The sequence below is a fragment of the Pan paniscus genome, chromosome 2, assembly GCF_029289425.2.
Source record: "Pan paniscus chromosome 2, NHGRI_mPanPan1-v2.0_pri, whole genome shotgun sequence".
NCBI lineage: Eukaryota > Metazoa > Chordata > Mammalia > Primates > Hominidae > Pan > Pan paniscus.
The window spans coordinates 13,431,553-13,501,804 of NC_085926.1; the positions used below are offsets into that span (position 1 = coordinate 13,431,553).

A 70,252-nucleotide genomic window follows, 5' to 3' on the forward strand; every position below is an offset into this window, starting at 1 on the left:
TTTTGTTTTTTAGAGGCGGTCTTGCTCTGTCGCCCAGGCTGGAGTATGCAGTGGTGAGATTATAGCTCACTGCAGCCTCAGACTTCTGGGCTCAAGCGATGGTCCCAGGAGCCTCGGCCTCCCAAAGCACTGGGATTACAGGTTCACACCACCATCGCCGGCCACTGTTGAAGGAAAAATGCCAGACGCAAAGAGAATGTGGACTCTAAGATTCCATTATTTTAAGTTCAATAACAGGCAAAACTAGCCGATCACACTAGAAATAAGAGCAGTGGTGGCCTCTAGTGGGGAGGGAAATTCATTAAAAAGAGACAATTTCTGCAGCGAAGGAAAGGTTCTATATCTTGATTTGGAGATTGAGCCCATACATACATACTTAAGACCAGCGTATTATACCTTCACTAAGATATAATTCTTTTGGATTTGAAAATTTAATAATCAACTAAACACATTTGGACATGGACACACCCATTATGTCCCAATTTATTGAGCTCATCCTGTGTGTGGCTATCATTGAATCCTCCCAACACCTCCTTAAGTGGGTACTATTACTATTCCCATTGTTTAGATGAGAAAACACAAATGCAAAATACCTGAGCTACACTTGCCCAAGGTTTGCAGGATGGGAAGGTGAATAAGAGACTTATTCACCTTCAGGGGTTTGTGCTCCTGATCCCAGCGCTACCTGTTCTGGGCCCTGGGCTGACTGCTGGGAGCCTTCATAGACCCCACAGGCCAGAGGAGGAGACAGTGTGTGGGGTGGTGATGACCACAGGGCATGTCTAGTCCCTGGGGGATGGTTGGGGCAAGGTCCTAACTCCACCTGGGAGGATGGGAGTGGGTATGGGAGAAACTCTGTTATGAGAGTGAGCTCAGGGCCACTGGGGGCAGGGGCAGGGGTCACCCTACAACATGGTCTCATAACTGATCAGCTTAGCTTCAAAGTGCATTTTAAAACCTTTTTTCTCCCTTTCTCCAGTCTTAGCCTTGAAACAGTCACACTTTGTTTCTCTCCCTTCCCGCTAGACACTCCCTGCACTGCACTGGGCTAGTTTATCTAATTATGGGCTTGCTTAGAAATTCCAGAGAATAGGCCAGGTGCAGTGGCTCAGGCCTGTAATCCTAGCACTTTGGGAGGCCAAGGCAGATGGATCACAAGGTCAGGAGTTTGAGACCAGCCTGGCCAATATGGTGAAACCCCATCTCTATTAAAAATACAAACATTGGCCGGGTGCAGTGGCGTGTGCCTGTAGTCCCAGCTACTTGGGAAGCCGAGGCAGGAGAATCGCTTGAACCTGGGAGGCAGAGGTTGTAGTGAGCCAAGATTGTGCCATTGACTCCAGCCTGGGCGACAGAGCAAGACTCCATCTAAAAAAAAAAAAAGAAAAAATAAATTCCAGGGGCTAATCTTGAAATGAACCAGGGGTGAAGACCCAGTTGCAGAATCCTTTCCATCTGGAGATGGCCTCAAGGCAGTTAATCTACAACCTGGCAAGTGTCAAGATGGCCCCAGCCTGTGCTCCAGGTGGACAATAACTCAAGATAGCCGTCGGAACAAGACACACAGATCCTATATCCTGCACACTCCTGCATGCTTCTCATATCAAGTTTCCCTTCTTAAATACTGTACCAAGCCCAAAATATTGAATGGTCTTTTGCAGGCGTGAGCCTGGCCATTTCCCAGATTCTAGCATTTGATTATTAAAACTGCTTTCCTTTCACCACATATTGCTTCTCGTATCTGGCTTCCAATCGGCAAGCAGACAGACTTGCTTTGGTGACAGTCTGACCAGGCGCCTCACCTGCTTGAACTTTTCACAACTCCCCCTGGCCTTCTACCACAGTGCCCAGACTTGACTGCAGCTTGGATCCACCTGGGGAGCATACTGAAAGTAAAGATTCTGGCTGGGCACGGTGGCTAACGCCTGTAATCCCAGAACTTTGGGAGGCTGGGGTGGGTGGATCTCTAGGTCAGTAGTTCAAGACCAGCCTGGCCAACATGGTGAAACCCTGTCTCAAACCGCAAAAATTAGCTGGGTGCGGTGGCAATCACCTGTAATCCCAGCTACTTGGGAGGCTGAGGCAGGAGAATCTCTTGAATCTTGGTGGCAGAGGTTGCAGTGAGCCGAGATCGCGCCACTGCACTCCAGCCTGGGCGACAGAGTGAGACTCTGTCTCAAAAAAAAAAAAAAAAAAAGGCCGGGCGCGGTGGCTCACACCTGTAATCCCAGCACTTTGGGAAGCTGAGGCGGGCAGATCACGAGGTCAGGAGATCGAGACCATTCTGGCTAACACGGTGAAACCCCGTCTCTACTAAAAATACAAAAAATTAGCTGGGCATGGTGGTGGGCGCCTGTGGTCCCAGCTAGTCGGGAGGCTGAGGCAGGAGAATGGCGTGAACCTGGGAGGTGGAGCTTGCAGTGAGCTGAGATCGTGCTCCAGCCTGGGTGACAGAGAGAGACTCCATCTCAAAAAAAAAAAAAAAAAAAAAAAAGTAAAGATTCCCAGATCCCCGTGTGGAGAGTCTCAAAAATGGAAAGCAGAGGCTTCTGAGGGGAACGTGTCAGCCTTTTCTCCTTCCTCACTTTCATTCATCTTCTGGAAAGGGGCACACATGAGCTGCATGGACTTTAGTCACCTTGGTTAATTTCTACCTGCCTCCTAAGGAGGAAGGGGAGGTTGGGGGGTGATGGGGGTTGGAGGGTCTACAGGCCCACAGGAGGATTGGACTAATGGTGTCCCATGAAGAGCAGTATTTAAGATTAGATTCAGGCTGGGTGTGGTGGCCCACACCTGTAATCCCAGCATTTTGGGAGGCCGAGGAGGGCGGATCATGAGGTCAGGAGATCGAGACCATCCCGGCTAACATAGTGAAACCCCGTCTCTACTAAAAATTCAAAAAAAATTAGCTGGGCATGGTGGTGGGTGCCTGTAGTCCCAGCTACTCAGGAGGCTGAGGCAGCAGAATGGCTTGAATCTGGGAGGTGGAGCTTGCAGTGAGCCAAGATTGCGCCACTGCACTCCAGCCTGGGTGATAGAGCAAGACTCCGTCTCAAAAAAAAAAAAAAAGAAAAAAAAAGATTAGATTCTGAGAGAGTCATTCCACCTGTGTCCCACACACCAGGTAAGGGGTTGCTCTGATGTCTTCCTGGAGTTAGGTGAGAGCTTTGCCTGCTTTGTCTCAGTTCAGGAGAGTCTGTCCATGGGATGTGGAAAAAAAAACCTTGAGCAGGAGCTGGACACTGATGTATCATTTAGCAATTGTTGCATAACAAGGCACCAAACTTTGTTGCTTTAAGAAAACAGTGACTTAGTATTGTTTAGGACTCTACCGGTCCGCTGAGCGGTTCTGCCCTGGGCCAGGTTTGGCCGACCCTGGCTGGGCTCCCCACTGCAGTCATCCAGAAGCTCAGCTGGACTGGCAGGTCTAGCACAGCCTCACACACCTCTGCCAGTTGGTTAGCTGATGTTTGGGGTGGTGCCGTGTCTCCCTCCCTCCAGCAGGCTAGCCTGGGCTTGATCCTAGGGCAGTGGATGACACTCTATTTCCCGTGAGAGTAGAGCATGCAGGGCCTCCCAAAGCCTAGGTTTGTAATGGGTACCATAAACCAAAATGTATCTGTGACAGGTCTCAACCAATTTAGAAAGTTTATTTTGCCAAGGTTAAGGACATGCCTGCGACACAGCCTCAGGAGGTCCTGACGACATGTGTCTAAGGTAGTCAGGGTACAGCTTGGTTTCATACAGTTTAGGGAGACATGAGACATCAATCAAAACATGTAACATGTACATTGGTTTGGCCCAGAAAGGTGGGACAACTTGAAACAGGGAAGAGGCCTTCAAGTCATAGATAGAAAAGAGACAAACAGTTGCATTCTTTTGAGTTTCTGATTAGCCTTTCGCTGAATGCACAATTTACAGGAATAGTCACGTGTCTTAGTCTGGCTTAGTGAACCAATAGGGCAGAGGAAGCAATCAGATATGCATTTGTCTCACATGAGCAGAGGGATGACTTTGAGTATTGCCTGTTCTTTGTCCTCAAGGAATTTCTTTGTGGGTAAATTGCAAGCGTGGTATGTAGCTTTTTAAAATCTTGACCGGGTGCAGTAGCTCATGCCTGTAATCCCAGCACTTTGGGAGGCTGAGGCAAGTGGATCACTTGGGGACAAGAGTTTGAGACCAGCCTCACCAACATGGTGAAAGCCCGTCTCTACTAAAAATACAAAAATTAGCTGGGTGTGGTGGCGGGCACCTGTAATCCCAGCTACCTCGGAGGCTGAGGCAGGAGACTTGCATGAACCCAGGAGGCGGAGGTTGCAGTGAGCTGAGATCACGCCACTGCACTCCAGCCTGGGTGACAGAGTGAGACTCTGTCTCAAAATAAATAAATAAATAAAATAAAATAAAATAAAACATCTGTAGCTGTGTTATTTAGGAATAGAATGGGAGGCATGTTTGCCCTATGCAGTTCCCAGCTTGACTTTTCCCTCTGGCTTAGTGATTTTCGGGAGACTTATTTTCCTTTCACAGTACAACCTCACTCCATCACATTCTAAAGACCAAAACAAGGCATGAAGCCACCACAGATGTCACTGCTTGATGGGAGGAGCTGCCATGTCACACTGGGAAAGGCATGGACATTAGGCAAAGGCAAATTAAAACCACAATGAGATGCCATCTCACACTCACTAGCCTGGATATTATCAAAAACACAGAACCCAACCAGTCTGTTGGCGAAGATGTGGAGAAATTGGAACACTTGCACACTATTGGTGTGAATGTAAATGGTGCAGTGCTGTGGAAACAGTATAGCGCTTCCTCAAAGAAACCTAGAATTACTGGCCGGGCGCGGTGGCTCACACCTATAATCCCAGCACTTTGGGAGGCCGAGTTGGGCAGATCATCTGAGGTCAGGAGGCCAGCCTTGCCAACATGGTGAAACCTCATCTATACTAAAAATACAAAATTAGCCGGGCATGGTGGTGGGAGCCTGCAATCCCAGCTACTCAGGAGGCTGAGGCAGGAGAATCACTTGAACCTAGGAGGCGGAGGTTGCAGTGAGCTGAGATCGTGCCACTGGACTCCAGCCTGGGTGACAAGCGTGAAATTTGGTCTCAAAAAAAAAAAAGAAAAAATTACCATGCAATTAAGCACTTCAACTTCTGGGTATATACTCAAAAGAATGAAAAGCAAGGCCTCAGATATTCGAACCCCCATGTTTATAGCAGCATTATTCATGACAGCCAAGAGGTGCCTGCTACGTCTATTGACAGATGAATGGATAAACTAAATGTGGTGTATACATACACTGGAATGTTATTCAACCTTAGAAAGGAAATTCTGACCCATGTGACCACATGGATGAAACTTAAATACAAGCTCAGTGAAATAAACCAGTCATAAAAAGACAAATACTGTATGATTCCACTTTTTTTTTTTTTTTTTGAGATGGAATCTTGCTCCATTGCCCAGGCTGGAGTGCAGTGGCATGATCTTGGCTCACTGCAACCTCCACCTCCTGGGTTCAAGCGATTCTCCTGCCTCAGCCTCCCAAGTAGCTGGGATTACAGGTGCGTGCCACCATGTCCGGCTAATTTTTGTATTTTCAGTAGAGACGGGGTTTCACCATATTGGCCAGGCTGGTCTTGAACGCCTGACCTCATGATCCACCCACCTTGGCCTCCCAAAGTGCTGGGACTACAGGTGTGAGCCACTGTGCCCGGCCAATTCCACTTTTATGAGGTCCCTAGAATAGTGAAACTCAGAGACAGAAAGTGGAATGGTAGGTTCCAGGGGCTGGAGGAGTGAGGATGGGAGTTAGTGTTTTCATGGGAACAGTTTCAGTTTGGGAAGATAAACACATTCTGAGATGGATGGTGGTGATGATTGCACAACGATGTGAATGTATTTCACGCCGCTGAAGTGGACACAAAAATGCCTCAGAGAGGAAAATGGGGACATGTTGGTTAAAGGGTACAAAGTTTCAGTTCAGTTAGACAGGATTACTTTAAAAATGTTTAAGATGGTAAACTAATGTTACGTATATTTTACCAAAATGAAAAGAAAATTTAAAAACAGGCATGGATATCGCCGGCGGAAGAGTGGGACCATTTTTGCAAGTGATCCACCACAACTGGATCCTAAACTGTGGGACATTCCCAGTTTGCATTAACCTCTTCGAGTATCAGTGACCTCAACTTTATTTTCATTTACTTATTTATTAGAGACAGGGTCTCCTCCTGTCACCCAGGCTAAAGTGCAGTAGCGTGATCGTGGCTCACTGTAGTCTTGACCTCCTGGGCTCAAGCGATCCTCCCACCTTGGCCTCCTGGGTAGCTGGGATTATGGCAAGCGCCACCACACCTGGCATCAACTTTAAATTGAGGATGAATTCATGCTCCTGTCTGCATGTTGAGGCTGGAAAATAAATTGGAATTAATTATCTAAGATGTGTACCTGGCCAAGTCTACTCTTTTCATTTTAAATGGGAGACAATTAAACCTTATCCCGATAATCAGGCCCATGGCTTTGCAGTCACAGCCACAGGCTTGGGAGTAAACATGAAAAGGAAAAGAGAAGCCCCAGGTAGGCGCTGAGTCTAAAGGATGGGGCCTTCACTGACAATAATGACAAAATGAAGGGAAACCTGCTTGTGATTTATTTAGCAGCTTGGGGGGATAGTTGAGCTCACCTCTAATTTTGCAAATTACAACAGGCCTGAAACTGCACATACTAGACAAGTGTTGTTTCTCTTCCCAAATTTTGGGACAGCTTTGGGGAATTACTCACTCCAGCAATTGAAAGGAACTCCTTTTTATTTTTTAAAAGTTTTTACTAGAGACTGGATCTCGCTCGGTCACCCAGGCTGGAGCGCAGTATGGAACTCCTGGGCTCAAATGTCCTCCCACCTCAGCCTCCTGAGTAGCTGGGACTACAGGTGTGCACCATCATGCCCAGCTAACTTTTTTCTTATTTTATTTTATTGCAGAAAAGGGGTCTTGCTATTTTTGCCCAGGCTGGTCTTAAACTCCTGGCTTCAAGCAATCCTCCTGCATCAGCCTCCCAAAGTGCTGGGATTATAGGAGGGAGCCACTGTGCTCAGACCCAGAACTCTTTTTTCTGTTTGTTTTCACTGCATTTATTACTAATATATAAAAAAAGTTACACACACACAAAAACTCATTCTCATTTCTCCAACAGCTCTCATCCCTCCCTCTTGCCCATTCAACTCCTGACCCATTTCCTGAGGGCCAGTTCGAAACTTAACCTGTTCTCTGCCATTTTCACAGAAAACAATCAGTGCCAGGGATGTAGGGAAAGAGGGTTGGAAGAGGGTGACAGTACCTTCCACGTTCCACCCAAAGATAAGCAAGGTGGAGATTCACAGAATTCAAATGAAAGGACTGGTGGCCTCCCAATGACATAGTCTAACTAAAATGAGCTGGAAAGGATCTAGGTAGGGTAAAGCCATCCGAAGCTTTTTAAGAAGTCTCATGGGCATGTGTCAGACCCAGAATGACCAACACCAAGAGAAGAATGGGAAGAATGGGGAGGACCAAGGAGGCAGTCCGATGGAGAGGTCACAATTCCCCCATGTTGGGAGGTGGAAAGTCTAGAGGGCACCAAGAGCCTTACTCATTTTGGCAGAAAAACTTACTCTATTGTTGGGAAGTCACAGACATGCTACAGACACTGAGAAAGGCTGTGAGGGGATGCAGAGTTTCACAAAGCACAGTGATCAAAGGCCGTAGCGGTGGGGATCGTGCTACCGACAGAGAAACTACGAAATCCAAACGCAGGGAGAGTGGCCTTTTAGGAAGTCAGTCTGTGTCAGTCACTCAAACTTGACCCCAGATTAAACAACCTGGCTGAGTTCCATGAGCAGCTGACAACACTGGGAGTAAGGGGTGTCACATGAAAAGGACTTAAAACAAGCAGCTAGAAGAAAGGAAGGGTAGGAAACTGCTCCAGGGCTCTCAGAAATGGAGGGCAATACTGGGAACAGGTGGACAGATACACAAGAAACAGCCCCAAAGAGGTTTCCTGTTCAGCAGTCATTTGACAAGGGGAAGATCCAGGAGGCAGCTGAAGGGAGCAAGGATTGGTCCCAAAGGCAAGTCTCTAGAGGCTGTGTCAGAAGAAAGTGTGTGCACCTCGCCCCAGTGATGCAGCACAACTCTGGACCCCACACGGGGGAAGGGGCGGATAGGGTGGGTGTGTCACTGGCTGGGAGTGCTGGAAGAGCCTCATAGTAGCCATCACAGGGCCACAGGGAAATACACGGCCGCTGGTCACAGATGGCTCCTTCCACCCTGGATGGGAGGACACAGTCTCACAGAGGAGGGCTATTGATGCCTGGGTGGTGGAGGCACAGAGGTCCTCATATTGACAGTGGCCCTTTTTGGCAAAATGTCCACAGACTGGGTGGTGGGATTTGTCTTCCATAACCTGGGGGTCATCCTAGTGGGCTGGTATTCTTGATAAGAGACCGGCTTTCGAGCCTTTGAGGGTTTCTCTGTTCTTTGTGAAGGCTTCGCCTGGCGGGACCCCCATGGCCTGGCGCCGGAAAAGGAGGTTCAGCATTGACTCCCCACCAACCACAATCATATGGGCTAGGCCTGGGGCCAAGGCCTGGCATTGGGCCTCTACCCTGAGGAGGAGGTGGGAGGCTCAGCAGCGGTAGAATCAGCGGTCCCCTTGCTCCTGGAGGACCTCTGTGAGGAGCTGACTTAGGGTCATCAGGTTTTCCAATGGCCATGGTGGGAGGCTCAAGAAGGCTGGGTGATCCGATGGGACTCCCATCCTCGTCAGCTCCAGTCTTTTCCCTCTCGGGCAGTGGGGGCTGCTGCTGTGGCGGGGGCTGGTGCTGATTCTGCTTCTTTCATTTCGGCATTGTGGTGGCAGCAAAGGCTGCAGTGGGATTTGGCCAGAGGAATTCTTAATGAAGGAACTGGACCAAGCCTCCAGCAGGGCACAGTTTCTGGCTGCAATGACTTATGTCCAGTCCCATGCAACCTGGGGCTGTGCTAATGCTCTCACTGGTTTGGACCCTTAGGCTGGCCACAGTGCTGCCCACACGGCTTCTGGCTTTGGTTTATAATCTCATGTTCAGCCATTGCCCCCAGATGGTGCACACCGTGTCAGGGTTACTAGTTTGAGCACAATGTATAGCTCCCCTTTCCACATACATAGAGCTGGCATTGAGCATGAGTCTCTATGTCCCAAGGTGATTTCTCTCTTGGTGACTTTAGAAGTCCATTCTCGCAAACACCCCAATCGGTCAGACAGGCTTACTATAGTGGAATCTCAAAGGAGAATGGGCTGAGATCTTGATTACTTTGTGTCCAAGAGGTAATTTGACCCCAGTGCAAAACTGCCAGCTTTTCCCCAGCCACCAGCTCTGAGTAGCTAGCAGGTCCCATTACAATCTCCTTTTCCCAAGGCCATGGATGCCCCTCCACACTTGCTTGTATTTACCTCGGAGGAGCCAGTTAATGACTCTTCTCAAAATCACAATTTGCTCTACAGTGACTTTTTTAGTTCACCTAGACAAAGAAGTAAAATACCTCTTGTTTTACTTAAAACCAAACCCTCAAGTCTCTCTAATTGTACACTTGCAACACCAAATAAATGATTACCCATCATCACAGCAGCCGTCACGGTAAACAATGAGGTTTGTCCCCCATGGGCCTTGACCACCACGTGCACACTTACCTTCCTAGAACTGTTCGGGCCTCCCGCCAGGGGGAGTCACCTTGGCAGAGGAGGAAGGTCCCCCAGACTTCCCGGCGCCGGTGTTCTGCAGCGCCCTCTTGTGGCAGCAGCAAGGCTGTAGACTTTGAGGGTGGGCCTCTCCGCCTGGCGTTAGCAACCTGGACTGGCTGGCCCCTTTGCACTGAGTGAGCCCCCAGGGTCCTAAATCCAGTGTTTTGGAGGAGGAGGCTCAAGGAGATGTAAAGGGACTTCTGCCTTATGTGAAGTTTAGGTGCTAAAGCCTAAACCCAATTTACATTATAGTCAATTTGCCTGTGAAAATTCCTTAAACGGCCCTGAATTAATGGAATTTAGGGTCCTTGGGAGTTCAAAAGCTAAAAATAACTTTTTCTTCTTTTCAGCTTGGCTATGGTCTAGTTGCCCTGGGACAGTGAAGACCAAGGTCTAGTCTGAATGGAGGGAACAAGGGGAAGGCTAAGGGGTTCATAATAGTCGTACCTGCACTGGGTGCGGTGGCTCACACCTGTAATCCCAGCAGTTTGGAAGGCCAAGGAGGGAGGATTGCTTGAGGCCAGGAGTTTGAGAACAGTCTCAAAAATGTAGCACGACCTGTTTCTATGAAAAATAAAAAAATTTAGCTGGGCATGGTGGTGAACACTTGTAGTCCTAACTACTTGGGAGGCTGGTGTGGGAGGATCACTTGAGCCCAGGAGATTGAGCCTGCAATGAGCCATGATTGCACCACTACTGCACTCCAGCATGTGCAACAGAGTGAGACTCTGTCTCAAAAGAAAAAAAAAAAAAAAAAGAGCGGACGTGGTGACTCATGGCTGTAATCCCAGAACTTTGGGAGGCTGAGGCAGACGGATCACGAGTTTGGGAGTTCGAGACCAGCCTGACCAACATGGAGAAACCCCATCTCTACTAAAGTTGCAGAATTAGTCAGGCATGGTGGTGCATGCCTGTAATCCCAGCTACACAGGAGGCTGAGGCAGGAGAATTGCTTGAACTCGGGAGGCGGAGGTTGCAGTGAGCTGAGATCACACCGTTGGACTCCTTCTGGGCAACGAGAGCAAAACTCTGTCTCAAAAAAAAAAAAAAAAAAAAAAGAAAAGCCAGTCCCCCTCCACCTTCAATGTCTGATTTGCTGCAAGTTAAATGACCATATGATAATTCCAGCAAGTAACTGGTAATGTGGGACATAGTAGTCATGGATGTGTTATGCCATAATAACTACACACGGCAGGTAGTATTCTTTCCTGCCTGCTATTTATAAATGTGGAAACTGAAGCTCAGAGAGAGCCTATATTTAGCTTTGAGTAGAGAATGGCCACGTAGTGACCTCTTCCCAGCCCTGTTGGCTCATCAGATGCTCTGATCCCCAGGGGCAAACTCAGCTTAGACTCAGGCTGGGGCCCTCCCACCCAAGACATGGCAAAATGCCCTCCATTTGAGATTCAGACCAAGGGCTCTTGGAGGCTGTCGGAGTGGGATAAGCGCCAATCAGGGGAGGGGAAACAGGGACATGGTTCTGAGGGGCGACCAGGAGCTTTGTTCCTGTAGATATTTAACAAATTCAAGATGGGGGTGAACAGCACAGAGAGGATGTCAGGCAGAGGTAATAGGAGGAGGCCAGGTGGGGAGGCTGGAAGCACAGCCAGTTTCTTGGGGATTAGAGAGTGTGGCTGATGTATATAGTGGTGGGGATGCTCTGGACTAGAGAGCTGGGTTGGGGGGTGCTAACTTAGGATGAGCCTCTAGTGCTATCATGAGGGGTGAGCTTGGTGAGGAGGGGAGGACATGGAAGACAGCACATCCACTAAAGCCCCACTCAAGTTGCCCAAAAAGGTGTGGCTTTTGGGTCCTAAACATAGGTGGAGACTGCCTGTCATCACCAAGAGTAGGTGCTGATTGTGTGAAAATCGTGCATGAATCCCTCGCAAACGTTGGGCTGAGCCCCTGGGTGGCTTTTCTCTCTGTTTGAAGCTTTCCCTGCATACTTTAACTCATGCGGTTTTCTCTCTTTGGGGCTAGCCAAGCAGGGAGCATATTGAAGCAATGTGTCCATCGGTGGCAAGTGACAGAAAATCCAGCTCAAACTGGTACAGAGTTTACTGACTCGGGGAACTGGCTTCAGGCCCAGCTCAAACAATGCTGGGACCCTGTCTTCCTCACATGCCTGTCTCTGACTCACTGTGGTGGCCACGTGTGGATTAAATGCCCACCCCTGGAGAACCTCCTGGATTGAGGGGAGCAGCTGGTTCCCCGAGGACAGGTGCTGGGCTGGCAATTCCACCGACCCCCACCATTCTAGGGTTCTGGATGGTGGGAACCAAATGAAGTCTGCTCATCCCTGACCGCAGAGGCATCTCCAAGGCCCAAATCAAAGTGAGAAAGATTCCACCTAAGCTGATGACTTTGATCACCCTAGATCAGCCAGGTCTCCTCCCAAATGGGATACTTGTCGGTGGGAACGTGAAAGTCCAGTCGGTCTAAGGGAATCGCTCCAGCTCTTTCTGGCGTCAAGCCCAGGCATGACTGTTTCCCAAGACCGCACAAATTTTTTTCCTGAAGCATCAAATTCCTTATCAGTTCGTAGCAGTCCAAATTCAGATTCTTGATGGGATTTCACTTTATGGAAGGATTCTGTGAAAAATAGATAGTCTTGGGCTTTTCTTACAAATGTCTTTCCAATTGCACTGTTATCTCTATTTCCCATAATATTTGGTAGAATGTGTTGTATAACCTGCTTATAGCAGGTTCTTAATAAATGTTCGAGTTTATTGCAAACTTTGCAGTCTATAAAGGGATTTAAATTATGTCCTTTCACTAATCTTTTTTTTGAGACAGGGTCTGGAGTGCAATGGCATGATCACGGCTCACTGCAGCCTTGCTCTCCTGGGCTCAAGGGATCCTTCCACCTCGGCCTCCTGAATATAGCTGGGACTACAGGCCTGTGCCACCATGCCTGGCTATTTTTTGTATTTTTTGGTAGAGACGGGGTATCCCCATGCTGTCCAGTCTGGCCTCAAACTCCTAGGCTCCAGCAATCCTCCTGCCTCTGCCTCCCAAAGTGTTGGGATTACAGGTGTGAGCCACTGCCTCCGGTCTCTTTCGCTAGTCTTGAGAGAGAACTAATTAGTCCTGAGAGATGACCAGTCAGTGATTAATATATCCATTTTCTACTCTGGGCAACTGAGGTTCAGAGAGGTGAACTGACTTGCCCAAGATCACACAGGCTGGGTGGCAGTTCTGGGATTCACACTCAGGACTGCCTCACCCTCAAGCTGTGCTGTGTATGCTTCATCAGGCTGCCTCCGCACAGCAGATGGAACAGAATTTTTCCATGTGGGGTAGGATTGTCAGATAAAATACAGGATGCCTAGTTAAATTTGAATTTCAGATACCAAAAAAAATTTTTGGTATAAGTATATCTCAAATACACTTACTGCATGGGACACACTTATACTAAAAAATGGTGTTGCTTACTGAAATTCAAATGTAACTCAGTATCTTGCATTTTTATTTGCTAAGCCTAGTAACCCTAATTTAGAGGAGAAACTGTAATTTAATGGTCACTGAAGCCCCTAGAGTGATAGAGGTTTCCCAAGATCACACGGGGAGTTAGTGGCAAATCCAGGATTGGACCCAGTCTTCCTGTTCCCCAGTCCCGACCCTCTTGGGGTGGTTGTGAAGCCCTCTGAAGTCCCTGGAGCAGGGCGTGGTGGTAAGAACAGCTGCTTTCTCTCTGCAGAGGCTGTCCACATGGCCCATCCTCTCCCCAGCTGTCCCACTGGGCAAAACCAAGAAGTGAATCCCTGCATGGAAGAGATGAGAAGAGCGAGGTCACAGCAATTTAGAGAAGATGGTGTTGATTGAGATTTCCAGACAGGGAGCATGGGCTGCTCAGGAAGCAGCTAATTAAGCAGGAGACTCCAATTAAGAAGCAATTTGGGTCTTTGCAGCAAGCCCCAGCAGCCACCCAAGTGTAGCAGAGAAAACCACAGGCTCGGGTTCTTGCTCCCCACATTAGCTGACTGTGAGATCTCAGGCCAGCTATTGAGCCTCCCTGGACATCTGTTTTTTTTGACTACGAAATGAGGGGTCATGCTGCTTAATATTGAAGGACGCTGCTGACTTCAAAGTGGGCAATTCCAGGGAGTGGGAGGATTCTTTCCCTCCAATGCTGGAACATTTTCCACTGCATTCTAGTGTCTTTATCACCCTCTTTGCATTCCACTGAAGGCCAATTATTCTCTCAGTTGTAGTGGATTTGAATTCTAGTCTATAAACTCATGTGCGCACAAATCGTACCTTTATTTTTTATATCCTATCTTAATTTCTCTTTCCAGATCTTATTCCTGTAGGGTGGCAACTCAATATTTCCCTTCTTCCTATTTCTAGGATGCGCCTACATTCTCGAGGGATTAAATGTGGTGCTAAGTCATGGGTGGGAGGGGTCAGTAGCCTCCACTGAGGTATCCTCGGTACCATCTGGGCCTCAGGAGTGGTCTTTGCTGGTTGTCACGGAGATCACATTCCCATCTGCCGAGGATGCAGCCTGGCACAGTGGCTCATTCCAGCACTTTGGGAGGCTGAGGTGGGCAGATCACCTGAGGTCAGGAGTTCAAGTCCAGCCTGGCCAACATGGCAAAACTCCATCTCTACTAAAAATACAAAAATTAGCTGGGCATGGTGGCACGCACCTGTAGTCCCTGCTACTCAGGAGGCGGAGACAGGAGAATCGCTTAAACCCGGGAGGCGGAGGTTGCAGTGAGCCACTGCACTCCAGCCTGGGAAACAGAGCAAGACTCTGTCTCAAAACAAACAAACAAACAAACTTCTTATTTTTATCCATTAGTGCAAGTATCAGCCTGGAGCCAGCCAGGAAAACACAAAGTTCTCTCATGGAATTTAATACAGGGAATTGGTTGCTCTGGTGGTGGAGGCAGTGGCAGTGAGGCTAGAGGGATTAGTTCAGCAGGAGACCACTCCCATTCCTAGGAATAAAGAGAAGGTAATAGGTGTGACCCCGGAGTTGGGGTGCCCTGTAGGAGCTAGAGCCGTAGAAAGGGTCTTTCTGGTAGGCGATGGGACCACCGAAGTTCCCAGGGGGACAAGGCAGAGCTGAAGCCACAGAGGAGAAGACCCTCCCTCTGCTGGAGATGTCAAAGGGCACCCAGGGGAGAAATGCCCTGCTTTATCCTCTCTTCTCACCCTCTAGCGTTCCAGCACCAGTGGCCACTGACTGAATAAGAAGCCAGAGGACAAGGGCAGGGCAGAAATGGACCCGAGTGCCTGTGGGCAGTTGACCAGCATGCTATGTATGGCTTTTATAAGTAACAAGGGTCAGTGTTTACTTATAAACCTGGGCTCCACTTAGTTTTCTTGGTTAAGATACACATTTCTCCTTTTCCTCGGAGGCATCCGGGAACTAACTTCTCTTAACTGCAAAGTACTCTACTTGTTGGCTTAACTATTTCCCTATCCTTTGGCATTTGGGTCCATTCCAGTTTTGTTGCTTCTACAAACAAAATAGATAGGAAGACCTTTTATATGCAATGATTTAAGCTTTCTCTTACATTCTTCCTTTCAGCTCAATTTTCCCAGGATGGGTCCTTACATGTCATCCATTAAAAAAATTTTTTTTTCTGAGTGAAATAACTTCAGTGTAGTGGAAATGGTTCTGCGTTTAGAGCCATGCTTGCTACGTGAGAATGCCTGGAAGCTTTATTTTTCTCAGCTTCAAAAAGAGCATCACTCCTGGCCCATCTTCCCGGCAGCATTTGAGGAGATGGGCCTCATCACTGATATCAATATGATGCAAACCTGTGTGATGAGAGGCTGGTGATATCAAAGATGATAAGGACAATGAATGTTGTAAGATGGGGACCAGTGGGCATGTCCTCAGGTGCTGGGAAGGAGCCCAGAGCCCACTAAAGCTTCATGAGCCCCATCATCCAATAACCTGAAGAGAACCATGTCTAGGCCTAACCTTGGCCGAGTTTGAGTCTCAATGATTTCCCTGCAGACTACAGACTGCTTGACCATGCAGAGCGTATTTATATAATGAAAGCACACGCTAACACGGATGAAACACCTAAATGTAAGAGCTAAAACTATAAAACCCTTAGAAGAAAACACAGGGGAAAATCTTCATGACATTGGGTTTGGCAATAATTTCTTGGATAGGATACCAAAAGGATAGACAGCAAAAGCAATAATAGACAAATGGAATTACATCAAACTTAAACATTTCTTCACCTCAAAAGAACCAACAGAGTGAAAAGGCGACCTACAGAATAGGAGAAAATATTTACAAATCATATATATGACAAGAAGCCAAAAACCAGAATATATAAAGAAGTCCTACAACTTAACAACAACACAATAAAAAATGAATAAGGGTCTTGAATAGACATTTCTCCAAAGAAGATATACAAATACCAACAAGGACACAAAAAGGTGCTCAGCACCACTAACTAGTAGGGAAGTGCAAATCAAAACCACAATGAAGGCTAGGTGTGGTGGCTCATGCCTGTAATCCCAATACTTTGGGAGGCAGAGGCGGGCAGATCACCTGAGGTCAGGAGTTAGAGATCAGCTGGGCCAACATGGTGAAACCCCGTCTCTACCAAAAAATACAAAAATTAGCCAGGAGTGGTGGCACACGCCTGTAATCCCAGCTACTGGGGAGGCTGAGGTGGGAGAATCACTTGAACCCGTGAGGTGGAGGTTGCAGTTAGCTGGGATAGAGACACTGCATTGCACTCCAGCCTGGGTGACAGGGTGAGACACTGTCTCAAAAATATATTTATAATAATAAAAAATTAAAAAAAAAACTCACAGTGAAATGTCACTTCTATTAGGTAGTGAAATGTCACACCTATTAGGATGGCCACTATTGAAAAAAAAAAAAAGAAAATAACAGCTCTTGGCAAGAATGAGAAGAAATCAGAACCCTTGTTCTGATGTGGGAATGTAAAATGGTATAATCACTGTGGAAAACAGTATGATGATTCCTAAAAAAATTAAAGATAGAATTGCCATATGATCCAGCAATCCCACTTCTGGGTACATGTCCAAAAGAAGTGAAAGCAGAGACTCCAGTGGATATTTGCACGTGCATGTTCATAGCAGCATTATTCACAATAGCCAAGAGGTGGAAAGAACTTAAATGTCTATTGACAGATGAATGAATACAGAAAATGTACTCTGTTCATATGATGGAATATTAGTTAGCCTTAAAAGGGAAAGGAATTCTGAGCTACGACATGGATGAACCTTGAGGACATTATGCTAAGTGAATAAGCCAGTCACAAAAGGAAAAATTCTGTGTGATTCCACTTACATGAAGTACCTAGGGCAGTCAATTTCATAGACAGAAAATGGAATGGGGGGTGCCAGGGGCAAAGGGGAGGGGAAATAGCGAGTTAGCGTATAAGGAGAAGAGAGTTTCAGTTTTGCAAGATAAAAAAGTTCCAGAGGGCCAGGCGTGGTGGCTCAAGCCTGTAATCCTAGCACTTTGGGAGGCTGAGGTGGGCAGATCACTTGAGGTCAGAAGTTCAAGACCATCCTGACCAACATGGTGAAACCCCATCTCTACTAAAAATACAAGAATTAGCAGGGGGTGGTGGCGGGTGCCTGTAATCTCAGCTATTCAGGAGGTTGAGGCAGGAGAATCACTTGAACTCAGGAGGTGGAGGTTGCGGTAAGCAGAGATTGTGCCATTGCACTCCAGCCTGGGCAAGAGAGTGAGACTCCATCTCAAAAAAAAAAAGAAAAGAAAAAGAAAAAAGAAAAAGAAAAAATAGTTCTAGAGACCTGTTGCACAAGGATATTTAACACTACTGAACTGTATACTTACCCATGGTTAATATGGTAAAGTTCATGATTTTTGTTTTTTTTTTTCGAGACGGAGTTTCGCTCTTTTTTTACCCAGGCTGGAGTGTACTGGTGTGATCTCGGCTCACTGCCCCCTGGGTTCAAGCAATTCTCCTGCCTCAGCCTCCCGAGCAGCTGGGATTGCAGGTGCCCGCCACCATGCCTGGCTAATTTTGTGTTTTTAGTAGAGATGATGTTTCACCATGCTGGCCAGGCTGGTGTTGAACTCCTGACCTCAGGTGATCGGCCAACCTCGGCCTCCCAAAGTGCTGGGATTACAGGCATGAGCCACCCTGCCTGGCTGGTGTTTTTTTTTGTTTTTTTTTGTTTTGTGTGTGTGTGTGTGTGTGTGTGTGTGTGGTCTTGCTCTTGTGCCCCAGGCTTGAGTGCAATGGCTCGATCTCACCTCACTGCAACCTCTGCCTCCCAGGTTCAAATGATTCTCCTGCCTCTGCCTCCCAAGTAGCTGGGATTAAGGCTCCTGCCACCACGCCTGGCTAATTTTTGTATTTTTTAGCAGAGATGGAGTTTCACCATGTTGGCCAGGCTGGTCTCGAACTCCTGACGTCAGGTGATCTGCCTGCCTCGGCCTCCCAAAGTGCTGGGATTACAGACGTGAGCCACTGCGCCCGGCCTGGCTGGTTTTTACTACAGTTAAAACTCAGACACTGGTGGCCAAATCTTGTTAAATTTTCAAATGCTTCCCTTACCCTCCCATGTTGCCAAATTCATTCCTACTTGTCACTGAAGCTGCAATGTCCAGTCCACGGATGGCTTATTTCACACGGCTTCTGGTGTAGGTTCCATCAGCTGGGAAAACTTTTTAGGTGGGAGTAACGTGAAGCACATTTCTTTCTTTTTGTGTGTGTGTTTTTTGTTTTTTTATTTTTTTGTTTTTTTGAGATGGAGTCTTGCTCTGTCGCCCAGGCTGGAGTGCAGTGGCACAATCTCAGTTCACTGCAACCTCCGCCTCCTGAATTTAAATGATTCTCCTTCCTCAGCCTCCCCAGTAGCTGGGATTACAGGTACCTGCCACCACGCCTGGCTAATTTTTGTATTTTTAGTAGAGATGGGGTTTCACCATGTTGCCCAGGCTGGTCACGAACTCTTGACGTCAAGTGATCCACCCCCCTCAGGCTCCCAAAGTGCTGGGATTACAGGCGTGAGCCACCTCACCCGGCCAGTCTTTAAGGTCTTGAGCTAGGTCTGGACCCATAGACAGGTTGGATCTGGATCCTGGGCTCTGAAAGGTCACACTTAGTGGTGGAGACAGACATAAGAACAAATAATGAAGATGAAGCCCATGCAGGCTGTGTTCATCCAGGCACAAATGTTTAGTGGATGCAGATTGGTGCCAGGCACTGTGCTGGGTACATGCAGTAAACAGAGATGTCACCTCTGCCCTCTTCAAGCTTTCAACCTAGTGGAGGAAGTGAGTTAACAGGTGAGTAAACAAATATGTCTGTGTACGCATGGGTAATGGTACAAAGTCTGGTGAATACTCTGAAGGGAATGAACAGGATGCAGCGATGGAGAACACCAGGCGTGGAGGGGTGCTGCTTACATTTGGTGGCCAGGGAAGACCTCTCCCGTCACATAGCACAATTATTGGCATGCAGTCCCCACCCTTCAGCGTTCACTGTTGGTGGCTTCCGACTGCATGTCCCTGTGATTCAGCCTGTGGGCTTCCTCTGGCTTCAGGGGCGTGCCTGGCCAGTGTGAGGCAAATCAGAATTGTGGGGGTTTAACATCCCTGGTAGTAGCCCTCAGCAAATGATGGACAGGAGTTAGAGGATGAATATTCCAGCCACTGGAGCCCTGCGCACCCACAGCTGTCTTCTGCTTGTTGATATACCTTGTACTAGCTCCCTTCTGTCCCTTTCTTTTTTTTTTTTTTTTTTTTTTTTTTTTTTTTTTTTTTTTTGAGACAGAGTCTCGCTCTGTCGCCCAGGCTGGAGTGCAGTGGCGCGATCTCGGCTCACTGCAAGCTCCGCCTCCCGGGTTCACGCCATTCTCCTGCCTCAGCCTCCCGAGTAGCTGGGACTACAGGCGCCCGCTACCACGCCCGGCTAATTTTTTGTGTTTTTAGTAGAGACGGGGTTTCACCGTGTTAGCCAGGATGGTCTCGATCTCCTGACCTCGTGATCCGCCCGCCTCGGCCTCCCAAAGTGCTGGGATTACAGGCGTGAGCCACCGCGCCCGGCCTCCCTTCTGTCCCTTTCTTACCCCCTCTCACTCTCTCACTAGTACTTCTGGAATCACCTTCCAAATGAACCATTTGCATCAAATCTGTGTCTCAGGGCCTCATTGTTGGGGAGCTCACACTAAGACAGAGGTGACATTTACCCCAAGGCCTGAGGGATAAGAAGGAGCCAGTTAGCTAGGGTGTTGCAGGGACAGCTGTGGTGGCTGGAAGAGCATATGTGAAGACCCCATTTGAATCTACCATTTCCCAGAAACTGAGAAAGCTATTAAAACCTCCCCCCAAAAGTTCCAGGCCCACATAGTTTTGTGGGAGAATTCTTTCTAACTTCAAAGAGCAAAAAATGCAGATGTTATTTAAGCTTTTCCAGAACACTAAATGATTTAATTTATTTTTATAAATCCAATATTAACACTGATACCAAAATTCTACCAACATAGGATACAAATTAAAGGTAGAGACCTATCTCATATACATTGCCAAAATCCAAAATAAAATATTGGCAAATGGAATTCAGTAGTTCTTTAAATGGCCTCACGGAGTTCACCTTAAGAATGCAAGAAGAGCTCACTAGATGACATCTATTACTATAATATGTCATATTAAATAATCAAAGGGAGAAAACTATTATCTCAACAGATTTAAAAAAAGTTATTTGACAAAATCCAACATCCTTTGCTTGATTAAAGAAAGTCCTTAGTAGAATCAGAATAGACACATATTTCCTTAACATGAAGAAATGTATGTGTATCAATATATACATATAAACATATTCATATATCTTTTTTGTCTGTGTTTTTTTTTTCCTTTTTGTGCAGTACAAGATCTCGCTGTGTTGCCTGGGTAGATCTTGAACTTCTGGGCTTAAGCAATCTTCATACCTCTGCCTCCCTAAGTGCTGGGATTACAGGTGTGAACCACTGCGGCTGGCAAACATACTCATATTTATCTCAACTTGTGGGACTAGAAAGGTCTGTATGTGAATGAATTCCTGCTTTGAGAAGTGTGTGTCCACAGGTCATAAACTGCAGGCTCTAGGGTGCTCATTATCTTAAATGGCCACATGTCATCTTTTCACAAATGTCCTCTGGTATGGAAAAAGTAGTGATTAAAGATGAATTTCAGGATAGGTTACCTGAGATATGCTTCAGCATAGGGGCCAGAGGTGGGAATGGAAGGTTTGATCTGTAGATCAAACAGGTTTGCTGTGAGTTCATCATTATTTTTTTAGATTTTTTTTTTATTGACACGGAGTCTTGCTCTGTCGCCAGGCTGGAGTGCAGTGGCACGATCTCGGCTCACCGCAACCTCCCCCTCCCAGGTTCAAGTGATTCTCCTGCCTCAGCCTCCCAAGTAGCTGGCATTACAGGTGCGCACCACCACGCCCAGCTATTTTTTTGTGTTTTTAATAGAGATGGGGCCTCACCATTTTGGCCAAGCTGGTTGCGATCTCCTAACCTCAAATGATCCGCCTGCCTTGGCCCCCCAAAGTGCTGGGATTACAGGTGTGAGCCACCATGCCCAGCCAAGCTGATCATTATTGAGCTGATCAATACTGAGGCCAGATGATGGGTACACAAGGCTCACTTATACTCTTCCCTCTACATTTGCATATGTTTGGAATTTTCCATAATAAAAAGAAGGGGGAAAAAACCCCTTAAAGTCATGCTAACCCTGCAGGACCAGGAAGCAGTGCCCAGTCACCCTGCTGGGACCCAGCTGAGGTTAGGGAAGATGACACAGGACATAAAGTCAGCCCCATTCCCTCCCTCACAGCAGGCAAGCTTGGGCAGGCATTTGACCAGGAAGGTTGAATGGGGGTGGAGAGCTAGACATCAAGTTCTGCTCTGTGGGCCTTCTGTGCCCAATCGCATAGCAGTGTGTGAACCAGCAAGGCTCCAGGCACCGGGCGCTCCAACCACAGCAGCTCCTGTGCCCCTTTGCTCCCAGAAAAGGCCACATATTATACAATTGCATTTATGCGAAACGTCCAGAATAGGCACATCTATAGATCCAAAATGTGGATTAATGGCTTCCAGTGGATGCCGGGAGGGAGGAAATGGGGAGTGACTGCTAAAAGGTATAGGGTTTCTTTTGGGGGCAATCAAAATGTTCTAAAATTGATGGTGATAGTTGCACAACTCTATACTAAAAACCATTGAATGGTGAATTGTATAGTATGTGAATCATATCACAATAAACCTGTTAAAAACCACTGAGATGGGACTTTTCACACCTTAGATTGGCAAAATTGATTAAAAGTCTAGGGACACAAATTCATATATTGTTGCTAAAAGTGTGAATGAATGCCATCTTTTTGAAGAGCATTTTGGCAATCTCTACTAGAATTTTTATTTATTTATTTATTTTAGACGGAGTTTTGCTCTTGTCGCCCAGGCTGGAGTGCAATGGCGCGATCTTGGCTCACTGCAACCTCCGCCTCCTGGGTTCAAGCAATTCTCCTGCCTCAGCCTCCCAAGTAGCTGGGACTACAGGCGCAGGCCATCATGCCTGGCTAATTTTTGCATTTTTAGTAGAGGTGGGGTTTCACCGTGTTGGCCAGACTGGTTTTGAACTCCTGATCTCATGTGATCTACCTGCCTCTGCCTCCTAAAGTGCTAGGGTTACAGACGTGAGCCAAGAGCCCCTCCAAGAATTAAAAATGCACATACTCTTTGACCCGGCGCCTCTGCTCGTGCCTAGCCCTGTGGAAATATTTGCAGTATATTCAGGTACCTCGGGGATCTGCTGGGACATTGTAAGAGCAAAGAAACTGGAAATACGGTAAATACACACCCACGGAAAACACAATCATACAACAGGGTACAGCACAGCCGTGAGAAAGAAGGAGGTGGATTAGCAGCATGGATGTGAAAAGATCTGCTGAGATGTGTTTTAGGTGAAAAAAATGGCAAGGTCCAAAACAGTGGGCAGAGTGATTTTCTTTTTATAGGTAAAAAATGCTGGCATGCCAATGTCTTCAGGAAGGAAACAAAGAGGCATCGTTTCTGGGGAGAGCGACTGTGATGGAAAAAGTTTTAGTTTTCATTTTATAATCCTTTGGTATGGTTTGAATTTTGCAAACGTGGGCATTCATTAACTTTATTTAAAAAATACCACTGGGATTATCTGTGTGGCAGCATTACGGGCCATTTTCGTCTTTATGCTTTTCTGTATTAAAAAAGAAAACCTTTTAAAATATCCTGCGGTCCAGAAAAATGTGTGTTGGTTCTCTGTGTGCATGTGATGAGGTACTGCTGTCGTCCCAGAGGACTCAAATTAGAGCTCATGCCCTCCCTCTCTGGGCCTCAGTTTCCCCTCCTCAGGAGAAGGCAGCAGGATGAGGTGGAGGTGTGAGTGCAGGGGGGTGTTGCTGGCTCTGAGGTCCAGAGGCTGACTCCTTAGTGAGTGTTGGGCAGCTCCCCCTCCTCCTGCTCATCTTGTCCTGGGGCCGGAGGTGAAGGGTGAGAAAGCTGGAGTGGGGAGCAGGGTTGGCTCCTCTGTAACAGCAAAATGCAGGGTCTCAGAAGATGCCTGTGGCTGTAGAAGCAGCTGGGGGAAGCCTAAGATCTAAGCCAGGGCTGCAAGGGGCCTCTGAAGGTTGGTGCACAGAGGCCTCCCTAGACTACCCTGAGAGCTCCTGAGGCGCGGAGCATGTGTGCGCATGCATGCCGGTGTCTGTGCGTGTTAGTGGGTGGCTTGAAGAGCCTGGGGTGCCTGTGTTTGTGCTCCCACATGTATTTGTAGGGTTATCTCTCTGTTTCCTGCGTGCGACAGAAGCTGATTTCTTGTTAAGCTCTGGGGCTCCTCTCTTAGTTGGGCTCCTTCCCAGGTCTCTAGTTTTGTATTCACAGTTTTAATCTTTTTTTTTTGAGACAGAGTTTCGCTCTTGTCACCCAGGCTGGAGTGCAATGGCGCGATCTCAGCTCACTGCAACCTCTGCCTCCCAGGTTCAAGCGATTCTCCTGCCTCAGCCTCCTGAGTAGCTGGGATTACAGGCAGCTGCCACCAAACACAGCTAAATTTTTTTTTGTATTTTTAGTAGAGACGGTGTTTCACCATGTTGGCCAGGCTGGTCTTGAACTCCTGACCTCGGGTGATCCACCCACCTCGGCCTCCCAAAGTGCTGGGATTACAGGCATGTGCCACCACACCTGGCCTTTGTTTAAAAAGAACTGTCCCTCCCTCATTGTATGAACATCAGGCCTGACAAACCCTGACTCTGTCCTTGGCATATGTATATCTAGATTCACATCTATATCTGTGCCTTCCTTTCATATCTGCGCTCCAGGAACGTCCCTTTCTGGGGAGGGGACACGGCAGTGAAGACACTCAGTGTTTTGGGGTGTCCCAATTTTATCCTGGGACAATCAGGAAGACGGAGACTAGGAGATTGGCAGGGGTGGCCAGGCATGGGGCTTGGTGTGGCAGCACTCACTGTAGGGGTGCATCTCTGTCTGTGCATCTGAATCTGGCACCGTGGGTGTGTGCCTGTAGCTGTGGGCTGTGTCTCCCTTCATCTGTGCAGCTGAGGTAACACCCCAGAGTGTGTGTGCTGGGTTTGTCATTGGCAATGGTGTGGACTAATGAGTTCCCTTGGGGCCAGTCCTGGTAGTTGGAGCAAATGACTTGTTGCCAGGAGCCTAGAGCAGGGAGTGATGATTTCACCCACCCAGGGTGTCCAGATATCCCAGCTGGTCTCCAGAGGCCCTGCTCAACTCATCTGGTTGAGACCAAGACTGGGGCCTCTCACAGGGGCTCTAGCAGTGCAGTGATTTCTCATCCCCTTGGCCATCACCTGGTCACCACTTTGGTATAGATGGTAGGCAGAGATAGCCAAGAGTGAGTATCAGGTTTCCATGGTGACAGGATATGTGAGTGTCCCAGGTCAACAAGACCTTTGCAGGCAGTACTGGGGACAGGAGGCAGGGTTATTTTTCAAGCCCGCTCACTCCTGTTACAGAGCTGGCTCACGAGGCTGGAGGAATCTCCAAGGTTGCTCAGAACATCAGTGGTCATTCTCTGCTTACCCCCAACCTGCAGACCCACTCACCAGGGTTTCCCACCCTGCTCGGTGCTCCCCAACGAAGCGGACCCCCATGGATGCCATCACAGAGGATTCCTTGATCTTGGGGTTCCAGTTCGATCCAGCCAATGGGAAGTGCCAGCAGGGCATCAGAGGCTGGGAGAAGAGCTAATTTGGGGTATTTTCCCCATGTACCCCTAGTTTTGGCAGTGACTGTGTGGCCTCAAACCTCCTCTCAGGCTTCCCCGTGGCCCATAACTAGCTATTCTCACTGGTTCCAGGAAACCACTCCCTCTCCTGGACCCTTCAGGTTTAGGGGTGAGAGCTCCCTCCCCTCTGTTGCCAACCCCAGGTACTGCACCATCTCCTGTTGATCCCCTCAACCTCACCCACATCTCAGGTAAATGGCCTGTTCATTAAACTTTTTTCAGAAATCCCTGTGGAGTGAGACCTCTCTTTCTTGCTAGGGCCCTCCTGGTGCATAGAGTTACATAGAAATACAACTTATATTTCCTTGAGAAAATATATTTTCTTATTTGAATGCAAGCTCCTTCTGGCCTCCGGGACTTTGAACCTGCAGTATCTTCTGGTTGTTTAAGAACTCATCTCTTTACCAATAAAACAAACAAAACATGTTTTACATATTTAGCCGAGCTTGGCACTCATTAAGGGCATAACAAATACTAGCTAGCATTACTGTTATTGTTACCGTTGTGTTAAATGTGTATGAAATCACAGGGTCTTGGAATGGAAATAGAGGTGCTCACTTGAATTGAAAGGGGCATGGTTTTAATGTTGTAATAGGATGTCTCAATCTAATATTAGCTAATGTTTTGAAATATTGTATCTGTGCCAATAATTCATGTTTGGTGCATTTCTGTAATATCCTTTGCGTACCTGTATTTTTCTTTTTTTGTGTGACAGTCTTGCTCTTGTTGCCCAGGCTGGAGCGCAGTGGCGTGATCTCAGCTCACCGCAACTTCCGCTCCTGGATTCAAGCTCCTCCTGCCTTGGCCTCCTGAGTAGCTGGGATTACAGGCACCTGCCACCACACCTGGCTAATTTTTGTACTTTTTAGTAGAGATGGGATTTCGCCATGTTGGCCAGGCTGGTCTTGACCTCCTGACCTCAGGTGATCCGCCCATCTTGGCCTCCCAAAGTGCTGGGATTACAGGCGTGAGCCACCGCGCCCAGCCGTACCTGTATTTTTCAAAAGAAGTGTTATATTTGGGACTTTCTTATTTGTTTTAAGTTGAAATATATTTCAATATTGCATGAAAGGGGAAAAACAGTTAAGTATACAATGTTCAATAAGTCAGTGTCTTGTTTCATTAAATGCCATTTAAAAATAAAATACATTTAAAAAGTGAAAAAATGTATTTCTTCAAAGGGGCCTTCCCTGACCACTGTCCAAATCAGGGACCCCATTATTCTCTCTCTCACAGTCTCAGCCTATGCCTTTCACAGCAGTTACCACATTTTGTAATCACAATTTTCCTTCCTAGGTTAAGGCTTGTCTCTCCCACTAAACTATTAGCTTGACAAAGGCTTTCTGAACTCATCTGCTCTGTGCAGCTGTGTCCCCAGTGCTGTGTCTTAGTGAGCAGACACACTAGGATACTGCAACAAAGAGGCCCCCAACCACAGCAGCGTGCATAACACTTATTTCTTCCCCACGTGATAATGCGGCTGGTTGGCCCAGGCTTTCATGGTGGTTTGAAGGTGTTCACAAGCTCCAGGGCCTCCGCAGACCACTTAACTCTTTAGCTACCAGGACACAATTTTAAAAACCCTTGGCCAGGCATTGTGACTCATGCCTGTAATCCCAACACTTTGGAAGGCCAAGGTGGGAGGATCGCTTGAGCCCAGGAGTTAGACACCAGCCTTAGCAATATAGTGAGGCTGTGTCTCTTAAAAAATAATTTAAAAATTAAAAAAATTTAAAAACCCTCTTATCCAGACCAATCCCACTCTCTTTGGCCTCAGCTTCAGGTCCAGGCTGCCCAGATCCTCATTCTCCCAACCAGAGGATCATCTGTGTGGCTTCCCAAACTACAGAGCAAGTTCCCTGAGGGGAAGTCGGTCTCTCACAAATGCCACAGGGCCACTGCATGCACTCTGTCACTTTATAAAATAGTACTTATTCCTTCTGTGGTTTACATCTGCCCACATCCCTGACCTTTGAGTGAGTTACTTCACCATTCTGTGCCTCAATTTCTTTATCTATAAAATGGGGATGACAATAGTTTGCCTCCTAGGACTGTCAGAAGAGTTCGACAAGCAAAAAGCATTTGGACTTCAACTTAGCACATGACAGATGGTCTCTGAATAATAATCAACATTATTGTCTCTTGATTCTCTGGACTTGCCCATGAAATCCAGAGAATGAAGTGCAACCAGAACTTCATTTTCTTCCTTTTTTTTTTTTTGAGACGGAGTCTCACTCTTGTCGCCCAGGCTGGATTGCAATGACGCGGCCTCACCGCAACCTCCCCTCCCCGGTTCAAGCGATTCTCCTGCCCCAGCCTCCCGAGTAGCTGGGATTACAGGCGCCCTTCATCACGCCCAGGTAATTTTTTGTATTTTTAGTAGAGACGGGGTTTCACCATGTTGGTCAGGATGGTCTCGAACTCCTGACCTCAGGTGATTCACCGGCCTCGGCCTCCCAAAGTGCTGGGATTACAGGCGTGAGCCACCGCACCCGGCCCAGTACTTCATTTTCAGATGCAGACATGAAGGACCAGAAGGCTGAAGCAACCTGCCCAAAGCCACTGTGCTGGCGGGTGGCCGAGTTTGGGTTTAATGCAGGCCCGAACCTCAGTTCCCTCAAGATAAAGTTGGGGTGATTATGGCACCTTTCTCAGGATTAGGTTGTGAGGCTCAGATGCCATCATGCAATCATGGCAGGCACACGGGGGCCCCTCTTCAAACGTCTGTGCGCTTCCCTTGTGCCCCGCCCTGGCACACAGCCGCCCCCGCGGAGCCCAGGGATCCCAGCCCGGCAGTCCTCCGTCAGCTGCTTCTGTTTGGATGGCGGGGACGGCTGGGCCGACAGAGAGGCCCATTGTCTCCGTCCTCTGGGGCTCTATTGTTGGGGCCTCCTCCTGGGTTGCAGCCCCACGGACACCCCCAGCTGTCGCTTGGGCCTGGCTCAGCTTACCCCGGCGGTGAGGGTGCGGGTCGGGGACGGAGACGCGTGCACCCTGAAGACAGTAACCAGGCCTGCTCTACAGAGGGAAACGCAGGCTCTGAGAGCCTACATGTCTTCGCCGGGAGTGCTTGTCCCGGAGCTGCTCGCAGACTGGGCCGGGGGTGGGCTCGGGTCGGAGAGGTCACGGGGCTCCTTAGGTCACAGGCGGCAGGGCCAGAGAAACTCCCCCGCCCCTACGTTTAACTCGCGGAAACAAGGGCCCAGAGAGCCCAGACGCCAGCCCAAGGTCACACAGCGAAGCCCCGGCACAGCCTGCCGGGAACCTGTCGTTTCTAACCCCCAGCCTCTCGCCGTTTCTACCCAGCTTGGGAAGCGCAGGAACAGGACATAAGGTGGTCGCGCCCCTTCCGCGAGGCCGGGGTGAAACCCGCTTGGCCCTCCCGCCAGGGGGCGGAGCTTCCGAACCAGGCGGGATTCCACCGGGTATTTGCCTGCGGAGGCGGGACTTCGGGCTTGATGGGCGTTGGGGGTGGCCTTCCTGCGGGCAGGCTCTCTGTGTCGCAACACTGGCGGGGCGGGCCAAATCGGCCAGAGCTCTGCCCCCAGAGGACGCGGCTAAGCCCGGGGGCGTGTCCTGGGCTGGCCCCACCCGCGCCCCGCCCCGCCCCGCCCGGTCGCGGAGCTGCGGCCAGCTTTGGGAGGGCCGGCCCCGGGATGTGAGTGCCGCGGGGCGAGGGCGGGGGTGGGCTCCCAGGGGTCCCGGTGGGCGGGCGCGCTAGGGCGAGGGCGGGGACGGCCGGGCGGGCGCGCCAGGTAAGGGCCCAGATTTGCGGGTGAGGGGTGAGGGGCGCTCGGGACGGGTGTTTCCAGGCCCTCCCGGCGCGCCAGGCCAGCCCCGCGCCCCTGCTCGGTGGCCCGAGGGACGCGCGCCGGCCGCGGGCCCGGGCCCGGACCCGGAGCGGTCGGGCGATGTGCGCGGGTCTGACGTCTGCGCTGCCCAGCCCCCTGGCTACGCGGACGCCCCCACGGAGACAGCCACTGGGGCGGATTTCTGTCTCTGGGTGACGACTGCCAGGGTGTGATGGGAAGGGTTAGCAGCGCAGCGGGGTCAGGGGATCCCCGCCCCCCGCCCTGGCTCCAGTTGGGTCCCGACTTGCGTTTCTGAGTGCTTACTGTGCTCAGCTCCTCAGCTGCATTCTCTGAGTCCTCACAACAGCCACACATTTTGCAGCCGAAGCCTTGTGCCACACAGCTGTTGGGGCATTTATTACAGTGCAGAGGTGATGCGCGGAGGCCTTGCAGCCAGACACACCTGAGTGCACGCCTGCTTCTCCACAGACCTGCACTGTGACCTTGGGCACACCTGGTCTGCTCTCTGAGCCTCTGGTGCGATTGTGGTGCCTACCCCCAGGGCTGCTGTGAGGACTGGATTGGAATTGGGTTCGGGGAAAGGCAGCCAGTTTAAGCAGCTGTTGTTGAGCGGCCCTTGTCTGGGGCTGAGGGGCTAGTGGTGCTGGGCAATGGTTGGTGGGTCAGTCCAGGCGGGCTCGGGAGGGAGCTGCTTTCTGCCGAGGCTGCCCCAGCTGTGCGTCTGTCTTTTTCCACACGGTAGGCTACACACAACCCAGCTGTACCAGCATGTGCCAGAGGCACGCTGGCCAATCGTGTACTCGCCGCGCTACAACATCACCTTCATGGGCCTGGAGAAGCTGCATCCCTTTGATGCCGGAAAATGGGGCAAAGTGATCAATTTCCTAAAAGGTATGGAAGGTCCCCCTTGGACTCTCATCTGCTTCCTCCAACCCACCTGTCCTCTCCGTCCTCATCCCCAACATAAGCCTCAGGCTCTCTCCCATCTTCAGTTTCAGCCCTCGGACGGCCTTCCACCCATGCTTCCGCCCAAAATGATTTTTCCAACACAGACTCCTAAGCACGATATGATGTCCCTGACTCAGACTCTCCCTGGCTCCCCATCCTGTGGGCCTAAGTCCTGCCTCTGCCCAAGAGGCCTAGTGGAAAGGTAGCTGATTACTGATGGGCACAGGGAAGGTGAAGCTTGGAGGAGTCCATTTCCTAAGGTTCAGAGAGTCAGGAGGTAGAGCACCTCCACCGCACCTCCCTTGATTACAGATGGGGGAAATTGTGTCCTAGAATGATTAGGAAACATGCGCACCCAATTCCAGTCCAGTCCTCACAGCAGCCCTGGGGGTAGGCACCACAATCACAGCAGAGGCTCAGGAGCTCACTGTAACCTCCGCCTTTCAGGTTCAAACAATTTTTCTGCCTCAGCCTCCCAAGTAGCTGGAATTACAGGCGTGAGCCACCACACCCAGCCCTGATTTCTTAATGTGGCACTCATTATAAGATTGTAAAAGCCCACCTGTAGACCGAACTGGGCACACTGGCTGCCTGCTTGTGACCTCTTTCCAGGGAAGGATACAGCTCCCATTAGTGGCTGAAGTAACACAGTTACAAGAGGCAGAGTTGGGTTTGGAACTGAGAGCTCCAGGCGCCCTACCTTTAGGGCTCATCCCCTTGAGCAAAATGATGCTTCGAAGAGCACATCGTTTTAACTGTGGTTTGTAATCAAGGGGCCTGATTTAGGTGGGAAATTCACTTAAACTTGTTTTAAAAGGAAACATTATGTCATCAAAATGGGAAAAGGCAGTTTCACTTGCCATAAATAGGTCATGGTAAAAAAGTAAATGCAATGAAAACAACAGTATAATTCAATCCAGGCTGGTTACTATTGCCTGCAGGCTGTGAGACTGATTGGTGGTTTGAATGGAAGATGAGCAAAGCACAGGCAGGTGTTGCGAGGCCATGCCACACTGAGCCTCCTGTAATATCATCAGAAGGTGGAGGGAGGCCGGGCGCAGTGGCTCGTGCCTGTAATCCCAGCACTCTGGGAGGCCAAGGCTAGGGGATCACTTGAGGCCGGGAGTTTGAGACCAGCTTGGGCAACATAGCAAGATCCTGTTTCTACAAAATGAAAATAAAAAACTTAGCTGGGGGTGGTGGTATGCACCTATAGTCCTAGCTACTTGAAATGCTGAGGCAGGAGGATCACTTGAGCCCAGAAGTTCGAGGGTGCAGTGAGCTATGGTTGTGCCACTGCACTCCAGCCTGGGCTACAGAGCAAGACCTTGTCTTGCATTTATTTATTTGTTTATTTATTTATTGAGACAGGGTCTCACTCCCATCACCCAGGCTAGAGTGCAGTGGCGGAATCAAGGCTCATTGCCGCCTCAACCTCCCTGGCTTAAGTGATCCTCCCACCTCATTTTTTTGATATTTTGTAGAGATGCGGTCTCACTATGTTGTCTAGGCTGGTCTTGAACTCCTGGGCTCAAGCAATCCACCTGCCTCAACCTCCCAAAGTGCTGGGATTACAGGCGTGAACCACCACACCTGGCCAAGACCCTGTCTCTTTAAATGAATTAAAAAAAAAAAAAAAAAAAAAGGGCGGGGGGAAGGTGGAGGGGGAATTCCTAAGAAGAGTTTTTCTCACTCTGAGGGTCAACATCCCTGACCCTTGTGCCACCTGCTCCTGAAGGTTGTCTGGCACACCTGAGCTCTCCTTGTGACTATCAGTGGCTTGGGAAACATGGGGATCGCTGTGTGTACGATGTTCATTGCTCCCTGGCCAGAGGGACTGGCCACTGTCCACAATGGCTGGGGAGGCTACCCCTTCTCAGAAGGCCCACAAGCCAGCAGTGCCTACCTACCCCTGGGGCAGGGGCTGCCACAGGCCAAGTCTGCAGCCTGTGGGAGGGTCTGGGGCTGGCCCTGGCCTTGAGGTCAGTGGGGAAGCAGGGTGCTCCCTCTGTGGTTTCAGAAGAGAAGCTTCTGTCTGACAGCATGCTGGTGGAGGCACGGGAGGCCTCGGAGGAGGACCTGCTGGTGGTGCACACGAGGCGCTATCTTAATGAGCTCAAGGTACAGGATGTCGGGCCTGGGGGGCTGCGGGCCTGGGGCAGGGGGCTGCTGGCCAGGAGTGGCCAGAGGCAGGAGGTGGCTCAGCCTGGGGAAGCAAAGTCTCACAGGGCACCCATTCATGTCCCTAGTGTTGGAGGAACATGGGAGTCTGTGGTCCCCAAGAGAAGGAGAGAGGTCATAAAAAGGCAGACCTCAGTTTGGGCCAGGCCGCTCTGAGGGTGGTGTCCTCCCCTTCTCCAGGGCGTATGAAAGCCTTCATAGAATTTTAGGCTTCTACATTATGACTTTCAAGCTGTGCTCTGTCGACACGCCTCAGAGACCCCCAGCCCCTGTCCTCCAACCATACATAGCTCTTTCACTTTGGTCTATTTTGTTTGTTTGTTCATTTTTTTGTTGGTTTTTGTTTTTGAAATGGAGTCTCACTCTGTCGCCCAGGCTGGAGTGCAGTGATGTGATCTCGGCTCATTGCAACCTCTGCCTTCCGGGTTCAAGCAATTATCCTGTCTCACCCTCCTGAGTGAGTAGCTAGGATTACAGGCGCGTGCCACCGTGCCTGGCTAATTTTTTTTGTATTTTAGTAGAGATGTGGTTTTGCCGTGTTGGCCAAGCTGGTCTCGAACTCCTGAACTCAGGTCATCTGCCCACCTCGGCCTCCCAAAGTGCTGGGATTACAGGCGTGAGCTACCGCACCCACCCTATTTTTTTATATTGGGCTGAAGTTTAAGACTCTGGTCTAAGTACTTCTGCTGAAGTTTTGTTGAAAATTGTTGGTCTAAAAACTAATTTGAAACCCTCAGGGCTCAGCAGAGAAGAGAAACAAGTGGGAGGGCCGGTGGTAGAGTCTGGGGTGAACTCCTGCCCCTTCCCAAGGGGCTGCTACTCAGCTCCACTGTGGGCCCGGCATGGCCAGAGCACCTGGTCTTCAAAGAGAAGCCAGGAATCCAGATTATTAAGTGACATTTCCTGATTTTTTTTTTGAGACTGAGTCTCGCTCTTGTTGAGCAGGCTGGAGTGCAGTGGCACGATCTCAGCTCACTGTAACCTCCGCCTCCCGGGTTCAAACAATTTTTCTGCCTCAGCCTCCGAAGTCGCTGGAATTATAGGCGTGAGCCACCACACCGGGCCCTGATTTCTTAATGTGGCACTCATTATAAGATTGTAAAAGCCCACCTGTAGACCAAACTGGCCACACTGGCGCCTGCTTGTGACCTCTTTCCAGAGAAGGACACAGCTCCTATTAGTGGCTGAAGTTCTGAGGGCTGAGGCATTCAGTTCAGTGCTCTTTGTGGGAACAGAGGGGAGGTTGGGGCAGGGGCTTGCATTGGAATCTGGTACCGCCAGCCTGCCTTGGTGGGGGTGGGGTCAGGGATGCCTCAGGTTATCTGCCCCAAGAGCGTGGGAGCCCCGACCCCCAGGCTCCCTGGCTGAGCTCACCTTAGACTCAGAGCCACAGTGGATGCCTGAGGCCAGCAGGCCCCTCTGCTCCACAGGTGGAAAAGCCTAGGTCCAGAAAGAGGCTGTGCTCAAGGTCACCTGGGAAGTTGGCCGGGCCTTGGGGAGACCCCTGGCAGGTCATCCAGTCCAGTCTTCTAGGTTCCCAGTCAGGGCTGCTGCCTCCCTGCTCCCCAACCGCAGCCTGAGGTGTGAGAATTCTAGATAGGGCCACGACAGTGTGAGCACATGAAAGATTACCAGGAAGAGGTTGAAACCTGCCTCCTGGGAGAGAGAGGGGTGTGAGGCCTTGGCAGGAAGCCCAGTGCTTGGCTGCCCTGGTTTCCTGGGGCCCAGGCATGCGTGGTCACAGTCCACAGCCTAGGGCTGGGCCAGGAGGACATGCCTGCCAGAGTCCCGAGGGTGAGGGGAAGGAAGGGACAGGAGGCGCTCAGCTGGGGCAGGGAGAAACCAAAACAGAATGGTGTGAGTGAACCAGGCTGGGGGTGGGGGGCCTAGGTTCCAGGGCCCCACCCATTTGAGGGGCCTTCAGGGGAACTGTGTTGGGCAGGCTGCATGCCTGGCCTTGGTCCCCCAAAAGCCTGAAAGCAGCTTACTATGTGATATATAATAATACAAAATAGCTGGGTGTAGTGGCATGCACTTGTAGTCCTAGCTACTTGGGAGCCTGAGGCAGGAGACCTTGAGCCCAGGAGTTTGAAGCTGTAGTGAGCTATGATTGCACCACTGCACTCCAGCTGGTATGACAGAGTGAGACTGTCTCTTAAAAAAAATAATAAAAGTATTAACAGGTAGAGTCCCAAGTAGAAAACTGAGGTCGAGGGTAGGAGGAGAATTCAGGTATGTCCACTGAAAAAGTTAACCAAGATGGTGATCCAGCTGCATATTTGGCTTGGAGCTCCCTGGCAGTCAGAACAAAAGGAGAAACATGATGGTTTCTACGGCACCTATTAAGATGAAGAAGTAGGCCGGGTGCGGTGACTCATGCCTGTAATCCCAGCACTTTGGGAGAACGAGGCGGGCGGATCACTTGAGGTCGGAAGTTTGAGATCAGCCTGGCCAACATGGAGAAACCCTGTCTCTACTAAAAATACAAAATTAGCCAGGCATGGTAGTGCATGCCTGTAATCCCAGCTACTTGGGAGGCTGAGGCAGGAAAATCACTTGAACCTGGGAGGTAGAGGTTGCAGTGAGCCGAGATTGCGCCATTGCACTCCAGCTTGGGCAACAAGAGCGAAACTCCATCTCAAAAAAAAAAAAAAAGATGAAGAAGTAGTCAGTCATTCAACACATCTGTATTGAACGCCAACTGTGTGCCGAGTACAGAGAGAATAAGACAGCAGGGCTCTCTGCCACCATGGATTTGCATTTGAGTCGTGGAAGATTAAAATTAAGGAAGCAACCACCCAAGAGCATTTTAGAGAGCACCAAGGGCTATGAAGAAAGTGAAAAATAGAGGGTAATTGGATGGTCAGGGAGGGCCTCACAGAGGAGGTGATGTTTGAGTTGAGACTAAACAAAGGAGCAGGTGATACTCATGTAGAGTTTTTTTTTTTTTTTTTTGAGAAGGAATCTCGCTTTGTTGCCCAGGCTCGAGTACAGTGGTGCGATCTCAGCTCACAGCAACCTCTGCCTCTTGGTTCAAGCGATTCTCCTGCCTCAGCCTCCCAAGTAGCTAGGATTACAGGCACCCGCCACCACGCCTGGCTAATTTTTGTATTTTTAGTAGAGACGGAGTTTTCACCATGTTGGCCAGGCTGGTCTTGAACTCCTGACCTCAAGCAATCCATCTGCCTCGGCCTCCCAAAGTGCTGGGATTACAGGCATGAGCCTCTGCTCCTGGCCCTCATGTATAGCTTTGAAGGAAGAATGTTTCAGAATCCCAGGCCTGGAGGTTGGAGGGGACTTGATCTTCCAAAGGGGAGAAGAATGCTTGGGAGGCCGGATGGAAGGGAATAAAACATTGTGGCTCGTACACGGTGCAGTTAGGGAGGCCAGAGCCCCAGGCCACACAAGGTCTTGCAGGCCGTGGGAGGAGTGTATATGTTGTTCCAGGGACCTTGGACAGTCACGAGAGGGTTTTCAGCAGGAGGGTGATATGGTGTGACATGCCCTTGCTGCCCAGGTGGGACCCAAGCCCGTTTCAGACATCATCTGGCACCTAGGGCTGCAGCTCAGGAACATCTCCCACCTCCCTGCAGATGTCTGCAATGTTTCTTTTCTCCTTCCTCTGCTGTGGGCGCCCAGAGAGTGCCCTAGAGAGTCCTTCAGGTTTCTCAGGCTGCTTTTCCCTGGTCATTCTGTGTGTGCTGTGTAACATCCACCGTCTCCCCTGCCTCATCCCATTCTACCCCCAACCCCTGCCTGGGGCTCATGCCTGACTCTGCACTGGTGTGGCCTTTGATACTTAATAAACAGGGCACTGAAGGAGAAGCAGGAGCTGGACGTTTGCAAGATGTCAATTCAGGGAAACCCATGTTTATCAAGCTCCTGCTGTGTGCAAGGTCCAGGGTTGGCCCCTCTGAGGGTAGCTGTTGAGCTCCCCAGCGCCCCAGCACTGGGCTCTTGCCTTTGGTTGATTCTCGGGTGACAGTTTGCCATGGAGTGTGGGTTAGTGCTGGGCAGCATCTGACATCCTGCCCCTGTGCACTCTGCACTGGACAGTGCTCAGGACACGTGGATCCAGCAAGTGCTCAGAGGGCACCACTCTGTGATCTAGGTGCTGCAGGGATGGGATGGAGCAACAGACCACATCCCTTTCCTGCTGGAGCTGGCATTTAGGTGGGAGAGTCAGACAATAAACGTAATAATTAAGTAATGAGATAATATGTTAGATGGTGCTGAGTGTCGTGAAGAAAGGAAGGGACAGCAGGAAAGGGGGTGGGGAGAGCTGGTGAGAGGATGGCAGTTTTAAATCAGGAGTCAGGAAAGGGCTTACTACCTGTGATCACAGGTGACATGTGGGAAGGGAGTGAGGGAGTAGGTGATGTGGTCATCTGGGGAAGGGCATTCCAAGCAGAAGAAACAGCAAGTGCAAAGATCCCAGGGCAGAACTATCTGTCATGAGTTCCAGTACAGTGTGGAGAGAAGGAGACACAGACCATAGCTCCATGGAGCACCTGGAGGGACCCTGGAGAGTCTCCAGGGGAGTGAGCTCCTCTTGGTCTCCAACTCTCTCTTCTCTTCCCTGAGGGGCTCCTCTCTCCTTTAAAAAAAATTTTTTTTAAATTGTGGTAAAATTTACATAACAAAATTCGCCATTAACCACTTTAAACTGTACAGTTCAGTGGCCTTTAGTCCATTCACAAAGTGCTGCAACCATCATCTCTAGTTCCAAACATTTTCATCACTCCAAAAGGAAACCCTGTGTCCTTTAAACACTTGCTCCCCGTTTATCCCCCCAAGTCCGCTTGGTAATCACTCACCTGCATTCTGTCTCTATGGATTTGCCTATCCTGGATATTTCATATAAATGGAATCATACAATATGTGACCTTTTGTGTCTGGCTTATCTCACTAAGCACAGCGTTTTCAACGTTCATCTGTGTTGTGTTGTAGCATGTATCAGTACTTCATTCCTTTTCACAGCGGAATGATATTCCATTGTAAAACACTACATTTTTTTTATCCATTCATTAGTTTATAGGCCTCTTGGCTATTGTGAGTAGTGTTGCTGTGGACATGTGCATACGAGTATTTATTAGAATACCTGTTTTCAGTTATTTGGGGTATACACCTAGGAGTAGAATTACTGGGTCACATGGTAATTCTGTTTAGTTTTCTGAAGAACCATCAAGGTGATCTCCACGGGGGCTGCACCATTTCCACCAGTAATGTACCAGGGTCCCAGTTTCTCTACATCCTTTTCAATGCTTGTTATTTTCTGGTGTTTTTTTTTTTTTTTTTTTTTTTTCCCCAGTGTGGCCATCTTACTGGATGTGAAGTGGTATCTCATGGTTTTAATTTGCATTTCCCTAATGGCTAATTAACACCGAGGATCTTTTCATGTGCTGATTGGCTGTTTGTGTATCTCATTTGGAGAAATGTTTATTCAAGTCCTTTGCCCATTTTTAAAATTGGCTTGTCTTTTTGTTGAGTTGTAGGGTTCTTTATATATTCTGGATATTATATAATTTGTAAATAACTCCTCCCATTCTGTGGGTTGTCTTTTTTTTGATAGTGTCCTTTGATGTACAAAAATTTTAGTTTTGCTGAAGTCCAATTTATCTTTTTTTCCTTTTCTTTAGGTGTCATATCTAAGAATCCATTGCCAAACCCAAGGTCATGAAGGTTTACCACATGTGTTTTCTTCTAAGAGTTTTATAGTTTTCACTTATATTTAGGCCTTGATAAATTTTGAGTTAATTTTTATATATGTGTGAGGCAAGTCCAACTTCATTGTTTTGTACTCAGATATCCAGTTCTCCCAGCACCATTTGTTAGGCTGTTTTTCCCCTGTTGAATGGTCTTGGTACCTTTGTAGAAAATCAACTGGCCGTAGATGTATGGATTTATTTCTAGACTCTCAATTCTATTCATTTTTTTGGTTTGTTTGCTTAAGAAAGGGTTGCATTCTTTCGACAGCCCAGGCTGGAGTACAGTGGCTCCATCTCGGCTCACTGCAACCTCCGTCTCCTGGGTTCAAGCGATTCTACCATCTCAGCCTCCCGGGTAGCTGGGACTACAGGCGTGTGCCACCATGCCTGGCTAATTTTTATGTTTCTTGGTAGAGATGGGGTTTCACCATGTTGGCTAGGCTGGTCCCAAATTCGTGACCTCAAGTGATTTGCTCACCTCAGCCTCTCAAAGTACTGGGATTACAGGCATGTGTGAGCCACTGCGCCCAGCCAATTCTATTCATTTGCTCTATATGTCTGTTCTTATGTCAATACCACACTATTTTGGTATTGTTACTGTGGCTTACTGTGGTTATTGTGGCTTTGGACCAAATTTTGAAATTCTGAATTGTGAGGCCTCCAACTTTGTTCTTTTTTTTTTTGAGATGCAGTCTCGTTTTGTCGCCTATCCTGGAGTGCAATGGCACAATCTCGGCTCACTGCAACCTCCGCCTTCCAGTTTCAGGTGATTCTCCTGCCTCAGCCTCCCGAGTAGCTGGGATTACAGGCGCCCGGCACCACGCCCAGCTAATTTTTCTATTTTTAGTAGAGATGAGGTCTCACCATGTTGGTCAGGTTGGTCTCAAACTCCTGACCTCATGATCTGCCCGCCTCTGCCTCCCAAAGTGCTGGGATTACAGGCATGAGCCACTGTGCCCAGCCAACTTTGTTTTTTTTCAAGATTGTTTTGGCTGTTTGAGGTCCCTTGAGATTCCATGTGAATTATAGCATCAACTTCCATTTTTTGCAAAAAAGGCCATTGGGATTTTGACAGGAATTGCATTGAGTAAATTGCTTTGGGGAGTTTTGCCATCTTAACAATATTTGGTCTTTCAATCCATGAACATGGGATGTCTTTCCATTTATTTATGTCTTTAATTTCTTTCAGCAATGTTTTGTAGCTTTCAATGGACAAATCTTGCACCTCTTGGTTAAATCTATTCCCATGCATTTTATTCTTTTTGATGTTATTATAAATGAAATTGTTTGAATTTCCTTTTAAGATTGTTCATTGCTGGTATATACAATAATCAGTTGTATAGAAATCCAACTGATTTTTTTGTGTTGATCTTGTATCCTACAACTTTGCTGAATTTGTTTCTTAGCATTTTTTTTTTTTTTTTTTTTTTTTTTAGACGGAGTCTCTCTCTGTCACCAGGCTGGAGTGCAGTGGCATGATCTCGGCTCACTGCAACCTCCGCCTCCCAGGTTCAAGCGATTCTTCTGCCTCAGCCTCCCAAGTAGCTGGGACTGCAGGTGCACGCCACCATGCCCAGCTAATTTTTGTATTTTTAGTAGAGATGGGGTTTCGCCATGTTGGCCAGGGTGGTCTCGATCTCTTGACCTCGTGATCCGCCCACCTCGGCCTCCCAAAGTGCTGGTATTACAGGCATGAGCCACTGCGCCTGGCCTGTTTCTTAGCTTTAATAGTTGTGTGTGTGTGTGTGTGTGTGTGTGTGTGTATTCGTATTCTTTAGGATCCTCTATATATAACATCATACCGTCTGTGAAGAGAGGTAGCTTCCTTTCCAATTTGGATGGCTTTTATTTATTTTTCTTGCCTAATTCCTCTGATTGGAACTTCCAGTACTATGTTAAATAGCAGTAGTGGAGCAGGCATCTTTGTCTTGTTCCTGATCTTAGACAGAGGGCTTTCAATCTTTTACCGTTGAGTATAATGTCAGCTGTGGGGTTAAATTTTTTAACGCCTTTTATCATGTTGAGGGAGTTCCCTTCTGTTCTTAGTTTGTTGAGTGATTTTATCACAAAAGCCTATTGACTTTTGTCAAAGGCTTTTTGTGCATCAACTGAGAGATCGTGTTTTCCCCTTCTCTGCTTTTGCTCCCCTTCTACTGGTAGAAAGGACCCACCTAAAGCAAGCAGTGGGGACCCTAGAGGGGTTACAGCCTAGCTCTTCCCTGAGAGCAGTTCTTGGTTTGAACCTGAGGGCAGCGGGTCCGCCTGAGGAAACCAGGTGTCTGGAAGGTGAAGGCTTGTGGAGCTGAGTGGATGGGGCAGTAGGTCCCAGAGATACGGCCAGCCCCAGTCATGTCCTGCTCTCTGTGGAGTCCCACAGAGGCTGACGGGGTATGGGGGCCCTGATAGCTGGCTACATGCAGGCCATGCCCTTTGGCGAGTGGTGGCGTCAGTCTGGGACAGACCTCCCATGCTCACATAGTGTGCTCATTCACCCAGCACTGCCTTAGGTTGGGTTCCCTAGAATGGTGGCTCTTAAACCCGAGCAAGTATCTGAAACACCTGGAGGGCTTGTTCCAGCAGATGACTGGGCCCCTCCCAGAGTTTCTGATCCACGTTGTCTTGGGTAGAGACTGGGAATCTGCATTTCTAATACATTCTCAAGTGCTGTGGATGCTGCTGGTCTGAGAACCACATCCCTAGAAGCAGAGTCTGAGATGGTGCAGGCGATTTCAGATGAAACCTGCAAGAGGCACAGGCAGTGGGGAACGGGCAGAGTGAGCAGCTGAGCACAGATGTGGATTTGGAAGTGTGGCCTCAGCCTGATTCCATGGAGATCTCTGGGGCGTGAATGTCACCACAGGGTTGCCCTGCCCAGAAGCATGTGGCCTGGCTGTTTGAGGCCCTTGTCAGTCATGGCTCTCCTGGGATGATGCAGGTGAGGTGGCTTCTGTCAGGAGAAGGGCTCTGGTGCACCAGCCAGAAAAGGGGATCAACGGCATGCATGGCCAGCACCTACTGTGTGCCAGGCATGGCCTCAGCACTGTCTGCACAGCAGTGAGCAGACGCGTGCTGTCCTCCTGGAGCTGGCATCCTTTTGAGGGAGATAGATGCTAATCGGGACAGTCTGTAGCCTCAGGGAGAGAAGTGCTATCTGGGAAGATGAAGCCAAGGTGTGGGCTCCAGAGGGCCCCAGGTGGGAGTATTTTATTTTATTTTTTTGAGACAGAGTTTCACTCTGTCACCCAGGCTGGAGTGCAGTGGTGCGATCTTGGCTCACTGCAACCTCCACCCCTTGGGTTGAAGAGATTCTCCTCCCTCGCCTCCTGAGTAGCTGGGATTACAGGCACCTGCCACCATGCCCGGCTAATTTTTGTGTTTTTAATGGACACCAGATTTCACCATGTTGGCCAGGCTGGTCGCGAACTCTGGACCTCAAGTAATCCGCCCACCTCGGCCTCCCAAAGTTCTGGGATTACAGGTGTAAGCCACCAAGCCTGGCTGGGTGGGGGGATTTTAGATTAGATGGTGAGGACAGGCCTCTCTGACTGGTTTCCACCTCTAAGTCCTCATCCAAAGCCTTGTTTTATAGATGAGACAGAGGCACAGAGAAGTGAATTCTAAATTCACATAGCCAGTGGCAGAACCCAGACTTGGACCAGTTTGGGGAACTTCTGAGCCTGTCCACCCCAGTCCTAGCCTCGCCCACAGTGCCCTTGCCCAGGGCAAGACTATCAGAGAGCCTGACCTGCTGGATCTGGGCAGTCCCACCGTGGCGTGCTGCATGTCCCAGAGAAGGTATCTGTCAGCAGTGCAGCACCCCCCACCTGCCCCACCCACAGCTCCCTCGGGGGCTATCCCTGGAAGTGTTGGTCAGAAAGTGAATCTCCAGATGTCACCTGGTGGTGCCCTGAGCTCCTCCTACCTGCCACCTCCTCTGACCACACAGAGCCTGCTCTAGCCCAGGCCCTCTTCCCTCTCCTCCCCTCACCCAGGGACCCGCCACTAGTCCGCCCCACCCACTCTGTTTATTTCTCACCTTGGCCACTGATGGGTGGTTTTTCCTAGAGCGGTGCTGCCCTGTGGAACCTTCTGCAATGATGGAAATGCTCAGACCTGCTCTGTGCAGTCCAGTCGCCACTGGCCGCATGTGGCTCTTGAAATATGGAGAGTGTAACTGAGGAACCAAACTTGAATTTTTAAAATTTTGATGAATTTACAGTCACTCGTAAGTAGCCACCTGTGGCTGGCAGCCACTGGATTGGATGGTGCTGGTCTAGGGTGTTGGCAACCGCATCACTGCCTTGTGCAGAAACCACTGCTGCACCAGGAGAAGGCCCAAGTGCCAGCCTCCTCTTCGCTGCCCGAAGTCTGCTGCTCCGCTGAGGGGCTCGTCTCGCCAACGTTGGCACAGCAAACACACATACTTTCTCCTGTGGGGGCTGGTCCTGCTGGCCAAGTCCCGTGCATGCTCCTGGGTGGCTGCACCTGGCCCCTGGACCAGGTCAGGTCCAATCTGTGGAGGATACCAAGGAACCTCTTTGAGGTTCCCAAGTGTGTCCCATGCCACTGCAGTTTTGCAGAAGGTTAGTGTGTGTGACTTAAAAAGCAAAGAGGGCAGGCAGATCTTCTGACATCTGGGGGGAGCAAAGTTAGAATGGAATATTTGCTGCAGAACTTCTCAGAGCCTTTAGCATGCTAGGGTGTGCTGCGAATCTCCAGGAGGCAGGCGGCATAAGCCGTGCTTCCCAAACGACTTGCCGGTGGAAGCCTCCTCGAGGAGTGCTGTGCGAGACCCGTGGCTGTGGAGCACACGAGAGAATGCCTTTCTCGTGGTTTGTGTCCATGCTGGGCTCTCGGCTGCATTGTCTTCCAGTCTGTGTCCCCTGCTGGCTTCCCAGGGAGGGAGGGAGGCTGTGACTCCATGTGCTCCTTCAGCGGCTCATTTGTTTGCTCATTCGTTCGTGGAAAACCATGGTTCCATGCCAGCCACACGCGGGGCCTGTGCCGGGCAGTGGGATGAGTGTGGTGAACCAGAGGAGCTGATGACCTCAGGCAGGGACCTTCCTTTCTCTGGGTCTGTCCCGCAACATACACGCACACACACACACACACACACACACACACACACACGGACATACCTGTGCACACATGTATACACAAGACACACACACACACATACATACACTCATGGGTGTGTCCTGCAGCTGTCTGGCTGTGCTGGTCCCAGCTCTTACACTCCCACCCCTTCCCAGGCCCTGTGATGCCTCCATGTTACCGCCAGAGGGCCTGGGCTTGTGGAAGTGGTGCCCCGTGGGCACCTCTCCTTCCCGACCATGAGTGGGACCCTGCTCACTGCCTTCTCTACCAGAGTGAGGGAGTGATGCCAGCTTCCCCCGCCTTCAGCCGCCCTTGCCGGCCTGGGCTGGTGGCCATGGGCATTCCCCAGCAGTGTGGGCAGGCTGGGTGCCTGGCACCCCCAGGACTATGACAGAAGCCTCCCCTGGTGGCCAGGGCCTAAGCCATGAGGCCCCTCCTGGGGCCTGACTTAGAGTGTGTCCTGCCTTTTGTCTGGCCCCGAGTGGCCTGGCTACAGCACCTCCTGGCCCTCTGAGGTTCGTCACCCCTCTGCCATCACACCCATCCCTGGCCACCCTCTCCCTGCCTGCTGCCTGCTGTCTGTCATTGAACATGCTCGTGTTTCTCCCATCCTAAAACTCCTCCTCCTGGTTGGTGAATGCAATGGCCACACTTCCCACTTTCCTCTCATGGAATGTCTGCAGCTTGGTGCCTCCCTCCACCTGCTCCTTCCAGCCTCCCTCTCTCCACCTGGCCTCCTGAGCACTGCACCTTAGGTCTTTCCACATCTCACCCTGTCCCAGGGAAGCCCTTGATCGTCCCCAGGGGTTCTCTCTCTGGGCCTTGCCCTTCAGCATGGGAAGCCTGCAGTCCCAACCCAGCCCTTCACCTCCCACTCTCCCACCCCTGTTCTGAGCTCTAGTCTCACTTAAACCTCAGCTGTCTCACCTGGCTGCCCCAGGGGCTGACTTGGCCCATAGAGAGCAGAACCTAGTGCCGCCTCTGTACCCTGCTTCAGGTTCACCTCCAAGTGCCATTACCCTCACAGGCCCCAGACCCGACACCTGGGCCCTCTACCCCTTGTCCCTGCATGCTGCCTGCTAATACCTGCTCCTCTTACCACCCCAGACCCTTCTTATCTCATGCTTCCTCCCTAGGGCTGCTACTTCTCTATTCCTGTTCCCCTAATTGGTTCTCCTTGCTGCAGCTAGTGCAGCTTGGGACAGCACCATCTATGGTTCCCTACTGCCCTGACGACAATGTGTGAGCCTGTGCTAGCAGACCAGGCCCTGTGTGATAAGCTCAGCCTGCCCTGTTCCAGCTGCACCCACCTTCTCTGGATCATGGACTCACTTCTCTGCCCACAGATACCTTTTTCCCTTGACCTCTGCATCTGGATAACTCCTATTCACTCTTCACCTCCTGCAAATGCCACCACCCCCAGAAAGCCTCTCTAATAACCCCCACCCAGTTCTCCTCTTCATCGCCACACTCATCACACTGCAAATAAGTGTCTGCAAGTGTCCTGGCATGAGAATGGGCCCTCCAGTGCCCACCTGGGGCACCTAGCAGGCACTTAGTAAATATTTACAAAGTGAGTGGCTTTGCCTCGCGTGGGTGGGGAGCAGGGATGCGTTTTCAGCCAGGAGATGGCTTGGGGTTTGGGGGCAGCCAGTGCCATGGATGTTTACCTGGTGGACTTGGAGGTCACAGGGCACACTCTGTCCTGATCTTAGTGCAGATACCTTTCAGGTACCCTAGACCCCCCAGCCTCAGCTGCTGGAGATGAGGGCAGTGCATCCCTTTTGCCAGGAAGGTCCGATTCCCAATGGACGAAGAGGCAATGCAGTGCGAGGGAGCAAGAGGCCAGGGCTCCCGTCCCAGCTCTGTCAGTGACTCATTGTGTGGCCTTGGGAAGATCCTCGCTGCCTAGGCCTCAGTGTCCCTTTCTGTACAGTGGGTGGTCTAGACTAATTTGTTATGCCAAAGCAGTCCTAGACCTGCACTGCTGACTTGGAGCCCTCTGCACCTCCTGTTCTGGGCACAAGAGGGCAGCCAAGGGCCTCAGAACGCTGAGGAACCCTGGCCAACTAGCTTTAAGAAATGCATTGTGTAAACTGCTCTTTCCTGAGCCCAGAGCTTGTCAGGAGCCTGGTAGGGTTGTGGCTCTGGCTCTGATTTCTACCAAAGGAAGTGTGCTTGACCAGGGAGTTCATCCAAGGGCACCTGGAAACTGTCCTCAAGGCATTTCCCGGGGAACCAATTTCTCACGGGTTGCCTCAAGGTGGGGCAGCGGAGGCCAACAGCCCGTGTCTTTTTCCGCAGTGGTCCTTTGCTGTTGCTACCATCACAGAAATCCCCCCCGTTATCTTCCTCCCCAACTTCCTTGTGCAGAGGAAGGTGCTGAGGCCCCTTCGGACCCAGACAGGAGGAACCATAATGGTAGGTGGGGTGGGGGGGGCATGGCTGGGCTGGGGGCCCCCACACCCCAGGGTCCTTCTCACCTCCTTTGCCCTGGAATGCCCTCCTCCCACTTAGTAGTTGAACAGAATCCTAAATATTCCTCAAGGCTCGGCAACAATGACCCTTTCTCCAAAAGCCTTTTTTCCCCATCTTGGGACATTAGAATTCTCTTCCCATCGTTCCTTCTCCTATGACCTCCTATTTGTTACCGTAATTGCTAGTATATAATATATCTCTCCACCCACCAAAGCGGATATCCTAGCACTATGGCTCTAATGCACACCCCCTCACCAGTTTTTTCTTTCTTTCTTTCTTTCTTTTTTTTTTGAGTAGAGTCTCGCTCTGTCGCCCAGGCTGGAGTGCAGTGGTGTGATCTTGGCTCACTGCAACCTCTGCCTCCTAGGTTCAAGCGATTCTCTTGCCTCAGGCTCCTGAGTAGCTGGGACTACAGGTGTTCGCCACCATGCCTGGCTAATTTTTGTATTTTTAGTAGAGACGGGGTTTTACCATGTTGGCCAGGCTGGTCTTGAACTCCTGACCTCAAATGATCCACTCACCTTGGCCTCCCAAAGTACTGGGATTACAGGCTTTGAGCCACCATGCCCAGCCCTAATGCACCCAAAATTAAGATGGAGAACTGATCCTCCATGACTTCAGTGATGAATAAGCCTCCACGTCTCCCCCACTGTGGGTGTGGCAACAAAGAATCCCCACAGCAAAATTAGGTTTCACATTGTGTGTGTGGTTTTTAAAAAAAAAATGTGCCACAGACTGCCTAGTTATTTGGAGATAGAGGAATGTTTCACATGCAAATGTATGAGGATCTAAACCAGCCCTGGATCACTACCTACTAATCCCCTACAGTTCTGTTATGTTTGTAAATTTGTACTTTTTTCTTTAGCTTAGTAGAATATTACTGCCCATCCCCAAAACTATGATTTCCTGGAAGATTTCAGTATTTAGTCTACTATATTTCTTTTTTTGCTTGTTTGTTTTTTTTTGAGACAGAGTCTCACTCTGTCCTCCAGGCTGGAGTGCAGTGGTGTGACCTTGGCTCACTGCAACCTCTGCCTCCTGGGTTCAAGTGATTCTCCTGCCTCAGCCTCCCGAGTAGCTGGGATTACAGGCACACGCCACTCCACCTGGCTAATTTTTGTATTTTTAGTAGAGACGGGGTTTCACCACGTTGGCGAGGCTGGTCTTGAACTCCTGACCTCAAGTGATCCGCCTGCCTCGGCCTCCCTAAGTGCTGGGATTACAGGTGTGAGCCACTGCGCCTGGCCCAGTCTACTGTATTTCTGTGAGCAAAACTTTGCCTATTTTCCCTTTGAAAGCCATATCAAAATTATTGTCAGCTCATATGTGATGGATGATAAGTACTTTTATTTTTTCCAGTTTCCTTGCACAATTGCAAAGGTGCTTATGCACTGTACATCTCATATGCCAGCCAAGCTGGCACTTACTTCCTGGACTGTTGCTTGGGGTAGGGAGTTCCTTCTATACCCCTGCCTTGTAGCTCAGCTCATCCTTCCCCCAGAGCTGGCTAGAAGCAGTGTTTATGGAATGAGTGCATGAATCAGTGAATGAATGATTGATGGATCAGCTGCCTGCGCCCCCTCACCCTCTGCTTGTCTCCAAAGGCGGGGAAGCTGGCTGTGGAGCGAGGCTGGGCCATCAACGTGGGTGAGTGCTGGGAATGTCCTCGGGAATGTCCAGCCCGGCTTGGTGGAACTGGCCTGAAAGGGGGCTGGGGGAGGGCGGGAGGATCCTGGAGGTGGCAGCTGTGAATTCAGAAGCTCTGGTTTTCCCAAGTCACCCTAGCCTCCTTGTGGAGTGGCCTGGAGGTTGATGTGTAGCCTCCTAGGTACCTGGGAGAGACTGACCAGTGCCTCCATCTGACGTGGGATCCTTGTCTAAGGAGGTCCCCGGGTGGTTCCCCAGCCCCCTCTTTGCGTACTTCCAGTGGCAGGGAGCTTCCTCCCTTCCAGAGAGCGTGTGCCATCCTTGGGCAGCTCAGCATGGTCTGAAGCCTGCCTTGTGTCTTCCCTGAAGGACTCCACCTGTGTCCTGGGGCCCAGGACAGCCCACAGAGGCTTGGTCATGTTGGGTTGGGTGGGCACATCCGGGGTCAATACCACCACCTTCTCAAGGGTCCAGAGGGCCCGTGCTCCCCAGCCCCTTTGAATCTCCCACAAGATTGGCTCATGGGAGGGCTGCACGAGAGTCTCCCTTGTCCCTGTCATTGTCCCTCCTGGAGGCACAGCACTTGACAATTTACAAAGCTCTTTTTCACCAGGCTCTTTTTTTCTTTTTCGAGACGTAGTTTCGCTCTTGTTGCCCAGGCTGGAGTGCAATGGCGCGATCTCAGCTCACCGCAACCTCCGCCTCCCAGGTTCAAACAATTCTCCCGCCTCAGCCTCCCGAGTAGCTGAGATTACAGGCATGCACCACCATGCCCGGCTAATTTTGTATTTTTAGTAGAGACAGGGTTTCTCCATGTTGGTCAGGCTGGGTCTTGAACTCCCGACCTCAGGTGATACGCCCGCCTCGGCCTCCCAAAGTGCTAAGATTACAGACATGAGCCACCACGCCCGGCCTTCACCCAGACTCTTATTTGAGCTGGGCATAATTGTCAGGCCTGTCTCACTGATGAGGAAATGGACATGGAAAGATGCGTACTGGATCGTGTAGAGCCCTAAAGCAGGGTCCCCCAGCCTTTGGCTCTGAACTCTGCAGGGGAGAGTCCACCTTGGGCCACTGCACAGTTGAGGGGAGCCCCACTCTGCAGGGGCTGGGTCTCTTCCATCTTGGTATTACCAGGTGCCTAGCATTCGGTCTGGCATAGTAATGATGTTATGGTACTCTGCTGCACAAACCCGGGAGTGATCTGTGCCCTGCGTGTCTACAGCAGGGTTCCGAGGAGGGCCTGGATGGCCCTCCCCATGGCAGGTGTTACTGCCTGGTAGAGGTTAAGAGCCTGGATCCTGATCCACCCTGGGTTTGATCCTGGTTCTGCCATTACCTGGCTGTGTGACCCTGGGCAAGTTGCTGACTTCCTCTGTGGGTCAGTCTCCTCATCTGTAAAATGGGGATGGTGATACTAATGCCCCTCCTCGGGCTCGAGGGAGTCTTCAGCAAGCTCAGTTGCTCAGTCAGGTGTTCACTGTGGCTGTCTTCTCATCATTAGGAGCCAACAGTAGCCTCCTGGGGGGTGGGAGAGGCAAGTTCCTGGTATCCATGGGGCCAGCTGCACACTGTCTGACGGAGCAGTTGTTGGGCTCAATTTCAGAGGGCCTCTGCAATTCAGGCCATCCCAGGGGCTGCAGGGGAGGGGGTCTCTATGGGCCCTAGGGCTCTGAGGCTGTGTCTCAGGGTTGAGGGGTGATGGATCCCGGGCTCTAGGGCCCTCCTCGTGGCTGTAGGCAGTCATGACCAGCAGAGGGTGCCCTTCCTGACCACCCGCTTTGGCCACTGGCAGAATCCGCCTGGCCCCCATACCACCACTCCTTCCTGGAGTGGGGAGCCACATGGAGCCAGGCCCAGCTTGGTGGGGACAAGGAGCAGCTTTCTGCTTCTGGAATGATGAGCTATCTGTTGCTTAGGGGTGTGAGTGGCACTGAGGACTTGCTGGGGACACGCTGAAGATGTGGCTGCCTTCTGGCCTGGGGATGGTGACATGCCCCAGCACTCAGCTTAGTTTGCCAACCCAGAGTCCGAGGCACAGGTTCCTGAGAGCTGAGCAGGGAGGATGCTGGGGGAGGTGAAGGGATGGAGGAGCTTCTGGACTGAGCCTGGGAGCCTGGCTCTGAGCAGCACCGCTCTCTGCCCTTCCGCAGGGGGTGGCTTCCACCACTGCTCCAGCGACCGTGGCGGGGGCTTCTGTGCCTATGCGGACATCACGCTCGCCATCAAGGTGTGTCTATGAGCAAGTGGGGTCTCGCCTCCAAGAGCCCTCCTGGAATCCTCCCCATAGCTCCAAATTAACTGTTCTCACCCTGAATTATAGACAAGGGGCCTATGCTGGAGCAGGGAGGGGGCTTGTTTGGGTTGCTCAGCCAGGCTGGAACTGAATCCAGATCTGACACTTGCTCCTCTTCCATGTTGCTTAGAAGGGTTGCCTGTGGTGGAAGGGAGTTATTCCAGCCTCCCACAGAGCCAGGGGACTAGAGAGGGTCAGGATCTGCTGTATAGCCACATATTAAGTTGTAGGAAGAAGGGCATGGCTGGCGAAGGGAGTAGGGAGTGGAAAGAATGATGGTGCTGATAGCACCTGGCACTTCTGCATGCTCCAACCCGCACTGTGCTCCAGGACTTACTCCCTGAATCCTCGCAGACAGACAGGGGCCCACAGAGGTGAGGGCATGCAAATAGCAGGGGCAGAATTGGCGCTGGCCTCTGGTCTGTGGGGCCCCGCAACTCCCCTGCCACTCTGTGCCTGGCCTTGTGCTGGGCATCAGGAACTGACTGACCTGTTCCTATGTGTGCCTGCTCTCATGGGGCACATAGACTGATGGGGGGAGGCAGGCCATTAGGAGAAGGGGGAAGCACAGGAGACCTTCCTGGGGAGGAGGGAATGAAGGCTTCCTGGAAGAGGGGGCATTTAGGACTTGGCCTTGTAGGATGAGGCAGAGGTTGGGGACTGAAGTCCCAGGGCTGTGGGGATTCTCTCCTTAACCCCTACACATTTCCTAGGGAATCTGGGAAAATCCAGGGCCTGAGTGACCCACTTACCTCCTGACCTATGACCCTTCAGGGCACAGGACATGCCCCCTCCTCCAGGGAGCCTTCCCTGACCACCTCCTGCATGCACACATGGAGCCCCACAGCTGGAGCTGCACAGCTCTCCCTGGCAAGTGACATATTTGCTGGGTGGCCTGATTACCCACAAGCATTAGGCCCCCCTCCCCGCCCCTCGCCAGCCAGCTGGGAGTTGCTGTAGGGCTGGGTCCTCTGGCCACCCCAGGTCCTCATGTCTACCCTCTCCTCCCTGGCAGTTTCTGTTTGAGCGTGTGGAGGGCATCTCCAGGGCTACCATCATTGATCTTGATGCCCATCAGGTGAGTGCCCTGCAGGGGCTGGACTCTTAGGGGACCTGCCACCCCCAGTTCCAGAATCTTCCCGGGGCAGGAGAGTCTCCCTCCTCATGTCCCCACGGCTCTCACGGCTTCTGTCTTCTGTCTCTCGGGCTACAAATGCAGGGTCTGTCTTTGTCGCTCTGTCCAGGACAGTGGGTCCTCCTCATTGCTCCCGAGGGTCCTCCCTCCCTCCTCCTGACTGCCCCCACATGAGGCTCTTCCTGAAGCCCACTCTGATGGGACTGCTCTCGTGTGCAGAGCTCTGCTGTGGGTCCCCATTGCTTACGAATAATTTGGGGCACTGCCCCCTGCCCAGAGCTGCTGAGCACTGGCCACCTGCCCCTCAGGCGGATGCCCACACACATGGCTTGGCTCGGGCACCTGGGGTCACCATTTAAGAACTCGGCGCCTAGGGAGGAAAGTGTCAAAGCAGAGGGTTACCTCCTCCTCAGGACCCCTAATGAGGCCAGTGCCTCTGGTCAGACAGGGAGGGGACCCAGTGGACTCCGGAAGGCACCCCCCTGCACCATTACTGCTGTGGCTTTGTGCTAGTTGGGGCCCTGCCTTGGGTTCTTGCGACCCCGAACTCCTGAGCCAGGTCACATGTGGACAGTCCTTTACAGTTTGCTTTTCACGTCCCTGATCCCAACCAGTCCCACCACAGACTTGAGAGGGTGGCAGAGCGGGATTTCTTCCTCTGGTAGGGAACCTAAGAGCGCTAGGCTTGCTCAAGCCCGTGCTAGAAGGTGTCGGGGCCTGGTTTTAAGGTTGAATCCCAGCTCTGCCCCTTAACAGTCATGAGACCTGCTGCCCCCGAGAGCAGGCCGTGCTGCCCTGGCAAATGGGGAGTTTCCTGAGGGGTGGGTGAGTGGCAGAGCCCCAGCCTTGCCTAGGGCACCTACCCGAGAGCGGCTACTGTGACCTCCCCACAGGGCAATGGGCATGAGCGAGACTTCATGGACGACAAGCGTGTGTACATCATGGATGTCTACAACCGCCACATCTACCCCGGGGACCGCTTTGCCAAGCGTAAGCTGCTGCCCCTACCCTCATCTCGGGTGTGTCCTTGTGGATGAGGCTCTCTCCTGAGTGTCTCCTGTCTGCTAGGCCCTGCAGAAGCCACTGCAGTCATTCATAGCATCCCTGTGAGGTGATCCTTTCCATTTTACAGATGAGGAAACCGAGACCTGGAGAAGTCACTCGACCCACCCAAGATCACATAACCCTTACAATAAACATGCATCTGTCTGGCAAAAAACAGGAAAGAATGAAAGAAAAAAAAGAAAAATAGGATAAATTTGAAAATACGAAATAAGAAATAAATTCACATAGGCTGGGCATGGTGGCTCACGCCTGTAATCCCAGCACTTTGGAAGGCCGAGGCAGGCGGATCACCTGAGGTCAGGAGTTTGAGACCAGCCTGACCAACATGGAGAAACCCCATCTCTACTAAAAATACAAAATTAGCTGGATGTGGTGGCGCACGCCTGTAATCCCAGCTACTTGGGAGGCTGAGACAGGAGAATTGCTTGAACCTGGGAGGCGGAGGTTTCGGTAAGCCGAGATCACGCCATTGCACTCCAGCTTGGGCAACAAGAGCGAAACTCCATCTCAAAAGAAAGAAAGAAAGAAAGAAATTCATGTATAATCGTTAAAATGAAAATGCATTAAACTCATCAATCAAAAGTCAGAGACTCTCAGATGAGATTTAAAAACAGGGCTGCCACCTTTGCAGGTAGGGGACATTTTTGCACCAGTCGTGATGAGTCTGGTGTGGATAAGTCAGCAGCTAGTATGGCCCAAGGAACCAATTTCTGAACAGAACCTCACATGTGCTGAGCCTGGGCTTAAGGGCAGGGCAGGGTGTCCATGTGTGTAGGCAAGATCCAGAGGAGGCAGTGAAATCTGACATTACCAACACAGATCTCCACACCCCCAGGGCAGTGTCTCAGCTTCAGTGCCCCTTCTCTCCTTTGAGTCCCCCTTTTTGCAGCTCTTGGTGCTCTTTTCACCTTAGTTTTGGGTGGAATGAGGCCAAGCAGTGCTGAATCTGACAGACCAGTTTCCAGTCTTGCCTGGTGTCCACAGTCTTGTCCTGAGCCTCAGTTTCCCTTCTCTATAAATTGAGGCCATCCATGTCTCTCTCCCAGAGGCCATCAGGCGGAAGGTGGAGCTGGAGTGGGGCACAGAGGATGATGAGTACCTGGATAAGGTGGAGAGGAACATCAAGAAATCCCTCCAGGAGCACCTGCCCGACGTGGTGGTATACAATGCAGGCACCGACATCCTCGAGGGGGACCGCCTTGGGGGGCTGTCTATCAGCCCAGCGGTACGTCCTGACCCTTGGGGCCACGGGAGGGTCTGCTCTATGGACTCAGCAGCAGCAGGAAAGGTGGGCGGCCTCATGTCAGGGAGGAGATGGGCTGAAGCAACAGCAGTTTGGAGCAGGGCTAGCCCTGCAGCAGGACTTCCTGACACCATGGGGGTCTGGCCTGCCTGAGTCACCCTCCTCTTCCCCTAACAGGGCATCGTGAAGCGGGATGAGCTGGTGTTCCGGATGGTCCGTGGCCGCCGGGTGCCCATCCTTATGGTGACCTCAGGCGGGTACCAGAAGCGCACAGCCCGCATCATTGCTGACTCCATACTTAATCTGTTTGGCCTGGGGCTCATTGGGCCTGAGTCACCCAGCGTCTCCGCACAGAACTCAGACACACCGCTGCTTCCCCCTGCAGTGCCCTGACCCTCGCTGCCCTGCCTGTCACGTGGCCCCGCCTATCCGCCCCTTAGTGCTTTTTGTTTTCTAACCTCATGGGGTGGTGGAGGCAGCCTTCAGTGAGCATGGAGGGGCAGGGCCATCCCTGGCTGGGGCCTGGAGCTGGCCCTTCCTCTACTTTTCCCTGCTGGAAGCCAGAAGGGCTTGAGGCTTCTATGGGTGGGGGCAGAAGGCAGAGCCTGTGTCCCAGGGGGACCCACACGAAGTCACCAGCCCATAGGTCCAGGGAGGCAGGCAGTTAACTGAGAATCGGAGAGGACAGGCTAGGTCCCAGGCACAGCGAGGGCCCTGGGCTTGGGGTGTTCTGGTTTTGAGAACGGCAGACCCAGGTCAGAGTGAGGAAGCTTCCACCTCCATCCTGACTAGGCCTGCATCCTGACTGGGCCTCCCTCCCTCCCCTTGGTCATGGGATTTGCTGCCCTCTTTGCCCCAGAGCTGAAGAGCTATAGGCGCTGGTGTGGATGGCCCAGGAGGTGCTGGAGCTAGGCCTCCAGGTGGGTCTGGTTCCCAGGCAGCAGGTGGGAACCCTGGGCCTGGATGTGAGGGGCGGTCAGGAAGGGGTACAGGTGGGTTCCCTCATCTGGAGTTCCCCCTCAATAAAGCAAGGTCTGGACCTGCCTTCCCAGGCCCTTCTGTGGGGGTGAAGGTGGGGAAGGCCTGTGGCGCCCAGATCACTGCCTTAGCAGTAGTCTTGCCTGTTCAGTGCAAGGGGCAGGTTTTGGGGGAGGAATTCTTAGCGCAAGGACGGGCCTCAGCCCTGTCGCCTCCAGGGGGCCGCTGACCCAGGTGGGGAGGGGGCAGAAGAAGGGTGGGGGACATGGGCAGGCCAGGCTCACAGTTGGAAATCAGGGATGCAGGGTGGTGCCCAAGCCAGGTCCTGCAGGAACCCAGGCCCAGGGAGGGACCCAGACACTGGTGAGGCGGGGCAGGGGTTCCTGGAGAGAGGGCAGCGAGGATCTCTATCCTGGCCTGGGGATTATGAACATAGGTAGCCGGGGCAGGGCCCTGGGTGGGACTGTGGCCTCCACTGGCCTCACCAAAGTGCCTGGGCCCCAATCCTTCTCCATGCCCAGGGCCCCCAGGTGGGCCAGACCTCTGGCCTGTTCCTCAGCCCTACTCATGGGGACATTCAGGGACCTCCAGGAAGTGGGCGGGGGAGCATCCACCCCTGCTAGCCAGCAGCTGTGGCCCTGATCAAATCAGGGGCTGGGGAGGGAAAGTGGGTCCATTGAGGTGGCCCTGCTCCATCAGCCCCCTACGGGACTTGTGTTCATTACAGTGAGGGGGTGCTCCCACTGTCTCCCGACCTCCCTAATGCTCCCTCTGCTGCAGGGAGAAGGGTTCCAAGATCACAAAATGTCAACAATGCTGGCCTCCTGGACCAGACCCCGAGGCTCTAACAATGCACTCTGAGATCCCTACCCTTGCCGTTGGTCTCTGTCGCTGACTCGAGGCACCTAACATCCATTCACACCCAACACAGGCCAGCGACTTCTGGGGCTCAGCCACAGACATGGTTTGTCACTGTTGAGCTTCTGTTCCTAGAGAATCCTAGAGGCTTGATTGGCCCAGGCTGCTGTGTGTGCTGGAGGCAAAGAATCCCTACCTCCTAGGGGTGAAAGGAAATGAAAATGGAAAGTTCTTGTAGCGCAAGGCCTGACATGGGTAGCTGCTCAATAAATGCTAGTGTGTTATTCCATTTCTGAGTCCTGTGGAGTTGGTAATGATTCCCATTTCACAGATGAGGAAACTGAGGCTTGGCAGGGGTGAGAAATTTGCCCCAGGCCACACCTCCCAGCAGATCTCAACAGTGGTAGAGCCAGGCTTGAATCCAGCTCTGCTAGATCCCAAAGTAAAAGTTCTCAGCTGCCTCACACTTGGCAGGGGGGTGGGGTGGGGGTGGGGGTTTACTCTGGACAGAGAAGGGTCTAGGATCCCAGGGTGATAAGGTCACTGGGCTGGGGTCTGGGACAGCCTGGGAATGGGTGGGCAGGCACAGCTGGGCTGTCATGGTGGCTCTGCTGCACAGTGGGAGGGGGCCCTGGCAGGGCAGTGGGTGGATGGGGTGTCTTCCAGGCCTGGGGTGCTTTTGGAGAGCTTATGGGGATGGGCTGCCCCGAGATGAGGCTGGGCTGGGGTGGGGTATCCAGGCAGGGGGAAAGGCAGAGCCTTGGCCGGGCAGAGTGACCAGAGCATCCCCAGTATCAGTGGCACAGCCTGGATGGGGGGCAGGGTGGCCCCTTGAGGTTCAGACAGGGTGTCAGGGAAAAGGACATGGGGTAGCAGGCAGGGGTCCCGATTGGCCCTGTGCTGGGTGGGAGGAGACTGATAAAGGCTGATGCTGACCAGGTGGTACTAAGGGCCAGGCCCTATCCAGACTCTAGCTGGGAATTGCATATGGAACTTCATGGCACTCTGAGGTGAGAACTGTTTCCATGCCTACTTCACAGATGTAGAAGCAGAGGCAGGAAAGGGGTTAGTTACTTGCTGAGCACCGCAGCCCCTAAGTGGAGGAGTGAGGACTGGAGCCCAGGCCCCAGCTCCAGAACCTGTGAGCTGTTTCTTCCTTAAAGATGCTCATGGAAGAGGTTGTCCTGGGAATAAGAGCCTCAGTACCTGGAAGGCACTCAGGACACTGGGTAGCTTTCTGCTGCTCCCAGTAACTGTCAGGGTGAGGGGGAGGAATGTCCTGTAGGTCAGGTGGAAGAATTGAGGCCAGATGAAGTGTTTGGACCTGTTTGCAGGATCTGTGCATTTTGCTGTGTGTAAATTACACCACAAGTTACATCAATCCCAGTGGAGCAGGTCAGCTTCATGAAGTGGCTGAGAGGTGGCATAGCAGCCCTGACGCCCCAGTGGCTGCTGGCAGCCCTGGATAAGAGCAGGGACAGGCTGAGGACGACTGGCCATCAGACTCATGATCTGGGGAGACCTTGGGAGGCATGACCTTGCACCATGCCTGGCCAGTGAGCCGGCTGAGGCTTGGGGAGAGGGATTTCATCTTGGGAGACACAGCTCTGTTCTCTACGGGACAGACGCAGGGAGGTTCCAGCAGGAAGCAGCAGTGCCCGGCTGTAACCTGGCCCCTGCCCGGAACCCACCCCTCCAGGCTAGGCTAATAGGGCCCCAGCGGGGGCGGGGGCAGAGGCAGGCATGACCATCCCCACTCTGCTGCCTCAGGCATAAACAAAGGCGGTTGCTGGCACGGGGCCCCTCCCTGCCTAGCGGGACTCCTGGGCAGACCTAAAGGAAGACTTTTATGATGCCTCCCTGGCTGCTCAGCCAAACATTTGGGGTTTAGGGCCAGGAACTCCTCCAGGGCAGCCTGCCCTTGAGTTGGTTTCATTCAGCTTAGCCAGCACTGGCTGGGGACACCCTGCTCAGGCCCAGGGCCAACGCGTGAGGCTCTGCACCACTCTGGAAGTGACGCCGTCACGTGATTGCTAGGGAGGCCCAGGGAGCGGACGCGTGGGCTCCAGTCCCTCCAGCCTGGCTCTGAGTCCTGCCTCCTCCCCTCGATAGCTGTGTGCCTTAGTTTACTCATCTGCAAAATGGGGATGATAGCACCTACCTCCTAGGTGTTGGAGAATTAAATGAGTGAATGTTTGTGAAGGGCTTAAAGCAAGAGTAAACACTCAATTAAGCATGCTTGATTGTGGCTGTCGGCACTCATCATCACCATCATCACCACCACCATGTTACTGATGGGAAACAAACTCAGAGAGGTGAAATGGCTTGCCGAAGACTGCAGAGTTGGGCAATGGCAAAGCCAGGGAATGCACCCACATCCATCTGACTCCAACACTAGTGCCCTTTCCCCATGGCCAGGCCCTCTGGCAAACAGTGTCTTGGTGAGCATGGCATCTTGCACACTGCCTGGACTTCCACGCCCTTCCCCAGCTCATAGTCTTACCAGCAACCCCGGGAGAGGCAGGCCTCAGCACCCTTGTTGTCCAGATGAGACAGGGACCCGGATGGGAAAGGCAGTCCCACGGCCCCTCAGCGGTGGTGGCAGGGCCTGGTGGAGGGAAGTGTGGCACCTGTGGGTACATTGCTGTCTACTCAGGCTGGGGCCCGCAGAGACGGGTGCTCCCACATCCTACCCTGGAAATGCTGTTCAGCTGGAAAACATACACTGGGCTTTCTAAAGGGCCATTGGCTTTCAGCTTGAACTTTCAAAGTACAAAGTGAATTAAAAAATAGTCATAAAACAGCAGGCAGCTGAGAAATGCATCATGGATTGGCATGTGCAGCTGGGGCTAGGGCCCTGGAGAGTACCTGTTCCACCTGCCTGTTCCACCTGCAGAGGCCCAGCCTCGGCACTGCAGCTGGACAGGGCGTGTGGGGGTGGACGAGAAGGGAGGTGTCCTTTGAGGAGGCCTGCTCACCCTGGCTCAGTGCTGGCTGTCAGCGTTGTCGATTTGTGGATGGGGAAGGTGAGGCCCAGGGAGGGCTTGAAGGAGCCTGGCACCCCCTGGCAAGCAAACCAGAACCCCGGCCTCCTCCCCTCCTCACCTGGCAGCCTCCTTGCGGGGGGTGGCTGTGGTGAGCATGTGCTATGTGCCAGGCCACATGTGTGAGAGGATTGCAGAGGCCCGTGCACGGCGAGGCCCATGCCACTCTCTGCGTGCCTGGTCCTTGTTTATCCTCACAGCAGCCTCCCTGTGCAGGGTCCTGGAGCTCCATTGTCCAGGCTGGAACACCAAGGCTTAGAGGGGCCTGCAGGCCCTCGCCCATGGCCACACACGGTGGAGTGGCAGAGTGGCCAGTCTTCACCACCACCCCGGGTGTTGACCTCTGAACTCCCTGATTTTATTAGGGCTGAGGCACTGTGGACAGGGCGGGTAAAAGCCAGGACCTCAGCTCAGGGTGACCTCAGCTCAGGGTGGAGAGTGGCCTCCAGAGAAAGAACGCAGCTCTGTAGTTGCCCAGCCAGGGTTTCAATCCTGCCTCTGCTGTATACCTGCGCTGTGGCCCCGGGCTGAGCCTCATTGCCTCCTCTATAGAGGACTCTGGTAAATAGTGGGAATGAGGCTGGCATACAGCAGGTGCATAATACATGTGACACTGGCCAGAGGCTTCTTTACCCTCTTCTGTTCTTATCACCTCTTTGACTCAGAAACAGGGCAAAGTCCTGTTTCCATCTCTGGTTTAGGGCCTCCCAATGAGCTGCGGGGCAGCCCTTTTAGGCAGGGCCCCAGGCCAAGGCTTGCCCAACCCTCGCATGCACCTGCCTAGGGCTGGGCCTGAGCCCTCCCTCAACCCTCCCATGGCTCCAGGCTCCTGGCTGGAGAGTTCGCAGGGTCTGTTCAGCTGAAAGGACCTGGGGACACATATCATCAGGCCTGGCCCCTGGGATGCTGGGTAGCCTCCCTGAAGCCTGCTGCACCTCCCTGCTCTTGGCCCTGGGGAATGGGGCTGGGCAGGTCACCATCTCTAAACTGTGGGAAGACACCCATCTTCCCTCGGGGAGGGTGGTCCCATACAGGGAAAATTCAGGCCTGGACTTGGATCTGTGTTTGAATCTAGGCTCTCAGTGGCTTTGGGCAAATCATTTCACGCTTTGTGCCTCAGTTTCCTCCTCTGTAAATGGCGATGATAATCCCTTCCTTCCCTAGGGTGGCTTGAGGGTCAAGGAGGCTAGGCAGGTAAAGCACCAGTCTGGGTCCCCCTCACATCCAGAATTCGCAGGTCACCCCTGCTGGTCCTGAGACAGTGACGTTCTTTTCTTTTCTTTTTTTTTTGAGACAGAGTCTCACTCTGTCACCCAGGATGGAGTGCAGTGGAGTGGCGTGATCTCAGCTCACTGCAGCCTCCGCCTCCCAGGGTCAAGTGATTCTCCTGCCTCAGCCTGCCCAAGTAGCTGGGATTATAGGCACCTGCCACCACGCCAGGCTATTTTTGTATTCTTAGTAGAGACGGGATTTCACCATGTTGGCCAGGCTGGTCTCGAACTCCTGACTTCAGGTGATCTGCCCGCCTCGGCCTCCCAAAGTGCTGGGATTACAAGCGTGAGCCACCGTGCCCAGCCGACGGTGGCCTTCTGAAAGAAAGAGGTAGCGTGCCCAGTGCATGCACACTCTGGGAGCCAGGGCAGCAGATTCAAGTCCCACTGCTGCCTCTACCCTCCATGTGACCTTGGACAGGTGACAGCTCCTCGTGCCTCAGTTTTCCCATCTGTCAAATGGGGTTCACACTAGCACCGGCCTCACAGAGTGGTTGTGAGAACGAATGAACCCATTTAAGCATCAGAACTGCACCTAATCAGCCTCAGCTCTTGTATCACTGAGGGGCAGGGGTTGCCAACATTACTGTAATCAACGCCTCCACCTTTATTTACCCTGCAAAGCAGTACAGTAAGTCCACATTTAAGTCCTTGATAGGTTCTTGGAAACTGACTTTAAGTGAAACCACATGAAATCGTTTGAATCAGGCCAGGCCAGTGGTTCACACTTGTAATCCCAGCACTTTGGGAGGCTGTGGACGGGTCACCTGAGGTCAGGAGTTCAAGACCAGCCTGGCCAACATGGTGAAATCCCGTCTCTACTAAAAATACAAAAATTAGCCAGGCATGGTGGTATGTACCTGTAATCCCAGCTACTGGGGAGGCTGAGGCAGGAGAATCGCCTGAACTGGGGAGCTGGAGGTTTTAGTGAGCTGAGATTGTGCCACTGCACTCTAGCCTGGGCGACAGATTGATTGGGATTCCATCTCAAAAAAAAAAAAAAAAAGTTTGGATCTGTGTCCCCTTCCAAATCTCATGTTGAACTGTAATTTCACATAATCCCCAATGTTGGAGGTGAGGCCTGGTGGGAGGTGATTGGATCATGGGGGTGGTTTTCTTATGAAAGGTTTAGTATCATCCTCTTGGTACTGTCCTCATGACAGTGAGTGAGTTGTCATGAGATGTGGTCATTTAAAAGTGTGTGGTACCTCCCTCCTCTGTCCCTTGCTCCTGCTCTGGCCATGTGACCTGCGGGCTCCCTCTTTGCCTTCCGCCAGGATTGTAAGTTTACTGAGGCCTCCTCAGAAGCGGAGCAGATGCAGGCACTATGCTTCCTGTAGAGCTGCCAAACCCTGAGCCAATTAACCCTCCTTCCTTTATAAATTATCCAGTCTCAGGTATTTCTTTATAGCAGCTGGAGAATGGACTAACACACCAGCTATAACAAAACCAATTTTACCGTAGGCTAATTGATATAAACAAGAGTTCAGTTCCTACAGCGTATTTTTGGTCACAAAAACAACATCAAACTTCTCTAATACGAAGCACCTCTAATATTAAACATTGAAATAAATGTGAGGTGTACATACATTTAAGAAAGACTAGTAAAAACAAGATATGTACCCACTTATTCCAGTCTCGGCTCTGGGGTGGCTGGAGCCTGTCCCAAGAGCACAAGATGGGAACCAGCCCTGAGCTGGATATCACCCCATTATCACTATAGGGCACACTCACAGGCACGCTCACACTCAGACTGGGGCCATGTAGACACAGTGGTTCACCTAACACCCACATCTTCAGGATGTGGGAAGAAGCCAGAGTACGTGGAGGGAACACATGCAGACGTTGGGGGAACATTGCAAACTCCACACAGACAGCGGGCATGGCCAGAAATTGACATTTTTTTCTTATCAACGAGACGATGTTGAACAAAATGATGTTATTTGAGGACCTGCTGTATTCAGTGACTTCTCTGCTATTTTCTGGGTGCCAGGCCCTGTGTTGGGTGCCAGCACACAGACCGTGTCTTCCCTCCTACTGGTCTCCAAGTTTCTCCAGACCTGTTGCATCTCTGGGTCATTTGAGGACAGGATGAAGGTCTAGAGGGCCAGTGTGGGAAGGATTCTCATGGCCCATGCAGTCCAACTTCTCCTTGCACAGACAGGGAAACTGAAACCCAGAGAGAGCAGGAGCCTTGGGCCGAGCAGGAGCTGGGACCCACGGGGAGGTGGGTTCAGCAGGGCAGTGTCCACAGCGAGTAGAGCTTGGGTCTAGCTGCTTGGGTCTAGCTGTGCTGCCTTGGGTGAGGCAACCACCATCTTGAGCCTCAGCCGTTTCCCCCATCAGATGCCCTGGCACGTGGCAAATGCTCAGTTAATTTTAGCTAATAATATTACCTAAGTCAGAGTGAGAAAGGACTTTCTCATAGCCAGAACTGTGCACAGAGCACCATGATAGTGGCCAGTGCAGAAGGAGCGCTTGCTAGTTTTGGCACACTCTAGGCACCACGCTTGTATCAAATGGCTTTGTCCTCACGTAACTATGTTTTGCAGATGAGGAAAGGGGACTGGGGGAGGTTTGATGGCCCCCCAAGGCTCTCCCAGCCAGGGTGGTAGAGCCCGGGGCTGACACCTAGCTGGCCGCAGTCACCCCCACACTGGGTGCCCTGTGGGGTGTGACCTCTCACACCCCTCAAAGGGGTGCAAGTGGAGGCTTGGGGCTGTGGGAACCATCTGGGACTTCCCAGTTTCTGGGACTTTCCTAGCCCCTGCCAACCCTGAGAGGCTGAGTTTCTCAGGGTGTGCCCTGGTCTTGGAACCAGAGGGAAGGGATCAAGTGTGAGGGGGGCTCCTGCTGTGGCAGTGGGGAGCGTGCAGGGGCCTTGCCAGAGGCCCGCTCCCTTCTGGGACCCTCCAGCCAGTGTGTGCAGCCCGCCGGTTGTCTCGGTAACCGATACCAGGCGGCCAGACAAAGTTACCGTGTGTGTCTGGGAGGCTATTTTGTCTAATATGCTAAAAGGCCTTTGGAAATTCCTGGAGCCCATCTGGTCCTAGTTACCCCACAATATTGCTGCCTCTTCAGCTCACAGACAAGGGAACAGTTTTATTTCTCCTTTTGGAGCTCAGGAATGTGCCTTAAACACGAGCCGGCAGACGCCCACTTGGTGCACGAGTTCCTTGGTCACGTGTCACACTCATCGTCCTTTACAAAAGCACTGCTGCCCTTTCCCCTTGGCTCCCCAATCCCAAAGGGTCCCTCCCAACCCCATTACCTAGAGAGCGATGTGGGGAGGGCAGATGCTTCGGGGGTGGGCCCGCCTGACTGCGATGTGCCCGGCCTCTGCGTTTTCTCGCCTGTGTCCTGGGGATGGGAACTCCTGAGAATGGAATGCAGCCTGGTGTGTGGTAGGTGTTTGGTACATGCAGGTTTCCCAGCTCGCTCTGTGAACTTAAGTAGGTCCCTTGACCCATCCAAGCCCCAGTAGCCTGCTCTGTAAAACCGGGCTGGAAAGTGTGGTACAGGAGTTTAGGAAGGTCTCAGCCACACCAGGGGATGTGGATGATTGGTCCTTACTCACCCGGCGCTTCTGCCCACCCATGGCTGCCTCCAGAGGGTGAGAACACATCCAGGGCTGCACATCTGAAGCCTCTCTTGAGGGCAGGAGAGATGTCTTCAGGTCCAGCTGCTCCCATGCTTTTTGCGGGGCTGGAGTGTGTTTCTTCCCTGGAGTTCTTGTCCCTTTGGGTTTTTCGGGTTCCTCTGGCCGCAGTGCCCAGAGGCTGGGTGTGGCCGCTCCAGGCTGGCTGAGTCTTGGCAGCTGCCCTACATGGTTGCCTGGGGCCAGGTGACATCCTTCTTGCTTCCTTGCAGAGCTCCCTCTCCCCAGTCCCAGGCTGGAACAGTCACAGTGCCCTGCCCACCTAGGCTATGATTCCAGGGGCTGTGTAAGTGTGTGATTCAAGCTCAGATAACCCTAGACCAGGCTTCTTCCAGGCCGGGCAGGCCTGCACCTCCATCCCCTGCGTGGCTAGACGTGGCATGTACTTGTTTTATGAACCGTGAGCTCAGTGGCTTGTGTGCCCTCCAAGTGGAAGCTTTAAGAGCCAGCGTGCGATTCTCCACACCCCTTTGCCACAGCGATGGAGGGAGCACATTTCAAGCTGTAGCCCCCGACAGTCTGGGTCCCTGAAATCCCAGATGACTCAGGTCTCCCAGTCAAACCAGGGCTGACATCCAGTGTGAGCGATAAATAAACCTTGATTGTTTAAGCTCCTGACGCTTAAGGGTGGTTTGTTTCTGCAGCATAACCTTACTGATATCAGCCTGGCTGATACACTTTCCATTTCCCTGATCATAGGGATGGTTTAGAGATATCATGTGACTCAAGAGTCCTTACATTACTTTTACATTTTGAGTGGAAGAGGAGGGACTTTATCTTCTGAGTTATCAAGTTTTAGAGAAGCCATATTTCCCACCACAAACAGAAAGCCTGTCTGAGGTATGAAATAGTAAAATGAAGGGAGAAAAAGAAAAAAACATGATGGAAAAGAGGGAATTCTGGTGATGTCAAGATAGGGCTGCCATGAGCATCTGCACAGGTTGTGCACTGCAGAACTCTCGAGGCTGCTGTTACACGGTAATCACAGTAGATTTGTGTATTGATTAAAATAATTTTCTAGTAGGCACTAGTAAAGTATTTTGAAGAAGTGGAGCCTTTTTCTAATTTGCAAACAATTGCTGCAAAGGCTAGTGACCATGCCATATTCAAGACCCTGATTTTAATTCTTGAGTCCCCAGAGCTTCTCTAGCTCGATAAGTACTTGGTATAATTTATTATTTTGGTGAATTCCCTTTGTTGTTAAGTTCTGCTCACAGCAGAACCATTGATAATTCAGACGCTCACAAGATGCATCAAGCTTCTTTTCTACTTTCCAGAGCAAACCCTTAGCGCTTTTAGAAATAACAGCTCAACAATAAGAGACAGAACAACCGTTAAATGCAGACATAAGAACAAGAATAACAACAAAATATCAGTTTGGGGCCATTTGTGTAGGTGCAAGTAACCTTCCCCATCTCACTGAGCACCAAGACCTTTACTGTACTGGTCTGTGGCCTGAAAATGGTTCACCATGGTAATTAACGCAGAGAAGACATTGTGTAGACTTCATGTCCTCTTAAAATAGTTAAATTATAACTGTGTTGTTGTCTAAAAGGAAAGACCAAAATTATCTAGAGAGTTCTCATCTGTGTGGCTTAAGCTAGATGAATAACATATCATTGTAAAAGGATGGTGTCAGCCAAGGTCCAGCCCCCAGCTGTCCCCAGTGTAGGAGGTGGCCCCACTGGCAGCATCCCTGACACCACTCTGACCTGCTCAGGACAGCTCTTTCTCACTCCCCTAAATGCCAGGAGTTTCCAGAAAAAGTCTCGGGGAGGCTGTGGGCTCTGGGGTCAGACACTCTGGGGTGGGGTCCCTTTCCAGCAAGGTGACTCTCAGCAAGTGGTTCCCCGACTCGGAGCCTCGGCTACCGCTTCTCTAAAATGGCAATGGCCACACCCACCTGGGGGGCCATTGGGAGGGTCGGGCGGGCCTGGGAATGACCCAGCACACAGTAGGTGCTCAATGAGAAGCAGCTGGCACCGAGGTGGGATCTGGGTGAGTTCAGAGCCCAGGCACGAGGGCTCAGAATCTCAGCTCGGCCTTGCTGAGTGCTTGGGCGATTCACTTCGTCTCCCAGAGCCCCAGTTTCCTCAGCTCAAACTGAGATCCCCAGGGAGTTGAAACAAGCAAGCATTCTTGAGACTGTGCGTTTCCTTGCCTGTTCTTCCTGCCAGGCAGTAAAGGGGCAGGATTGGGTCTGTCCCTGACTCGACCCCCGGAACAGGGCCTGCGGTTCTTAGTAGGGGCTTGGTAAAGACTCAGTCATTTGCTCCAGTCGGGAGGGAAGTTGGCTGGTGCCTGCTGGGGGGCTCCCCCTGCCCTTCTGACTGTGGGGAGCAGGCGCAGAGCCGACTTTGGCCAGGCCGGGGTAGAGGCCTGCTTCTGCCATCCCTGGTGGGCCCCAGCGTCTCCTCTGAATCCCCACCCTGCTCCTGAGCAAGTGCTCCCATCCCCCACCCTGCTCCGGCGGCTTGGCATAGGTGGGACACCAAGCCCGGAGCTCCCGGCTGCTCCAGCCACCCGAGCCAGCCCCACAATTGTTTTTCCACCTGGAGCGTCCAAGGAGTTGCTGGCAGCCAGGCCAGGCGGGGGAGGCGGGGGGCGGTGTTGGAGGAGACATCAGTGGGCGTGGGAGGAACAGGCTTCACCCTTTCCATCCACAGGGGTACCGGTACTGGGATAAACTGGACGGCACTGGTCAGGGCCCACTTTCCTTTGACCTTAGGTGAATGACTTAACCGCCCCAGTCTCATTTACTTCATCCATAAAATGGGGATAATATTAGTAGCTGCCTCTTGGGGTTGCTGTGAGGAATAAATGCGTCAGCTCATGTAAAGCACTCAGAACCATGCCCAGAAGCAAGTGGTCTTGATGGCAGCCCTTGCTATAGGCAGTCTAGGCTGGATGCGAGGGTTCTGCCGCACACAGCTGCCTGGTGCGGGCCAGCCACGTCCACTGTCTCTGCGTACCATGTGCACCCACAGCAAGCCTCCAGAGGTGACAGCCCCTCACAGAGGCTGCAGGAAGGAGAAGCGGAGTGGGTGGCAGCTCCCTCCCTTGCTTCCTCGGCTTTCCCTCCCCTTCTTTCTTCCACCAGCCTGGCAGGTGCCCCCAGAGGCAGGGGATGGGTCCCCTGACCTCGGGGAGGACCCCCAGCCCCATCAGCCGCGGAAATGGTGGACCCGCGGGCCCTGGGCTACTGCCATGCTGCAGCCCTCGGAGGAACTGAGCAGGGACAGGGCCAGCCTGGGTCACCCGATGCAGCTGCACAGATGTCAGGCCCGGCATAGCCGAGGTGTGGTCAGGCCAGGTTCCCCTGGGCCCCGCTATGGGAACAGGCTGTCCCGACAGCCTGGCTGCCATCCCTTGCTGCTGTTGTTTGGAAGATAGAGCAGTCATCAGCCCCAGCCCCCGGCAGCCCCACCCTCCCCTCGGCTCCTGCAGCTCCCAGGCCTGGGACAGTCCCTGGCTGACCCAGGTTGTGCACTGGGTGGCCTGAGGCAGGCCCTGACCCTCTGTCGGCCTCCATCTTTTACCTCTACTGAGAAACCGGGGGCGGAGCCCTCTGTCCCCGCTGCCCTTCCAACTCAAGGCCCAGGAAAAAGGACAGGAGGCACATGGTGGGGTCTGGGGCCAGGGTGCTCACATGTGCTTAGTGAGCACCAGGAGCCACCTTAGAAGGAAGGTGAGGGATCTGTAACCTTGGTCAGGACAGCCACGCAGGAACTGTCTCCTGGACCCAGGAGGAGCAGCAGGACCCAGCCTTCTAGGCAGCAAGGGAAACTGAGGCAGGAGCCCAGTTATAGGGCCTAATAAACTTGATCCAGGAGGAGGCAGCTACTGCGTGGAGACTTGGGCTCCAAGGTCCTTGTGAATCCAGGGTCCAAGACCATTGACCTCCAGCCCTACCCACTGATGGGAAGGAGGCTGCCATCTTTCCCATGCCCGCTCAAGTGAGGCTCAGGCCCCAAGCATGGCAGGCTGGTTTCAGGGGCATTGAAAATGGGTCCTGGGTTCAATCCTGCCTGTGCCACTTCCTGGCTGTGTGACCTTGGGCAGGTCCTTTCTCTCTTTTTCTCCATTTCTTCTATAAAGCGGGACAGTAATGCCACCAACACAATGCAGTAGAGGTAAAGCTTGGCTGTCATGTACACCAAAGGCTTGGTCTGCAGTCTGACCTCTGTGCCTCTGTCTTCCTCCGCCTCCCCTTATCCATCCAGAGGGCCCGAGGAAGCAGGCACGGGTGGGGTTTGCTCTGGCACTTGCTTCGGAGTCCTTGGATACCTCCAGGCGAGTCCTTGATGCTTTTCCCAAACGATGCCAGCCCAGGGATGGATTCTCTGCCTATGGGAACTTGGGTCCATCCCAGGAATGTAGGCCAGACGGTGGGGAGGAGAAAGTGCAGGGTGGAGGCTCGGCCAGCGTTCTACCAAGGTCTCTCGGCCACGAGGTGAACAGTGGGCACCCGCCTGCAGAGGCAGTGCCAGGGACTGTCGGCCTGGGCTCAGCACAAATGTTGGGGCTGCCCCCCAAGGGTTGGTGGCAGGAGGCCCGGGGAAGCCTGCAGGCGGGAGCAGATATGTTCTGCTTGGAAGGATGCTTGGGACAAAGCCAGCTCCGGGAGCTCCTCGTGTGGCTGGACACATGGGGCAATTCCTGGGCTAGGGGAGGAAGGCGGTGCCTGCTGAGGGGAGGGGAGGGCATCTTGCCAGGGTTGGCAGAGTCTAGGGCCTGGGAGCTGGGACCAGGCATCAGGGCCTGGGGCCAAGGCCTTGGGAGGGCTGGCAAGACCCAGGCAGGCCCCAGCCCGTGGGCCTCGCAGACCAGGACTCTGGGTTCACTGTGCCTTGGGTGTCGCACACTCAGCCCTGAGTTGTCCTCAGGGCTGGTCCCTCCCTTCCCCGAGGCTGACCCTGGAGGGGCGGCTTCCTGGGTTCGGGGAAGCTTGGTGACAGTGCTTCAGCTGACTTTGTCTCCAGAGTCCCCTCTTCCCTCCCCAATGACTCCAGGCCTCTGGGGGTGGGCGAGGCCGGGTATCCTTCCCTCTTCTGATACCCTGGCCCCAGCATTACTGGAAGTCCTGCCCCCAGGTCCTATGACACACAGGGCTGGACTGTTTGGAAAACATTCTAATGAGGACAAGAGGGATATAAACACGGAGAGTCTGGGGAGTGGGACAATGGTGTGTGTGCGTCTGTTGGGAAGGCCTTCCTGCAGTGGTGCTGATGCTGCTGCCCGATACCCACAGGATTAGGCTGAGACTGCACTGCCCCTACCCCAAAACCCCATCTTTGCCGCTCCTGCCTCCCTGGCTGCCTGGCAGGCCTCTCCCAGCACTGCGGGAGTTCTGCCCCCATTCTCCTCCATCTCCTCTCCCAAGAGGAAGCCAGGCTGAGATTGGGGGCCCTTTCCCTCTTTGGTCCCCCGTCAGGAGGTGGGATGAGGTCCCCAAGGAGTCCCCACCCGTTTGCAGCCTGAGCATTGGAGAGACTGCTGGGGAGGGCTGGGGCGGGGCCAGGGAGCTGGGCACCCACGGTGACCCCAATGGACCTCAGAGCACCGCAGCCCCTGTCTCAGCTGCAGGAACATGGAGAGCGTGGGTGGAGCTCCATGCTAACTTGCAAGTCCTCTAGCTCCGACAAGAATCGAGCCATCAGCTTCTCTTCCTCCTAGAGAGGTCCACTGGCTGCAGAGCCTCCAAGTATCTGGACCCAGAGCTTCTAGCCCACCCTTGAGCAGCCCAGCAAACTCAGTGCTCTGAAAGCTCAGGGGCTTTTGGCCTGTGGAGCTATTCCAGCCCAAGAGGGCTTCCTGGAGGAAGAGACATTTGAGCTAAGCATTCTAAGCAGAAGGAACAGCATGTACAAAAGCCCAGCGGCACGAGAGAGCAGGCCCCTTCCAGAAGTGGTGGGTGGCCATGGCTAGAAGCTTGGGAGACTGAGGACAGGGCAGAGCTTTGGTATTTTGGATGCCTTCTCCCCACTTCAGGCCTCATCTTGTTTTGGTCTTCCCCAGCCCCTGACCTGGGCCCCTCCCTGGCTCTGCTACTTGCTTGTTGTTAGTCTTGAGCCAGTTACCTTTTCTCTCTGAGTCTCAGTTTCCCTATCTGTAAAATGGGGTGGAGCCTCCCTCCTCCCATTGCTGTTGTGAGGAAAACACCAGCATGAACTTGGCTAAACCCTCTCCCAAGGCCTGGCACAGAGTAGGGTTAACAAGGGAAAAGTGTAAGAACAAAACAGCAACATCAACTTAGTGTTTTCCCCTCCTCGCCTTCCGTTGGAACTTCTGTCCTCAGGAAACCTCAGTCCCGTCTCCAGGGAAGAATAGAGATCCCGGGCCTGAGGGCTTTTCTGTTTTGGCCTCCCTGTGTGATGCCAAATGAAACCCACCTCCTTCCCGACCCTCAGTTTCCTCATCTGTGAAATGGGAGGGAGGAACCACGAGGCGGTTTGCAAATGACAGCCAGCCCCTCTGCAGGGTGTCCTCCTTTCTGTCATGAGGAAGACCACCTGGATCGCCTACACTGGGACACTGAGGCCCATGGAGAAGGACGGAGTCCCTGCCCTGCACATGCTGTGTGGCCCTGACAAGTCCCAACACTCCCTAGGCCTCTGTCTCCCCGCTCCTGCTCTTTCCAGGCTGTTCTTGGAACTTGCTGGATGGAAGGGACTCCAAGGCAGGGGGCAGAGAAGGCTGAGGGGAGGAAGGGCGCTTGCCCTGGGCGCCCAGGTGCTGCTGGGGTGAGACAGTGCTGAGCTACCTCAGGGGGCCCCCACCCCACCTGCATGTCCCTGCCCCCAAAGGCCTTTCCACCCCTCCAGCCCCACAAGGCAGGTATCAATCCAGAGATGACCCTGCTAGGCCCAGGGAGAGGCTGGCAGTGTGGCCAGGAACTCTGGGTGACTGCTTGGTACCGGCATCCCTTCCTGACAGCCCCACAGGACACTGGACTCTGAGGCCAGAAGCCCCACTCCCAGAGGGGCCAGTGTGTGAGCTGCTGGGAAGAGCAGCTGTCCCGGGCAGGGAACCTGGGGGTTCTTGAGAAGGGAGGTCATTTTACTATGCTCTCTACTTCTGCTAGAAACTTTCTGAAATAAAAACGTACAGCGCAGACCCTGGAGAGCAGCATACACCTGCCCCTTGTGGCATGAACCCTTCCACTCAGGCCTTGGTTCTTGACTGTTTTCTCTATGAATACATTAATTATAAGGAAGTGATCTGCCCGTATGGGTGTAGATGTGGCAATCTGGTTTACAATTTTGTGTCACATAAATGTGAGCCAAGAGGCAGAAACAACCCAAATGTGCATCAGCTGATGAATGGATGAGTAAAATGTGTCTGCACCCAATGGAATATTATTCAGCCATAAAAAGGAATGAAGGACTGATGAGCCCTACCACGTGGATGAACCCTGAAAACATCATGCTGAGTGAAAGCAGCCAGACACAAAAGCCCACAGAGTGTATACTTCCATTTAAGCCCACAGAGTGTATGCTTCCATTTGTCTCCGATGTCCAGAATGGGAAATCCATAGAGACAGAAGCTAGATCAGCAGTTGCTAGGGTGGGGAGTGGTGAATGGGGAATGAGTGCTAGTGGACATGAGATTTTTTTGTTGGGGTGATGGAAGTGTCCTAAAACTGATTGTGATGATGATTGTATAATCCTTCAAATATTCTAAAAACTACTGAGTTGTACATTGTATTTGTCTGTTCTCATGCTGCTAATAAAGACATACCCAAGACTGGGTAATTTATACAGGAAAGAGGTTTAATGGACTCACAGTTCTGCATGG

General features: G+C 51.8%; 1 protein-coding gene and 1 pseudogene across 4 annotated transcripts; one reads left to right on the forward strand and one right to left on the reverse strand.

Annotated features, from left to right (window-relative positions):
• Positions 1–8,332: 8,332 nt before the first annotated feature.
• LOC100983595 (proline-rich protein 3-like) lies at positions 8,333–8,920 on the reverse strand (annotated as a pseudogene).
• Positions 8,921–28,533: 19,613 nt separating this feature from the next.
• On the forward strand, positions 28,534–54,771 carry HDAC11 (histone deacetylase 11). Of its 4 annotated transcripts, none has more exons than XM_003826241.5 (10): positions 28,534–28,694; positions 29,591–29,739; positions 31,817–31,917; positions 45,087–45,203; positions 46,865–46,907; positions 49,061–49,137; positions 50,219–50,281; positions 51,232–51,328; positions 52,450–52,628; positions 52,824–54,771. In XM_003826241.5, coding segments are annotated over exons 1-10 (1,044 nt in total). In that variant the 5' UTR covers positions 28,534–28,692; the 3' UTR covers positions 53,040–54,771. The 4 variants fall into 4 exon arrangements, with proteins under 4 accessions (XP_003826289.3, XP_024784148.3, XP_034811755.1 ...); XM_034955864.3 differs by lacking the exon at positions 28,534–28,694 and adding an exon at positions 28,709–28,791; XM_034955865.3 differs by lacking the exon at positions 28,534–28,694 and adding an exon at positions 29,090–29,364.
• Positions 54,772–70,252: the final 15,481 nt, after the last annotated feature.

Excerpts from the sequence above, each read along its gene's own strand:
- HDAC11 (XM_003826241.5), top strand. Across the intron at positions 51,329-52,449 it reads CGGGGACCGCTTTGCCAAGC|AGGCCATCAGGCGGAAGGTG; the intron begins GTAAGCTGCTGC and ends TCTCTCTCCCAG. Across the intron at positions 52,629-52,823 it reads GGCTGTCTATCAGCCCAGCG|GGCATCGTGAAGCGGGATGA; the intron begins GTACGTCCTGAC and ends TTCCCCTAACAG.